Source organism: Dendropsophus ebraccatus, chromosome 12, assembly GCF_027789765.1.
Source record: "Dendropsophus ebraccatus isolate aDenEbr1 chromosome 12, aDenEbr1.pat, whole genome shotgun sequence".
Lineage (NCBI taxonomy): Eukaryota > Metazoa > Chordata > Amphibia > Anura > Hylidae > Dendropsophus > Dendropsophus ebraccatus.
In genome coordinates, this window is record NC_091465.1 from 44,341,183 (window position 1) to 44,413,271 (window position 72,089).

General features: G+C 42.5%; 2 protein-coding genes across 4 annotated transcripts in view; both read right to left on the minus strand.

Annotated features, from left to right (window-relative positions):
- LOC138770037 (uncharacterized) overlaps positions 1–1,581 on the minus strand; it is a 6,800-nt gene extending 5,219 nt beyond the window's left edge. The window contains exon 1 of one of the 2 annotated variants that reach the window (XM_069948901.1): positions 1,522–1,581. The gene's annotated coding sequence lies outside the window, so the exon portion shown is untranslated. Of the gene's footprint in view, positions 1–1,517 lie in introns of both variants that reach the window. The other variant, XM_069948902.1, reaches the window with a different exon arrangement.
- Positions 1,582–15,124: 13,543 nt separating this feature from the next.
- LOC138769132 (serine/threonine-protein kinase SBK2-like) lies at positions 15,125–45,101 on the minus strand. Of its 2 annotated transcripts, none has more exons than XM_069947375.1 (4): positions 45,007–45,101; positions 32,688–32,863; positions 18,541–18,743; positions 15,125–15,766 (listed from the first exon to the last, which is right to left on the minus strand). In XM_069947375.1, exons 1-4 carry the CDS (start codon positions 45,051–45,053, stop codon positions 15,212–15,214), a joined length of 981 nt encoding a protein of 326 aa, XP_069803476.1. In that variant the 5' UTR covers positions 45,054–45,101; the 3' UTR covers positions 15,125–15,211. The 2 variants fall into 2 exon arrangements, with proteins under 2 accessions (XP_069803476.1, XP_069803477.1); XM_069947376.1 differs by having other exon boundaries at positions 44,991–45,070.
- Between the last annotated feature and the right edge of the window lie 26,988 nt (positions 45,102–72,089).

Here is a 72,089-nt window from a genome sequence, read left to right on the forward strand (position 1 = left end):
CCATCTGTCAGAGAAAATTCATTCAAAATTTGCTTGCGCAAAACTTACAAATTACAAATCTTTATTGGTTAAAAATACACAATGATAAATAGAAGAGTCAGCACCGATGAATATTGTGGTACAGGATATAAAATAGTATACTGCAGCAGCTAAATGACTGTTAATGAATTTAAATATGCCATGGTACGGCTGCCGGAAAATCAGTAGGGAGTATTGCACATATGGTTACTACAGTACTGGGTATAAAGTAAAAGTGACTAGTGCATAAATAAATATGGCGTACTATGGACCCCGATGCTGTATACATGCAATCCCTACCTCATTACCTTAGATCGTAAAGAATCCTGACAGCCACGAGCCCCAGCGCGCGTTTCGGCATCCACATTTGTCAAGGAGCATGACCAATATACATATACAATAATAATACAAGAAAATGTATACAAATTTACAGGACTGTACCTTGAAAGACATGGAGGAGACCTTGTAAGTTAACAATATTGCCACCACAGCAGCATGTACCCCTCCTTTTGGGGGAGCACAAAGTTCCTGTAGACAGTGAGATTAGTAGCCACTCATTCTATATTCCAATTGGCTGCCACTACCTTTGTGTCTAGCAGCATCACACATGCCTCCATTACCCTGCTGTTACTATGTTACATGCAAGGCGACATACCCATTTAACCCCTGCATTGTTACAAAAGATATTCTGCCACTTAGATATCACAAATTGACCATAGGATAAAACAGCGTGACCAGAAAATATGATATTTGTTATGTCCTAGACTTAGCAGGCGTGCATAACAAATATATCCACAGATGTGAACAAACATGGATTGGTAACTGCTATAACATAGGTCTAATGTATGTCTGGCATAACCCAGTGTTAAACACAGCAATATGAGCATAGTAATGTAAGCGTGCACGCCTAGCACATCCCTGTAAGTATATAATATATCCACCATGCTTAGTACTTGCTGGTATGTCAAGATTCTCCGGCCATTATCACAATGCAACATCATAACAAGCTATTATGTGTCAAAAACCTAAACATTACAACATGCATAACGGTTGCAACATAGACCTGCAATGTATTTATTATGTCCCGAACTTAGTGAGGGTGCATGATAATATAAGTTATAACCCATGAACAGATAAGCATGGAGCGGTTGTGGATACAAGTTGGATCAACAGTATGTTTGGCATATCCCCAAGTTAGACACAATGATATGAGCGTATAGATGCCGAGCACATCCCACGAGTATATACTATATCCACCATAACTACAGATATGTCAGATAGAACGATGCCAGCAATGCACAACCTATAATATGTTGGAAAACTAATCCTTACACCATGCATAATGGATGCAACCCAGACTCTGATTTGTTTTACATTTATAGAACCACCTGCCAATCCTAACTCTGATTGATAGCACCTTCTTTGCACATAGTAAGATTCCCTCCTGCATACATTATAGCATTACACCTGTATAAGATAAGAGAGATAGAGGTAAATACCCACAGATGCTGGGGGCATGAATCTCCCGGGTAGTAGATAAGCCTGGTAGGCGGAAGTGTCTATTGCACATGCGCTGAACAGAGAAATACTGCCCCCTGCAGTCACATGGACACACAATCCCACCCTATGATGTCCGATATACTAAAGATGGAGCCGGCTCTAAGACAGTCATGTGACAGAAGCAGGGCGTTCCCTGGTGACGTCTGAGGAATGCGGACACGCCCCCAGGAGCTGGAGAAAAATCCTCTGGTTAACCCTTTCTGTGCTGGACATCCCATTACAGACTCTAAATTTTGTTGGCCAATAAAAGTATCACTCCTATAATACTTTGATCACAAGTATTTACCACAAAATAGACTCTAAAATACATAACTTGTCATCATTATTAATAAATGTATTGGAAAAATGAGACAGCTGTACAAGGAGGATACATATACTGTACACACATAATATACACAAATACACACATAATATACACATATACCCATATAATATACACATATACACACATAATATACACATACTATACACATATATACACATAATATACACATATATACACATAATATACACATATACACATATAATATACACATACACACATAATATACACACATAATATACACATAAACACACATAATATACATATACACACATATACACACAATATACACAAATACACACATAATATACACATATGCACACATAATATACACATGTACACACATAATACACACATAGTTACATAGTTACATAGTTAATACGGTTGAAAAAAGACACATGTCCATCAAGTTCAACCAAGGAGGGGATGGATACAGGGAAGGGGGAGGGGTGATAGGTTCTATACATATGCTTTTATATTATTTTGGTCTAAGAACTTGTCTAGCCCTGTTTTGAAGCCCTCTAATGTTTTTGCTGTGACCAGATCCTGTGGTAGACTGTTCCACAGATTCACAGTTCTCATGGTAAAGAAGGCTTGTCGCCTCCGGAGATTGAACCTTTTTTTCTCCAGGCGGAGGCAGTGCCCCCTTGTCCTTTGAGGGGGTTTTACCTGGAACATCTTTTCCCCATATCTCTTGTAGGGGCCATTTATATATTTAAATAAATTAATCATATCTCCCCTTAAACGTCTCTTCTCCAGACTAAACAAATGTAATTCTTTTAATCTCTCCTCATAACTAAAATGCTCCATTCCCCTTATTAGTTTAGTTGCCCGTCTTTGTACCCTCTCCAGCTCTAGAACATCCTTTTTATGAATCGGGTTCCAAAACTGGGTGGCATACTCCAGATGAGGCCGCACCAAAGCTTTATAAAGCGGTAATATTATATCCCTGTCCCGTGAGTCCATGCCTGTTTTAATGCATGACAATATCCTGCTGGCCTTAGAAGCAGCTGACTGACATTGTGTGCTGTTCTGTAGTCTATTATCTACAAGTACACCCAGATCCTTCTCTATCAGCGACTCTCCCAGAGTAACTCCCCCCAGGACATATGATGCATGTGGGTTATTAGTACCCAGGTGCATAACTTTACATTTATCCACATTGAACCTCATTTGCCAAGTGGACGCCCAAACACTCAGTGTGTCTAAGTCATCCTGTAACATCTGCACATCCTCCATAGACTGTACTGTACTACAAAGCTTGGTGTCATCTGCAAAGATAGAAACATTGCTGTTAATTCCATTCTCAATATCATTAATAAACAAGTTAAACAAAAGAGGGCCCAGTACTGACATATATACACATACACAAATACACACATAATATACCCATATACAGATATAATATACACATACACACACATATACACACATAATATACACATATACACACATAATATACACAAATACATACATAATATACACAAATACACACATAATATACACATATACACACATAATATACACATATGCACACATAATATACACATACACACATAATATACACATATACACACATAATGTACACATACTATACACATATACACACATAATACACACATAATATACACTTATACACACAATACACACATAATATACACATATACACATATAATATACACATACACACACATATACACACATAATATACACATATACACACATAATATACACAAATACATACATAATATACACATATACACACGTAATATACACAAATACACACATAATATACACATATACACACATAATATACACATATACACACATAATATACACATATGCACACATAATATACACATACACACATAATATACACATATACACACATAATGTACACATACTATACACATATACACACATAATATACACTTACACACAATACACACATATACACACATAATATACACATACACACATAATATACACATATACACATACAATATACACATATACACACATAATATACACATATACACACATAATATACACAAATACATACATAATATACACATATACACACATAATATACATCAATACACACATAATATACACATATACACACATAATATACACTTATACACACATAATACACACATATACACACATAATATACACATACACACATAATATACACATATACACACATAATGTACACATATACACACATAATATACACAAATACATACATAATATACACATGTAATATACACAAATACACACATAATATACACATATACACACACATAATATACACTTATACACACATAATACACACATATACACACATAATATACACATACACACATAATATACACACATAATATACACATATACACACATAATATACACATATACACACATAATGTACACAAATGCACACAGTACGATGATACAAAAAGACACACAATGTAAATAAAAAGGCATAACAGGAGCACAGCAAGTGCAGACAAAGATGGGGCTCAGTGCAAAGTGCCAGAACAGATATGCAGTACATAAAAGACACATAGCAAGCAGGACCTGCAAATAATAAATAACAGAGCACAATGTTAGCAATAGAAAAAAACGGAAATAGAAAAGAAGGACAAGTGGAAGTGTGTACAGAACCATGACTGTGCTGGAGGGAGGATGCTAGTGAGAGAAGTGAGCACAAGGGATGAATAGTGTAATAGGAGGAGGGTAAAGAGATGAGTGTATGTGGGAATGAAAGTATGGGAGTGTTAAAAGAAAAGAGAATGAAAAGAGTGTGAGAATATGATTGATAATAATTGAAGTGTGACAGTGTGCAAAGGTTGAGACAACATAAATGAATGTATATACTAAAAACTTTGGGAGACATTTACTAAGGAGTCTAATGTGTGTGACTATTCTAATGAGGATTGGTGTGTATTTTGTTCAAATATCTTGACACTGATTTATTAAAATAGCACTGCCATAGTGAATGCTTCTAAGTAAAAAGTCACAAAAATTGCGCAAGCATATTTACCTGGTACTGACCAGACGTGTTTGTGTGACTTTTTAAAAAGTCGCAAATAATAAATTGGGCGCTAATCTCGGATTATGCCAACTTTTGGGTAAATACTCAAAACAGGCAGATTAAAAAAAGTTGCATCTAAAAAAATATTCACCCGTCGAATACTGGTTCATAAATAGAATTTAGACCAAAAATGGGGGAAATATCCAAATATCTATGAACTGGAGAGAATGGAACGGCTGCACATCCCATCTATGGCTGATACTAATGCCGCTAGGCCTATATTAAAAATCAACACCGGAGTGTCTGTATATGAATTGATCAAGCCATAATAGCCCCGTGTACCACCGTGCAGGTCCTCTGGTTCACACGGGTCCCTACGCTAACTCCACACTGTGTCGGTCAGCGACCGCCAACCCCGCAAAGCGTGCACATGCAGGGAAGGGGGGCCATGGAACGGCCCTGCAACCCCAATGTCACAGGACCAGACCCAAAAAGCCCCACCAAAACCCAGCCAGCACCACCGGCGGGGAAGGCTGCCCCCAAACGATACAAGTATGGATATGGTATTACACTTACCATTGCTGCTCTCACAGAATGGGAAAGATATAAGGTCCAGAGATGTGAGCACAGGCATATCCTGCTAATTTTGGTCATGTGGGTCTTATAAAGGAGTGCGAGCTGTTCAGAGAGGGAGAACTGTGAAACACGAACTGGAGAGAATGGAACGGCTGCACATCCCATCTATGGCTGATACTAATGCTGCTAGGCCTATATTAAAAATCAACACCAGAGTGTCTGTATATGAATTGATCAAGTCATATTGCCCCGTGTACCACCGCACAGGTCCTCTGGTCCACACGGGTCCCTACGCTAACTCCACACCGTGTCGGTCAGCGACCGCCAACCCCGCAAAGCGTGCACATACAGGGAAGGGGGGCCATGGAACGGCCCTGCAACCCCAATGTCACAGGTCCAGAACCCAAAAAGCCCCACCAAAACCCAGCCAGCACCACCGGCGGGCAAGGCTGCCCCCGAACGACACAAGTATGGATACGGTATTACACTTACCATTGCTGCTCTCACAGACAGGCCCGTATCTGCCATGAGGCGAGGTGAAGTGTTCGCTTCAGGCGGCAGATAACACAGCCCTTGAGGGGGGCGGCATCAGTGTCCTGTGTCCTTATCATTACAACTACACTCACCGGCCACTTTATTAGGTACACCTGTCCAACTGCACGTTACCACTTAATTTCTAATCAGCCAATCACATGGCGGCAACTCAGTGCATTTAGGCATGTAGACATGGTCAAGACAATCTCCTGCAGTTCAAACCGAGCATGAGTATGGGGAAGAAAGGTGATTTGAGGGCCTTTGAACGTGGCATGGTTGTTGGTGCCAGAAGGGCTGGTCTGAGTATTTCAGAAACTGCTGATCTACTGGGATTTTCATGCACAACCATCTCTAGGGTTTACAGAGAATGGTCCGAAAAAGAAAAAACATCCAGTGAGCGGCAGTTCTGTGGGCGGAAATGCCTTGTTGATGCCAGAGGTCAGAGGAGAATGGGCAGACTGGTTCGAGCTGATAGAAAGGCAACAGTGACTCAAATAGCCAACCGTTACAACCAAGGTAGGCAGAAGAGCATCTCTGAACGCACAGTACGTCCAACTTTGAGGCAGACGGGCTACAGCAGCAGAAGACCACACCGGGTGCCACTCCTTTCAGCTAAGAACAGGAAACTGAGGCTACAATTTGCACAAGCTCATCGAAATTGAACAGTAGAAGATTGGAAAAACGTTGCCTGGTCTGATGAGTCTCGATTTCTGCTGCGACATTCGGATGGTAGGGTCAGAATTTGGCGTCAACAACATGAAAGCATGGATCCATCCTGTGGGGAATATTTTCTTGGCACTCTTTGGGCCCCTTGGTACCAATTGAGCATCGTTGCAACGCCACAGCCTACCTGAGTATTGTTGCTGACCATGTCCATCCCTTTATGACCACAATGTACCCAACATCTGATGGCTACTTTCAGCAGGATAATGCGCCATGTCATAAAGCTAGAATCATCTCAGACTGGTTTCTTGAACATGACAATGAGTTCACTGTACTCAAATGGCCTCCACAGTCACCAGATCTCAATCCAATAGAGCAGATTCGGGAGATTCGCATCATGGATGTGCAGCCGACAAATCTGCGGCAACTGTGTGATGCCATTATGTCTATATGGACCAAAATCTCTGAGGAATGCTTCCAGCACCTTGTTGTATCTATGCCACGAAGAATTGAGGAAGTTCTGAAGGCAAAAGGGGGTCCAACCCGTTACTAGCATGGTGTACCTAATAAAGTGGCCGGTGAGTGTAGTTACGGCTCAGTGCCCAGCCGTGTTTCCTGTCAGTTGCCTCATGAGAAGCGCTGAGGAGGCACTGGAAGCCTCGTATTCACAGGTATTCACATCACATAAGACATAGATATAGTGTCTCCTGCTGTTAACCCTTTCAATAATGCAGAGTTATTATACTCTGCATCACTTACACACTGTAGAAAAGAAAAAGTTAACAGCAGCGGGGACGCTATATTATGTCTTCTCTGCCCTGCCGAACTCCGAGCTGACCTCAGCATAGTGCAAGAGCAGGAGAAGAGGCATAAAAGTCATGTTCTGCTCTGCTGTTAACTCTTTCTGTATTGCAGAATGGAAGTGATGCACAGTAATACTCTACATTCTGCAGTACTGAAAGAGTTAACAGAGCAGCCCGTTTTATGGCTCTTCTCTGGCTCCTGATGTCAGAGGTCAGAGGTTATCTATAGTGCTGTCCCATACACACTGCGATGCTGCACTGTGCCTGTCCTGGATCTTCTCTCCCTGACTATTACTCTGAGGTCCCTGCAGTTTAGACTGCTGTCAGGTCACAGGATAGGAGACTCAGCTGAGGCATTAATCATGTTGAATGGGGGGACCTGGGAGTGCTGGAGTTCTTGTATAGGGAATGTGAGGGGCACTATGGGCATGGTGATATTACAGGGAATGTGAGGGGCACTATGGGCATGGTGATACTACAGGGAATGTGAGGGGCACTATGCACGTGGTGATATTACAGGGAATGTGAGGAGGGCAGGGGGCTTTGTCAGTTCTCGCCTCAGGCAGCAAAAAAGCTAGAACCGGCCCTGCTCACAGAATGGGGAAGACATAAGGTCCGGACATGTGGGCACAGACGTATCCTGCTAATTTTGGTCATGTGGGTTTTATAAAGGAGTGCAAGCTGTTCACAGAGGGAGAACCGTGAAACACGAACTGAAGAGAATGGAACGGCTGCACATCCCATCTATGGCTGATACTAATGCCGCTTGGCCTATATTAAAAATCAACACCAGAGTGTCTGTATATGAATTGATCAAGCCATATTGCCCCGTGTACCACCGCGCAGGTCCCTACGCTAACTCCACACCGTGCACATGCAGGGAAGGGAGGCCATGGAACGGCCCTGCAACCCCAATGTCACAGGACCAGACCCAAAAAGCCCCACCAAAACCCACCCAGGGACCCATGTGTATCAGATACCTGCACGCGGTACATGAGGTAGTGTGGCTTGATCAATTCACATACAGAATTCTGATGTTTTTTATGCAGCCGAGAGGTACTAGTATCAGCCATAGGTGTGAGGTGCAGCACTCTTTTTCTTCCCTGAACCGTATTTTGTTTCTCTCTTTTCTCCGTGTTTTGCACTCCTCCTGGTGAGATCCACATGACCGCAATTAGCAGGAGACACCTGAGTGCTCATGGTTTTAATCCCTCCTGTCTGTCCCATTCTATCTTTGATAGCTATGGTGAGTGCAATACCTTATCCAGACTTGTGCTGTTTGGGGGCAGCTTCCTCCGCCGGTGATGCTGGCTGGGTTTTGGTGTGGCATTTTTGGGTCTGGTCCTGTGGCATGGGGGTTGCAGGGCCGTTCCATGGCCTCCCTTCCCTGACTGTGCACGCCTGCGGGGGTGGTGGTCGCTGACTGGCACAGTGTGGACTTAGTGTAGGGACCCATGTGTATCAGATACCTGCACGCGGTACATGGGTTAGTGTGGCTTGATCAATTCACATACAGAATTCTGATGTTTTTTATGCAGCCGAGAGGTACTAGTATCAGCCATAGGTGTGAGGTGCAGCACTCTTTTTCTTCCCTGAACCAAATTCAAATATCTATTATTAACCTAAAAATAGGTGCAAAGCTCTTGATAAATTAGCCCCCTCTGTGTGTATCCCACAGACATAAAATAACCATCCAAAGGATAAGTCCACCTTTAATAGGACTGCAGGAAACTCAAAATGATGAGGTACATGTGTTTGTTCAAAAAGTCTTTGAAATAATCCATTGTTTATTCTTTCCAGAAAAAGGTATAATAAGTATTAGAGGTCACAATACCCTGTGTCAGAGAAGGCAGACATTTAGGCAGTTAGAGGTAGTCTACACTTAAAACAAACACAAAACACATGACTGTATTAACCCCTTAAGGACCACGGGCGCACATTTATGCCCCCGCTGCCTGGGCCTTACGCCCTGCCGCGGTCCCGGGCTATGGAGCGGGCTCAGGAGCTGAGCTTGCTCCATAGCAGATGAGGATCAGCTACTATCTGCAGCCAGGCCCTCACCCTCAATGGCGGGCAACCGCGATCTCGCGGTCGTTGCCATTAACCCCTTAAACATCGCGATCACTCCGTGACTGCAGCGTTTAAGTGTAAGTGACAGGAGCATCTCCTGTCACTTACCGATCAGGACCCCCGCAGCGTGTCTGCGAGGGTCCCGATCGCACACCCTGCCTGACTGCCGGAGGCATACACCTTACCTACTTGCAGTCTGATCTTCTGATAGAGTCTGCCACCGGCAGGCTCTATCAGAAGATCACAGATTACACTGATCCCTGCTATGCTATGGCATAGCAGTGATCAGTGTATTCAATCTAATGTATTGATGTAAAAGTCCCCTAATGGGACTATAAAAGTTTAAAATAAATAAATAAATAAAAGTTTTAATAAATGTCCCAAAGCCCCTCTCCCAATAAAAGTGAAAATCACCCCCCTTCCCATTTTATACAAAAAACACATAAAAATTATGAAGTTAATAAACATATAATATACTGTAGCGTGCATAATCATCCGATCTATTAAAATAAAACAATATTATTTCAGCATGGTGAACGGTGTGAACAAAAAAACGGTAAAAAAAAATGCAGGGATCACTTTTTTTAAATTACATTTTATGTAAAAAAAATTATAAAAAGTGTTCAATACATCCAATCTAGAAAAAAATGTTAGTAATAAAAACACATCATAGACATCATGGCACAAAAAATGACACCCTACACGACCCCATTGGTGAAAAAATAAAAGTGCTATAAGAGTCACAATAGGGCCATTTTAAATATACCTATTTGGAAAAAAAAAACATTTTACTGCTAATAAAAATAGTAAAACGTTAGAAAACCTAGTAACCATGCATATCGCTGTGTTTAGACCGGCCTATAGAATAAGGAAAAAAATGTCAGTTTTACTGTAAAGTGCATTAGGTAAACATGAAAGCCCCCCCAAATTTGCGGAACCACCATTTTTGACCCAAATTCACCCCAAAAAATGATGTTTTGGGGGTTCTGTCAATTATTTAATGGCAGATTGAAAGATGCCATTACAAAGTACACCTGCTCCTGAAAAGGTTATGGGTCTTAGAAGGCGAGGAGGAAAAAACGAAAACACAAAAGTGACTATTGACCCGGTCACTGGGTACTCCGGGCAAAATATATTTTTAAATATGTTATTACATAAAGAAAGTTATACAAATCCCTAATATACACTGTGCAGAGCGCTCACCTGCCGCCCGGTCCGGGCGGGGTGAGCGCTCATGCTCCTCTTCCCAAGCAGCTTTCTTCATCGTGCACGGGACCGGGCGGAGGGCTAAGTGCTGAGACTGTCTCATATTACTTCATCTCAGTGCTCAGTCCCCCGCCTGGTCCCGGGCTTGATGAAGCAAGCTGCTTGGGAGAAGGGGCAGCTGCTTAGGAAGAGGTGCATGAGTGCTCACACCACCAGGACGGGGCGGCATGTGAGCGCTCTGCACTGGGCCAGTTGACGGGCTCTAATGAAGGGAGGAAGATTGGGAGAAGGTGCATGAGCGCTCGTGCAAGGGACCGGGCAGGGGGTTTAGATGAGGGGCGGCAAGTTAGGGGGCGGTGCAGGAGTGCTCACTCCGCCGGGACTGGGCGGAGGGTGAGCACACCTGCAGGGGACTGGGCAGGGGGGAGACGGGCGGCTAGTTGAGGTGAGCTTCACATAAGGAGCGCTCACCCTACTGCAGCAGCTGTAATAGGACCAGGCAGGGGGGTGGGACAGAGGGAGGGGGGACATTACCAGCACAGGGAGGGAGGGAGAATGGGCGTATATTCTAATGCTATACTTTTACATGAGCTGGTGCACACACTTAAGACGTGACATCACATTTTTTTTTGAGGAAGTGAACCTGTCTGAGCTACTAAATTGAGGAAAATAGCACTATATGTGCATTTCCCATAATTAGTGTATATTAGGGATTTGTGTAACTTTCTTTATGTAATAACATATTTAAAAATACATTTTGCCTGGAGTACCCCTTTAAGACCATTTCAGGCCTGGTCTTTAAGGGATTAAAAAATGTTAAAAACAATGAATCAATAAATTAGCTCCTCCTCTTTTAGGCTATGTTCACACAATATATTAATATTGTTAACAACAGTAATGAAAACCATACATTTGAATTGATTTCAATGCAATAATGGCCATAATGTATACACATAGGGGGAGATTTATCAAAGGGTGTAAAATTTAGACTGGTGCAAACTGCCCACAGCAACCAATCACAGCTCAGCTTTCCTTTCAGCACTGCCTAAAGCTGAGCTGTGATTGGTTGCTGTGGGTAGTTTGCACCAGTCTAAATTTTACACCCTTTGATAAATCTCCCCCATAGTATACACTACAGCCGTTGTTGAACTGCGGCCGCAGCAAAATAATGAGCACTGTGTATAAAAAGGACTCTCAAATTTTTATGCTCTTTTGCATGTGATTGATGGTAACTCTTCGCTGAACGTAGGGTTGACTTGTAAAATAGGCCAAAGACGTCTAAATACATCCACGATCCGATAAATGACATATCTTCTTGTTATAAATTCGAGAAGTGCGGTATCTTCTTGTTATATCATTTTAAGGAAATCAACATCAGTCTTGTAGACTTTATATGTGAGTCGGATATTTTTCTCATTGTTTAAAAAAACAGAAATGGATCCAGATCCTGTAGAGACCCATGCCAAACGATAAGAATATCATCTATATATCTATCCCAATCTGCACTGCATTTAATATGTGGAACCTCATCTGCCATAAAGAGGTTTCTTTCCCACAGCCCCAGGAACCATTTGCATATGCAGCCCACCCCCATAGCTGTACCCTGGAGATGTAGGTACATGAAAAAAAAGATAGGTCATGACAAAGGTTAGTACATACTTTTAAATCCACAACTTTAAGCTGTGACTATGTTTTATGGAGAAATATAGTGATTACATGTCACACATTACCAAAACATGTAAGGTTCCAGCTGTAGGTCCTCAAACTTCCTTAACACATTTGTGGAATCTTTAATCCCTTGGTGCTGCAGCTACTTTAAGCCTTAATGACCAAGCTCATTTTTAAAAATCTGACCACTCTCACTTGTGTGGTTATAGTTCTGTGATACTTTAATGTATGCTAGTGATTCTGTTTTTTCGTAACATATTGTACTTTATGTTAGTGGCAAACTTTGGTCACTATGGTGTGTGTTTTTTGTGAAAGACATCAAAATATCATGAAAAAATTATAATTTCTTTTTTTAATATCAAACTGACGGTATTCAGCATGTTGTAAAAATAACATAATAAATGATTACGACAATACCAAATTTGTATACTTTTCTACATAGCAATGCCTCTGGCCTGGGGCCTTCAAAGGGCAGAAGCTTGGACCTTGTAGCGGGACTTTTGATCAGGTGAGTATGGGTGCACACCCCACCAGAACCCATTACATGTCGCTGTCATGACTTGACAGTGGCATAAAACAGGTTAAACGACCTGGAGTGGTAAATCACCACTCCTGGTAGTTGCAGCAGGAGATCAGCTGTCATACTGACAGCTGATCTCCTGCGATGTCAATGCAGAAGCCCCAGAAACGCTTATTCTGACCTCGACAGGGTCAGAATAAGGCCCATCTGCAGTCACTAAGGGGCAAAAATAGTTAACTTACTGTACATACCAGTTCTAAAATGTTGTTGGAACCTGACAAGATGGGTCATCCTGGGGAGGTTCTTGGGGAGTAAGTATATGGTTGCTATCATTGGATGTTCCACCGTCAGTCTGTCAAATATTTTTTTGGAGAGTACTCCATTTTCCAGTGCCCATTCTAAGATGTTCCGAAGTTCCCATCTGTATTGGGGAAGGGGATTAAAGGCAATGTGCATATAGCAGGTACGATTACATACATGCCTAAACATCTCCTTTTCATACATTTCTGTTAGACATATCACCACATTGCCACCTTTATTTGATGGTTTTATCACCACATTCTTCAATTCGCCAAGTTTCCTAAGTGCTTTATGTTGTGCACCTGTTAGGTAAGATTAAAGGTAAGCTCAGCTTTTAATCAGCTTTTTTTGCCTAATGAAACTTATTACAGAGTTTCTTAAAATCGCTTGTACTATTGATTTCTGCTAAAATATTTTAAATGAAAGTTAGGGCCCTATTACACCAACAGATTATCTGACAGATTTTTTTGAGCCAAAGCCAGGAATTAACTATAAACAGAGAACAGGTCATAAAAGAAAGACTGAGATTTCTCTTCTTTTCAAATCCATTCCTGGCTTTGGCTTTAAAACAAAATCTGCCAGATAATCTGTTGGTGTAATAGGGCCCTTACACTTTAAAGCGGCACTATCAGCAGGTTTTTCGCAGAGAACCTGCTGATATGCCGCAGTAGCAGAGGACTGCAGTAATACATCACCATTAGTTTAACCCCTGTACGCCCCCGCATTGTTTGTAAAATTGCTAAATGCTCTTATGCAAATTACTTGCATAAGAGCATTTAGGGCGTTGCTCTGGGCCGGTGAGCATCGCTGCGGCCCGCCCAGCCAACCCCTTTCCGTCCCAGCCACTATGCATATTCATAACTGCATAGTGGGCTCTATACATGGCGGCTGCGCAGGGAAGCAGTCCCGTCAGAGATGGAGGTCTCTTAGGACGTAAGTATAAAGTAAACTTTATACTTACGTCTTCAGGGACCTCCGGGAGGAACGGCGGTGGCCGGGGGGGGGGGGGTTCACGCATGCGTGGGAAGCAGCCCGTCTCCGACGGGACTGCTTCCCTGCGCAGCCGCCATGTATAGAGCCCACTATGCAGTTATGAATATGCATAGTGGGCGGGACAGCAGGGGGGGCTGGAGGCGGCGCGGCGATGCTCTCCAGCCCTGAGCAACGCCCTAAATGCTCTTATACAAGTAATTTCCATAAGAGCATTTAGCAATTTTACAAATAATGCGAGGGCGTACAGGGGTTAAACTAATGGCGATGTATGACTACAGTCCTCTGCTACTGCGGCATATCAGCTGGTTCTCTGCGAAGAACCTGCTGATATTGCCGCTTTAAGCCATAGAGGTGTTCTAGGGGAGGGGTGAGAGGCAGGTAGGATCTTGTGCACCACAGACCAGACTGGGGCAGACTGTCTTATTTGAACAGAAGGAGAGTGGGACCTATAGAAGGCCTTCACTAAACCTTCACAGGAGCCAAGTAGTGCACCAGCAAGAGCAACTTTGAAGTTTCAAAGGTCAAGCCACCACTAAGGGTATACCAGTTGGGAGGCCAAAAAATAGAGTAGATATGTGGACTGGCTAAACACCGCCACCCCACCACCACCACCAGCCCTGGTGGAGTAAGGCAAGATTAATTCTAGGTGGATTTTTATTCCAGTAGAAGGATCTAAGTAACCCCTCCAGGTTCTTAGGGGGGAGAACTGGGGAAGCATGAAATAGATACAGGAATTTAGGGAAGGACACATCTTTTTGTCCCAAAGCATATGTGTACATAGCACACAAAGGTCAATAATGGTTTCATCGGGCAAAAACTGCACGCAAACTAGGCATTTAGAAGACAATGCTTTACTGGTAGCTCAAAAATATAGTATTCAGCTTTTACAGAATAACTCCATAATATGACATTTACATGTACAAGGGACTGTAGTAGTAAACTTATTTCAATTTGTCCATTTTATCCACTTTCCATGGATAGTCCAAATAAAATAAAGCTTTGTTCACAGGACTCCTGTTACATGGATTTAAGTCCATTAAATGTTTGAGCATATCCATAGCCTCTGATGTCAGTTTTTTCCAGTGCCAAGCTAAATGGTCATGTCTTCCAGTTTCTTGCCATATAATAAAGTCATCAAAAAATGGGTCGGATGATAATGTTTTTTCCCATGGGAAGTATCCTGTTAGCAAACAAAAGAGAAGCACTCCAAAGGCCCATGCATCAAGAGTGAAATCGATTGGTACAGCTTCTCCATTTTGAGTATTGCTTAATTCTGGTGCAGTGTAGGGGATGACACCTGATACAAGTTTTAGCATTGTACCCTTTGGACGAGTTAAACCAAAGTCAGTTAGCTTGATTCTTTGACAATCAGGACCACAAAGAAGGACATTTTCAGGTTTGACATCTCTGTAGACCAGACCTCTGCTATGAATAAACTCAAGGGCGCTAACCAGTTGATGGGTGCATACTTTAGCAATTGGTTCTGGCACGCCTTCCTATAATAAGGAAAATATAAGTGAAAACAAGCAAAACCTTATAGCAAATAAAAATTAGAGAATTCCATCATGCATTTAAAATATAGCCTTAATCAACTTCTATACTTGCTATGTTAAAGGAGTTGTTCTATCACAGACAGATCCTTTTGGAAGATGATATAGCCCGATAAAGATGGGGGGCCGGCATGAGGGAGGGCTGGAGCGGTCCGTATGGCCTCCTGAAGATGACGCGACGGTGAATATAATGCACCACACTTCCGGGGGTGGGGGGAACACAGGAAGGGGGCTATTCACTTACATAACACACATTACAAAGTTGTATAACTTTGTAATGTGTGTTATTTAGTGAATAAATGTTAAATGCCGCACTACCCCTTTAATGGATCAGTGCTGGCACGAGGATGCCGTTGGTCTGTTTTTAAAACTGTCTCCTGCCAGCCTTTTCTTGAACACTGGCGCGGGTCACTGGGGGGCAGTCGGCCCCCTCCCCCTGGTTTGCCGATGACGTGGTTTTGGGCTATTGGCAGGTGTGAACATCCATCATGCCTTAACTTTTTTATCTCGTAGGGATAACTTAGCGCCAGAGGCTGTCTGGCAGCAGCATAACCCCCCGCTCCACGTAGTGTCTGATAACAGTCAGCTGAACCTTATTGAAGGGGTATAGGCTTTTTTCCCACTACATACATACGAGTGCAAACAATGGCCGTTGTTGTAAAACCACTGCCAGAATTAATGTTTCTTGATCTTTAATTTTGGCCATTGTTTTACAACATTGGCCGTCGTGTAGTGTTAAACAATGGCCGTTCACTAAAGAACGGCCATTATTAGTACATAGTAGGAACATAGCCTAAGGCTGAGACAAGGATTTATCCCTAATGGGAAGCAAAGTAAAGGGTGTAGACAGTATAATCCTTGATGATTTAATTGCATGTGTAAGTGACTCATCTGTGTTAATTTGTTAATGTCATTGGTGTAAATTGTAAGGGGACACACAGATGGCAAGTGGCCAGAATGTGGCATTATAAGCATCAAGTTTTTGGCTGTGGACAGACTCACTCTGCTTGCTTTATGGAGGGGGATCTTCATCAACATGCAACATGCATACCCTACGCATGCTATGCTTTTGAAAAACTGCCACTTAACCTAAAAATGGCACTACAGTAGGTCAGCAGATCATTGTGCTTCAACTTGCTGAAAGATAATGGTTATGTCATCGATGGTCTGCTTACCATCGACAGTTGGAGCAGCAGCAGATCGCTGCTGACTTCAGTGGGCCAATCGAACGATCTAAGGATTGTTCTAGCTGCCCCTCCTGCTCTTCCCCGCTCACTGTCTGTGCGTGTAATAGTGCATGGAACATTGTGGCGTGTAATATGGGCTTCAGGGGTTATCTACCTAAGGGCGAAAAAATTTTAAGCTAGCTGGTCTTACTCCCCCCTTACTCTTCTTGAGTATTTTGAGCCAACTCGCGTCTTTTTAGCTGCTGCCATTCCTGAGTTACACGTTTTTCTAATTGCCAGTCTATAACCAAGATAGGAAACTAAATTTCCCATCATGCATTTTCCTGATTGGTCCATTTGCGTACCTGCCCCCATAGCTTTTTTTCCTGCCCACTGCTCTCATTACCATTACACAGTAAACATAGGACTGTTTTTTTCCACTGGTCCACTGGTTTTGCATTACACCCCCATGTATGTATTCCATACTAGCTGATGATGTAGAGCTGACACGCATGGTGTAGCAGAGCTCACATGAGCATGGTTTACCTATGTGGTGCATAACGGGAATCTGTTTACCAGGGGGTGGGGGGTGTAGTGTAGGTTTAGATGTTTACTTGCTGACTGTGAATGAAAACATTCTAGTTCCATCCAGACTCTAAGAATGTCTTTAACACTTACAATATACAGAGGTGAGACACTGACAGCAAGCAGAGATAGAACTATACCTTTTCATATTACAGAAACCTAGGCTCAGGGACTCATGTAAGTCTATGGAAGCAGCACAGGTGCATGGAGATGATGCAGACTATGTCTCCTGGGGGTCGGGTTACCAAGTTAATAGACAAGCTAACCTGGCCCCCAGAGAGGAGATCACATGTCCCAAAGGGGGGGGGGGGATGAGGGAGCTGAGCATAGTCTGAGTGGACTGAGAGTAGAGGATTTTAGACAAGTGTCGATAAGAATGAGAAAAAAACAGAGAAAGAGTGCAGGATAAGTTATACATGTATATTAGACATAGGGTGGTATTGGGAAGGGGGATTGTTTAGAATATTGTTTTTGTTACCTGGATAACCCCTTTAAATGGTTGCACAACCACTTTAAAGTAAGAATCTGGAAAAAAAACCATATATACAAACCCATAGTACATGACTTGAGGGTGCAATACATGACAAAGGGCATCTCCTTTGATATTCTTTGTTATGTACTACCATTTAGGCCCTGCACTAGGTGTGATACAGTGTATGCTTTATTAAATGACACCTGAACAAAGATGAATCCATAAATGTAGCTTGTAAATGTTAGGACAAATTGATCCTGTGAGTCTTTACAAAAGTCATAAAAACCATCGGAGAGATTTATCAAAGGGTGTAAAATTTAGACTGGTGCAAACTGGTCAACCAATCACAGCTCCTCTTTCCTTTCAGCAGAGCTGGAAGCTGAGCTGTAATTGGTTGCTGTGGGCAGTTTGCACCAGTCTAAATTTTACACCCTTTGATAAATCTATCAAATCTATACTATCGTATTCTTTCACACACTTTTTTTCAATTGTCTTACTGTTGGCTTTATAATGGAGATAAGGTCTTGATGCAGAGCAACTTCATACAGGAAACCATAGTGCTCAGAAGATTCAAATGCAATGCCGAACATCCCAATGATGTTTGGGTGAGATGAAAGAGAGAGAGCCACACAATATTCATAGAGAAAGTTTTGCTTCTTGGTTAAAGTCTTTGGCAGGAGTTTTAAAGCCATGGGTGTTCCTTAAAAAAAAAAGATATGTTTTTATATCATTGAACTTCAAGTCAAGTCAAACAAGTTAAGTTTATTACAATTGAAATCATATCTATAAACAAATAAATAAATAAAGATGTTATCATATATTTTTTCCAGCGCACCCCACAGGTGCTTGGTTGGACTGAGATCTGGGGAATTTTGATACCTTGAACACTTGTCATGTTCCTCAAAACTTTCATGAAAATGTTTTGCAGTGTGCCAGGATGCATTATTCTGCAGAAAAAGGAGATGCAGAAAAACTGCTGTAATAAAGGGGTGTAATTAAAGGGGTAGTGCGGTGCTACACATTTATTCACTAAATAACACACATTACAAAGTTATACAACTTTGTAATGTGTGTTATTTAAGTGAATGGCCCCTTTCCCCGTGTTCCCCCCACCCCCAAGAGTATGGTGCATTATACTCGTCGCATTACTGTCGATCCCGGCCACCATCTTGGGACAATGACATAATTTTCAGGAGGCTGGCCGGACCAATCCAGCCATCCCTTATGCTGGCCCCCCTCCAGCGCGTCATCAGCTGCTCAGCCGCGATTGGCTGAGCATAACTGTGCCAATCGCGGCTGAGCAGCTGGTGACGCGGCAGAGGGGGGCCAGCATGAGGGACGGATGGAGTGGTTCGGCTGGCCTCTCGAAGACGACGTCATTGTCACAAGATGGCGGACGGGGATCGACACGAATGCGGTAAGTATAATGCACCAACACTTCCGGGTCTAGCGTGGGTGGGGGGAAACACGGGGAAGGGGGCCATTCACATACATAACGCACATTACAAAGTTGTATAACTTTGTAATGTGTGTTATTTTGTGAATAAATGTTTAGCACCGCACTTCCCCTTTAAACCCTTTTTTACCCATGCGGAGGCAGTGCCCCCTTGTGGAAGTTTTACCTGGTACACTTTTTTACCATATTTCTTATTAAACAAGTTAAACAGAAGGGGGCCCAGTACTGAACTTTGGGGTACATCACTTATAACCAGGGACCATTCAGAGTAGAAATCATTGACCACCACTCTCTGGGTACAATCATTAAGCCAGTTTTCTAAACCCTTAGACCTTAGACTCTATGAGGGACAGTATCAAGCACTTTTGATACACTATATCCACAGTGAATAAGGTAGGGAGAAGTATGCCTAGATCAAAGTCCTACTAATAGCTGTTTTATCATGTTGCATGTAATTATACAGTTGAACACTAGATGGCACTAATATACATGCTATCATGAAACTCCCTCAGTATGTGCTACATCTCAACTGCATGTAATTTTCTTGTTGATGGCACAGTTATATCTCGTATTACAGGGGTTAGATGATATAGACATAGTAGCCTACTAACTCTGTTGTACACCTGTGCCATTGGTTGGATTAAATAAAAGTGGTAGTTCTTTGAAACTATGTGGCACACTTAAGTACTCGGATTATAATGAAGATGAGCAGCATTAGTTCCATATTGAGTGTATGCTGAATTATGGGTCGCCATCTGCACCTTAGAACACAATATCAGAACATGCATTATATAGGTAATTGGGACGTATGCATTTTGTAATATGTCACATTATTTGTGCACACATGCGTCCTAGGTCTATCTCTCATCCTTGCCTTTTGGTAAGTTAACATTTTGTTGTACTGACATAGAATCTGATGTACTTAAGATCCTCAACCTTCTTTCCTTTAGCACTGAGGAAGCCATGCCCCCATGGTGAAACATGTAGGGATAGAAAGGACCAGGTCCTATTGGTCATGCTCTCATTTATGGATGATAGTTCTACAATATATACCTTTTTTAAAAAAAAATAATTTAGAAAACATCTTGTTAAAAGGTCCTCTAGTGTTAGGCTGCCCTGTTTCCTTAGTGACCAGGTAAAGCACTAATTCAGTCCTATGCCTGCTTACTTACTGTTGCAGTCCTGTTTTTTCTCTATTTGATGTGCCACTCCTGCCCACCAGCTTTATGGTTTATGTATTAATATGCCCATGCCCAAAACTATATGTGGGGGAAACAACGAATGAAAGTAGACTAAGACTGAATACCCACAGATTGACTACATGGTTTAAAAGATTGATTTACCCATACCCTAACATTTCGAGGAGGCCAAACGATGTAAGGGACCTCATAATGTAAGTGGACCATGTTCCCAAGTTCTAGAGGGGTGTGGATGCAGAAGCTAAATACCCTATTACCCAATGGTTTGAATCTTGATTACCCTTTGAATGGGCTTACAGATTAACCCTTTGACCAAAATGACCCAGTGGACCGCACCAATTTTCATCTATGCACTTTCGTTTTTTCCTCCTCCCCTTCTAAGAGCTCTAGCACTTTCATTTTTCTATCTACAGAGCCATGTTATGGCTTGTTTTTTTCAAGAATAGGTGTACTCTGTAATGGCGTCTTTCATTCTACCATAACATATATGACAGAACCCCCAAAATATTATTTGTGAAAATATAAACTGGTGAAATTGGTAAAAAGAATGCAATATGGTAACTTTTGGGGGGTTCCTGTATCTACGTGATGCACTATACGGTTCAAGCGACATGATACCATTATTCTATCGGTCAGTCTGAACACAACCGTATGCAGGTTTACACAGATTTTCTAATATTTTTTTTTTTTTTTTTTTTTTTTTATTAAATCCTTTTTTTTAATTAAATCCTTTTGTTTGATTAGTAATAAAATGGCCCTATTGTTACTCCTATGACGGTTTTATTTTTTCACCTACGGGGCTGTATGGGGCATAATTTTTTGTGCCATGATCTCTAGTTTTTATCAATACTATATTTGTGTAGATCGGATGTTTTGATCAGTTTTTTTAAATATTTTTTATATATAATGTAACAAAAAATTGGTGATCCTGGCTCTTTTTTCCCTCTTTTCGTTTACACCGTTCACCATATGGGAAGGCGATTGTTATATTTTAATAGATCGGACAATTACGCATGCTACGGTGTATAATATGTTTATTTTTTTCATTTTTATAGAGGTATTTTTAAAAACATTTTTACTTTTTTTTTTTACACACTTTAAGTCCTCTTGGGGGACTTTTACATGCAATCTTCAGATTGCATACACTGATCATTGCTATGCCATAGGCATAGCATTGATCAGTGTTATAGGCGCTCTGCTCATTGAGACTGCCTGTGGCTGACTCAATGAGCAGAGCGCCGATCAGACCGCACAGAGGAAGGTAAGAGACCTGCAGTGGTCCAATACAGTGATCGGGACCCCCCTTAGTTACACTCATGTTGCAAAAGCACCCTGGAGGCTGTGCTGACAGGCAGAGAGTTGTGAATAGCCACGGCCCAGATTATTAGTTAGACTTAGTTTCAGCAGCTAAGGTTTCTACAGAACTCCAAAACTAAACAAAAGCCCCCCACCCCACCCCCCGAAACAGCCGGTTCAGTTGCGTTGCCATCTTTAATTCAGCCAAGGGGTGTATCTACAAAGAAGAAAGGTGGGAAAGATGAAAAAAGAGGTGCTGCAGGCCTAGGGTGTGGCTGCTTTAGGCCCTGCCTCTTTGACCTTGTGCCCCCAAAATAAAAAATAAAAAATTAAGCAAATACTGTCACAAACAGCCAAATGAACCCCGACACAGGACATGGATTGAAGGCAGCCATGCTGTTTTGGGGGGATTGGGAGTGGGTATAAATTCACTTTAAGGCAATTTTTTGTTGTCTACCAAGATCAAAATAATTTACTGCACCCTGACAAAGCAAGATGGTCTCATTTTTTTCACAATTTGATTTTGAGCTCCATGCCATTTACAAAGACTGCTATGCTCTGCGTATTAATGACCATTATTCTGGCATGATTCTGCTATTTATCATGCTAAGTTTCTGCTATTTATCTTCAATATATACTTCCATATAAAAGCTACCTATTCCGAGCACATTATAAAGTAGCCCAAAAATGTATACACCTTTAGGCTATGTTCACACGTAGTATGAAACCGGCCGTTCTGTGACCTGGCCGGGTCACAGAACGCCCGGTCTCAGAAAAGATCATCCCGGCCGGTACTGAAGATGATCTATGCGCCACAGAGCTCTGATATGGGCGCACACTCCATAGTGTGCATTGACAGGGTTTTGACATGTCAGTTTTCTACGGCGCCGCTAGGGATTACGGCCAGAGTGTATACCATGTATATACACTCCGGCCAGGATTCCCTCGGAATGCAGCAAAACAGAAGTTCCGTACTAATTACAGCCGTTGCAACAACAGCCGTGATTAGTACGGAGCTTACGTTGTGTGAACATGGCCTTAAAAATAAAAATTATATACATAAAAGTCTGTCTGTAAATCATGCTTTACCTCCGCAATCACACAAGGTGTCAGGCTCGGACTGACCCACAGGGGAACAGGGGAATCCTCTGGTGGGCGCCCTACCCCCTTTTACTTTTAGCCATGACTTGTCCCCACCGCATCTATCAAACAAACATTTTAGGCAACACATGTTTCCGTTCTTGTGCTATAGGACACAGACACAGCTGACTGCAGCAGTGCCTTGTACACTATGTGTACACTATGTATGCATATAGGTAGTGTGCATTTCTTTATATCTGTGTATAATTTGTGTATTGTGCATATTTGTATGTAATATGTATGTACATGTTATGTGCACTCATTCTTACCTCCCCCTCCCATACCTAAACCTACTGGGACTCAGCTTCCAGGTGTCAATTAAGCAGGGAGGGTGGATGGAGAAGACAGTCAAGCTAGCAGCTATTCAGGACCTTGGAGAAGCCTCTTTGACTTTTTGCACCAGAGAGCAAAATCATTTTCTAGGAAGCACAGACAAATATATTTAGGGTACCATGTGTCTTCTTGACCTAACCCTAACTCTAACGCCACTCTTGGTCGGTCCCAAAGCCACTGGAAGTAATTTTTGTCTGGGTTCTGAGTACGCCACAGCCCTGGCACCTCCAGCTGCAGTGTAACGGACCAGCTGATGGATTGCACTCTTAGCCAGTCAGTGACTGCAGTGGTGGTGCAGCGGGCGTTTCATCAGCCGATCCATGACATTGCAACCGGAGGAGCTGTAGGAGGCCGGCAGCTGTTGGATATCATTAAGCAAGCGCTACAGCGCACTGGGACTGGTAAGTATATTTTCTTTTTTCATGTTCCTGCACCCCCCTGCCTACCTATGATTAGTTTGTTTTATGGGAGTTCTTCATTCAAGAAAGTTAAATGGCACACTATGCGGTCTGCATAGTGACTGACAAGTTACTAGAAGTGAGCTAGCAATCCTGGTCACATACACAACTCTGTGCAAAGTCGCTACAGTAATGTGGAAGGTTATCTGGTGTACGTAGGGTGGGCGCCAAAAAAATCTAATTCCCTGGTGGGCCAAACGTACCCCAGCCAGACACTGCTATAAGGGGGGAACCTGCTAACCCCACTCCCATAGACCCATACCCCCAAAAAACACAATCAACACATGTTTGGCGGAAATTGCTGCACTTTATTTAACATTGTAAACATAAACAGGGAGGCCCGACACAAATCACGCCCTTTCAGCCAGGAAACTAAAAGCGACCATTTATAAAAGCGACCATTTACTGAGGGTAGCCCGGACCAGACCTGCCCTCCCCCATTGGCAGCAGTGCTCCCGTATAGGAGAACTGTCCCTGTCAATGAGGCCCCTAACCTAAAGTGCAAACCTGGGCTGAAAGGATCGTGATTTCCGCCTCACAATAGCACAGTCAGTACAACCAAACATACAGATAAATACAATAAATACAATATATAACAAGGGTGGGAGGGTGGGATCTTGAAAAAGTGCTGTATCCCCCTGGTCTGGCTACCTGTCCTTTTATACTCTACTCAGCTCACTACCTCTACCAGGTATTCCCTCCGCATACTAATGACCCCTTTGTCTCTACACAAAGGCCATACCTGTTTCCCCCCTCCCCCACCCTCTTTCAGGGGCCATTTTAGTTGTAACCAAACAACTGCCACCATTACGCTCGGACTTCAAACTAACAAAACCCCACTAACCCTGTTGTGGTCGCAGAGACCCCCCTTATGGCTCCTCGCTGGGAGGCCCCTTTATCCCCAACTCGTCACACTTGTGTTCAAGGTGGTCACCATTAACATAAAGACTTTTACATGAGAAACGTTGGGTCAGGAACTGTGTCTTTAAAAAAGAATGGTCCAATTAAACTGCAGGTTGACAGTCTACGCTAGTCATTCAGCCCCTGGTAAATTACTTTATCCTATAGCTCAATAAACACAATTGTGATGATTTACTGTACAATTTAGTTTAAATTATGCCTCATCAGACCAATTCAGTTTCTCTACAGACTTATTCTCATTTGTTGGAATTCTCGTGTTGAAATCACTTATTGTACCACATTCTTTGATCAGGGTCTTCTTCGTTTATGGCATGTAGCAATCAGGGAGGTAAGATCTCCAGTATACTCTTAAGAATGCATTGTATACTTGATCTGCTAACTTCTGTCTTGCAGATATCGAATATATTTGGGTGGACGTTTGTGGTGATTGTGAAAAGTTTTACAACACCACATCCAAGGAAGCAGGACTTGTGCGCAAGCAAAGATCTGGAAGGTGATGATTTGGCCTCCACAAAGCCCTTATCTCTACATCCAGTCTGTCTAGGATTACATGAAGAGACACGGGGCAAGCCTAGGAGATATTTGGTTAGTACTCCAAGATGTCTGCTGAGTTTCTTCATACACTATGTACAAGTGTACAGTGAAGAATTGATGCTGTTTCAAACAGGGCCGGCTGCAGGTTTTTGTGGGCCCTTGGGCGAGAAAGCCTCAACAGGCCCCTTTGTATAGCACACCTCGGGGCACACCTACCAAATAAAGTTTGACAAAATACTGAAAAAAAACGTAATTCAGTAACTCACAGGTGACGTCTTCTTTGATCTGAGGCGATCGCTCTCCGTTTCCTCTCCATCTGGCCCAGACTACCATGATGATTTCTTCCAGCTACAATTCATCTCTTCAGGACCTGTCAGACAAACAATACAGTAGTAACTCCGCTGTTTGGTGTCATGTGCAGTAAAGTAGGGAGGTTTGTGGGTCCCGTGCTGTGCCCCCCATATAGTAATAATGTCCCCATGCTGTGCCCTCCATATAGTAATAATGCCCTCTGTCCCCATAGTAATGCCCCCTGCTCTGCCCCATAGTAATGTCCCCTGCCCCCATAGTAATGTCCCTTGCCCATAGTAGATGCCCCCTGCTCAGCCCCTATAGTAATGTCCCATAGTAATGTCCCCTGCCCCCATAGTAATGCCCCCTGCTCTCCCTCAACACAAGAAAATAAAAAAATAAAATCATACTCACTAATCCGGACGGGGGACGGGTCCTCTTCTTCCTCCTGTCTCCCCCTTGTGTGCGCCTTGTGGATTTACCAGCAGGCGTGATGACGTCATCGCTTTACATAGTAACATAGTAACATAGTAAATAAGGTTGAAAGAAGACAAGAGTCCATCAGGTTCAACCTAGGAGAATCCTACTGTGTTGATCCAGGAAGGCGGAAAACCCCTATGGGGCAGAAGACAACCGCCCCACCACAGGGAGAAACTCCCCCCCCCCCCGACTGCAATGGCAACCAGAACACCCCCGGATCAACGTATCACCAGAAATCTAATGCCCATAACTTGTAATATTATATTGTTCAAGAAAAGTATCAAGGCCTCCCTTGAACTTATTTAATGAATCGGCCATGACAACCTCATGTGGCAGAGAGTTCCACAGTCCTACCGCTCGTACAGTAAAGAACCCGCGTCGATGCTGATGATGAAATCTTCTTTCCTCTAGACGTAGAGGATGCCCCCTTGTCATTGTTACAGACCTAGGAGTAAAAAGACCACTACAAAGATCTCTGTACTGTCCATTCATATATTTGTACATTGTGATCAGATCGCCCCTAAGATGTCTTTTTTCTAGCGTAAATAACCCCAAGCGTGATAACCTGTCCTGGTACTGTAACCCACCCATTCCCTTAATGACCTTTGTTGCCCTCCTCTGCACCCACTCCAGTTCAGCTGTGTCCTTCTTATATACCGATGCCCAAAACTGTACACAGTATTCCATATGTGGTCTGACTAGTGATTTATAAAGAGGCAAAACTATGTTCTCATCTTTAGCATCTATACCTCTTTTGATGCACCCCATTATTTTATTAGCCTTGGCAGCTGCTGCCTGGCACTCATCACTAAAGTTGAGTTTACTGTCCACCAATACCCCCAGGTCCTTTTTGGAAGTAGTTTTACCCAGTGTTTTATTATTTAGCACATAACTGTACTTATTATTTCTATGGCCCAAATGCATAACCTTACATTTATCCACATTAAACTTCATTTGCCATTTCTCCGCCCAAGCCTCTAGCTTCTCCAAATCCCTCTGTAATATGATATTATCCTCCTCTGTACTGATTACTTTACCCAGTTTAGTATCATCTGCAAAAATGGAGATTCTACTCTGTAGCCCCTCTACAAGATCATTAATAAAAATATTAAAAAGAAGTGGACCCAACACTGACCCCTGTGGTACCCCACTAGTAACTAAAACCCAATCTGAATATTTTCCATCAATGACCACCCTCTGTTTTCTATCACACAACCAGTTACTTACCCATTTGCATACGTTTTCCCCGAGTCCCAGCATCCTCATTTTGTAGATCAACCTTTCATGCGGCACAGTATCAAATGCCTTTAAAAAGTCCAGATACACAACATCCACAGCCTCCCCCAGGTCCAGTCTATAACTTACCTCTTCATAGAAGCCGATCAGATTAGTCTGACAGGACCGATCCCTCATAAATCCATGCTGGTGCTGCGTCATAAGATTATTTTCATTAAGATACTCCAGTATAGCATCTCTTACAATCCCCTCAAATACTTTACCTACTATAGATGTTAGACTTACGGGCCTGTAGTTTCCAGGATCGCTCCTTGACCCCTTCTTGAATATTGGTACCACATTAGCTATGCGCCAGTCCTGTGGAACAATCCCTGTCGTAATAGAATCTTTAAATAATAGGAATAACGGTCTGTCCAACACAGTATTTAATTCTTGCAAAACTCTAGGATGGATACCTTCTGGGCCCGGTGACTTATGGATTTTAATGTTTTTAAGGCGTTTCCCCACTTCTTGTTGTGTTAGGCAGGTGAGATTTATGGGAGGATTAACATTATCCCTAGTCATGTCGTCTGTTATGGGATTCTCCTCTGTGAATACAGTGGAGAAGAATGTATTTAGTAGATTGGCCTTTTCCTCTTCCCCCTCCACCATTACACCCAGATTATTTTTGAGGGGACCAACATTTTCGGTTTTAAGTCTTTTGTTATTTATATAGGTGAAGAACATTTTGGGATTTGTTTTACTTTCTGTGGCTATCCTTCTTTCTGTTGCTATTTTTTCTTCTTTTATTTGCGTTTTACACATTCTATTCTTCTGTCTATAGTTGCTCAATGCTTCCCCATTACCTTCTTGTTTTAGTTGTCTGAATGCTTGTTTCTTATCATTTATTGCACCCCTTACAGCTGTAGTTAACCACATTGGATTTCTCTTATTTCTACTACGTTTATTCCCATATGGTATGTGTCGTTCACACGATTTACCCAGGATGCTCTTAAATATGTCCCATTTCTCTTGTGTACTTTTATTTCTGAAAGCATTGTCCCAGTCTATGTTCCCAAGGTCCTCTCTTAGTTTTTGGAAATTAGCCTTCCTGAAATTTAATGTTTTTGTAGCCCCTCTACTAATAATTTTATTGAAGGATAATTGAAAACTTACTATGTTATGGTCACTATTACCTAGGTGACCCCCCACCTCTATTTTTGATATTCTGTCGGGCCTATTGGTTAAGATCAGGTCCAGAAGGGCCCCCCCTCTTGTTGGTTCCTCTACTAGTTGGGAAAGGTAATTATCTTTTACTATTTCCAAAAACACGCTTCCCTTCCTGGAGCTGCAGGTTTCTGCTTTCCAGTTGATATTTGGGTAGTTAAAGCTTTGCTCCTGTTGGTGAGAGTGCATCCCCAGGGATGAGACTAGAATGGAGTTGCTAGAAGGAGGCCCTCCCCCTGGAGTCTGTATTCTAGCTTCTTCACCATAGAGCAGGCTAGAATGGAGTTACAGTCAGGAGGCATTACATGAGGTATACCAGGGGGAACTACAACTCCCAGCGTGTCCAGTCTGTTATTATGGGAGATCAGAGGACATTACAGGAGGAGATATAATAGGACTACAACTTCCAGCATGTCTAGCCTGTTATTATGGGAGATCAGAGGACATTACAGGAGGAGATGTAAGAGGACTACAACTCCCAGCGTGTCCAGCCTGTTATTATGAGAGATCAGAGGACATTACAGGAGGAGATATAATAGGACTACAACTTTCAGCATGTCTAGCCTGTTATTATGGGAGATCAGAGGACATTACAGGAGAAGATTTAAGAGGAGTACTACAACTCCCAGCATGGACAGCCTGTTATTATGGGAGATCAGAGGACATCATAGGAGGAGATATAAGAGGAGGACTACAACTCCCAGCATATCCAGCCTGTTATTATGGGAGATCAGAGGACATCACAGGAGGAGATTTAAGAGGAGTACTACAACTCCCAGCATGGACAGCCTGTTATTATGGGAGATCAGAGGACATTACAGGAGGAGATATAAGAGGAGAACTAAAACTCACAGCATACAGAGTAGAGGTATAAGTGAGCCCCGCCCCCTCATGTCACATGACAATGATCACAGGTCCTTCATCCACCTGCATCCTCTCCCGTTCTCAGCCCTGCCCCCTTATGACATCACCACAGGTCCTTCCCCAGTGCAGCAAACACAGCAGGTCCTTCCCCAGCCCCTCCAGCCCTCCCCCGGACTTGGGGTCGGCAGCACCCGCCCCCCCGGGTGTCCGGGGGTCGGTGATGTGGCGGGCGTCTGGCTCACGGCTTGGGCAAGTGTCGGGGGCCCCGGCACTTACTCGAGTATGCCGGCCCTGGTTTCAAAAGCAAAGAGAAGTCACCAAATTGATCTGATAAAATAGACTGGAAACTCTTCTACTTCTGCGAGCATTATTACGGTGGCATATATGCAACAAGGCCTGGTCACCTCCTTCTGTGCCTGATTTATGAAGGTTTATGCCTGGAAACAGGTGTAAACCAGGCAAAAATTTACACCTACTTCAGGGCAGGTGTAGATTTTTGCACAATGCCTGTGCCAGGTTCATGGCCGGCCGACTGTAGTAAGGGGCTTGTGCTGGGGAAAAGGGGACGGGCTTTATTTAAGACTAAAATACAGAGAGTGCAACAGCAACCCACAGGTGCAAGCTCTTACCGTTTATACTTTAGGACTGTTAGGACTCGAGCCGTGTGTTCAGCTCGGCGTCCATAGCAGTCAGACTGCTTTTCATGTTTTGCCCTGCTCTGCTCTGCTCTGCTACTCCTGGTTGAAGTAGTGTCCAGTGTTGCACTCCACCTGCTGATCAGCACTAGGTTTTTGTGATCACAGTTATTTGACTGACAACTAACTCTTCCAGTTAGCTGTCGATATCTGGGCTGGGCTGGGACTTCTAGTCCTATAAGTACTTTCCCTTGTATCGAGTTCTTTGCCTGTGACAGAGCCTAGTTTCCTAGTGTCTCCTTGATCTAGAGTTTTGTGACCTGACCATTCTATGTATTTTGACGTTTGGTTTTTGTGACCTTGTCTTCTCTTCCGGATATTGATTTTGTACCTTTGCTTCCTGTACGTTGCAAACTTGGACCACTGACCCCCCTTTTATTGTGTGTTTATTGTCTTGTCTCGTTTTGTGTTACGACTTGCTGCAGTATAGGGTATGCCGCCCAGTTGCCTGCTGCCACCTAGGGCAGAGTGCAGCAAGTAGGTAGGGACAGCTGGCGCGGATTCAGCATCAGGGACCACACTGTCTATGTCTACCCTAGTCAATCCTGATACTTGCTCTGTAGATATTGAAAAATTAGGAACTTAGCAAACTAGTTGATCAGAGTGTACCATGACACCACGTTAGGTGTCCTCAGAGACATGGTCCCTACTCTAGCATTTTCACACTAGCAATGGCCTCTCCTGGGCTAAACAAGCTTGCAACTGGGCAGTTAGGAGCCAAATGATCTCTTTTTATAGCACCCTATCTGCCCAGTTCTAGGCTTGTTCAGCCCAGGAGAGGCCATTGCTAGTGTGAAAATGCTAGAGTATTACCATGTCTCTTAGGACAACTTAACGTGTCCTCTGTATTTTTGTCTGTACTCTAACCACATGCAGCGTGCAACCTGCAGTGTGAACAAAGACATAGAGGTACTGCCATTTTTTCCTCTTTTTCTGTTGAATGTGTGGGTGGGGGGTGGCTACCTCCTTTTGGCTTGCACTCCACCCATGTCCCAAGGGTGCTATAAAAAGACATCATTTGGATCCTATCTGCCCAGTTGTAGGCTTGTTCAGCCCAGGAGAGGCCATTGCTAGTGTGAAAATGCTAAATCAAATAGTTTGCTAAGATCCTCATTTTTCAGCAGGTTTTCATCGTGTGTACATCGGGAGGAGTATATATGGTAAGCGCTTGCATCTGTGGATTGCTGTTGAACTCTCGGTATTTTTGTCTGTACTTTAGCCACTTGCAGCGTGCAACCTGCAGTGTGAACAGAGACATAGAGGTGCCTTTTTTTCCTTTATTTAAGACTGGCGTACTCATATGCCAGTCTTGATAAATGTCCCCCATTGTCTTTATTAGGCTTCTTGGCCTTTGTCTTTTAGGAAGGGTCATTTTGAGGCCAAATAATGGCTGAGTTTTTACAATGATTGTGAATATAGAAATACTGGCTGTCATTGGAAAAAAAAAAATCGTTATTTTGGCAGTGAACATAGCCTTAGGCTGGGTTCACACACAGTATATTTCAGTCAGTATTTTGGTCCTCATATTGCAAACAAAACCAGGAGTGGAGTAAAAAACACAGAAAGGCTATGTTCACACAATGTTGATATTGAGTGGATGGCCGCCATTTAAAAACAACGGCTGTTGTTTACCGTTATATGGCGGCCATCCACTCAATTTCAACAATGTGTGAACATAGCCTTTCTGCGTTTTCACTCCACTCCTGGTTGAGGTTGCAAAATACTGAGCAAATACTGACTTAAATATACTGTGTGTGAACCCAGCCTTAGGCTTTGTTCACACACAGTAAGAGACCGGCCATTCCATGACCCATGGAACGGCCTTTCTCTGAAAAGATCATCCCAGCTGGTGCTGCAGTACCGGCCGGATGATCTTTGCAGCCGCAGAGTTCTGATGCGGGTGCATCCGTGGGCGCCCGCATAAGAACTCCCCACTGCACACAATGGAGCGTGCGGCCAGAGCCGCTCACTCCATAGTGTGCTCTAAAAGGGTTTTCTCAGGGTTTTTTCAGTTTTCTACGGCACCGCGAGAGATCCCGTCCGGAGCGTATACTATGTGTATACGCTCCGGACGGGATTCCATAGAAGACAAGGCAACTTATCTTTTCGTAAAAAGTACGGCCGTTGTTGCCGATTGCAACTATGGCTGTAGTTATACGAAAAGATACGTTGTGTGAACATAGCCTTAGAGTGCATTTTTGAGGCATGTTTTACCTCTCACATTGAAGCTCCTTTTTTTTTAATAACCACACTGAGTTTCCACACAGTACAAGTGTTTGTTTGCCTCCAACTGAAATCATGTAATGTGTCATTATACGTCAGTTTTGCCCAAAATGCTTATTACTGAAAAACACACTGATTTCCAAGCTAATTTAGATGCTTTTACATGCGGAAAAGACACTTTTTTTTTTTTACCGTGTAAACGTGCCCTAACTGTACAGTATTTTTTCCACACCATGACAATCTATTGGTCATATCACTGAATAATACACTTCGTAATGTATTCAAAGTTTTTTATTTCATTTTATTTTTTACCTTTTTGACGGTGAATTACTAAAGTTACTTGACCATATTTTCCTTTTCCCAGTTGTTTGATAACTTTGTAATGATCCTCTACTTCGATGGTATTGAGGTTTTGTCCAGTGATTTCCATCATTTCCTCCAGCAAATTATCTGCATCCATGCCATTATTTGGGGCCATGTCTCCAGACCTGAATAAATGTAACCATATGTTAATACCACATTATGTTAAAGTTTTTTTTTTTTTTTTAAACTTACTTACAGGATAGGGGGGTCTGGCCAAACTGTACATTTAACAATCTTTCATCCATTCCTTTAACCACATGTTGACCACCCATAGACTTTACATACATATTCCTGACTATAATTTGCTGTACACTCAATAACCACTGTGCCATAACGCTCCTTGCTTCCTTTTTAGACAAGTATGTAAGGTGTCGGGTATCTCCAGGAACTATATTTCAGTGTGAAAATGCCACCCTAAGGTCTTTTGACCATCTGTGGCTCTTTTGACACTGGGAGTTATGGCTTTTTTTTTTTTACTGTTGATCAGCCATCCCCATGTCCTTCTCAATTTCAGTTTTACCCAGTATTATATGTTTAGTAAATATTTTGTTTTCTCAACCCATGTGTACAGGGGCGATACTAGAAATGGCCGGGCCTCATAGCAAACTTTTGATTGGGTCCCCCCAAATTATCACTAAGCCGTCAAGTGTAGTCTTAACTGCATAATGGCAAGTGCTTGTCAGGAGTGCCTGCAGTTACAGGGACATTTGCAGAACTTGGGAGGCCAGCTGGGCCACCGGGTGTTGAAAATTATGACAGCTCAGGGAGCCCAGTGTATTGCAGGAGTGGGCCACTAGGCCCCCTGATGTGTCGGGCCCAAGAGTAGCTGCTATGGCTGCTACAGTGGTGGTTACGCTAGTGCATGTCATGTGTATAAAAGACCCATATTTAGCAGCTATTCTCAGAGACATAGTTTTCCAACAATTAATTGGGTTTCGACAGACCATTATTATACTATGGTTGATTTAAAGGCTTGCTGGCTCGCACGCAGGAGACCGCAATAAAACATGTAATGTGATGTGCATAAGGCCATGTTCACACAATGTATGTTTTGAATAAACCCCGTCCGTTGTTGCAATTTCTATTGTAATGAATGAAATCCCAGGCCAGAGGCAGCCGTGAATTCGGATGCGGCACACTTGGGTACAATGATCGGGATTAGGGATGGTCCGAACCGAGTTCGTACGGAGTTCGTACGAACCCGAACCATCCGCAATGACTACCACTGTCTGCCCGCTCCGTGCAGCGGGCGGATCCAGCGGGAGGAACGCCTGGAAAACTGGGATACAGCCATAGCCATAGGCTGTATCCCAGTTTTCCAGGTGGTCCTCCCGCTGCATCCGCCCGCTGCACGGAGCGGGCAGACAGCGATAATCCAATGTCGATCGTTTGGGTTCAGGCGAACCCAAACCTCGGCGGGTTCGGACCGTCCCTAATCGGGATGATCTTTAGTAACACCGGCTGTTCTGTGATCCGACGGGGTCACAGAGCGGCCCTTGTTATACTAAATGTGAACATGGCCTAGCACAGCATACAGGGCCCTTCTGCATAGTACATTGCAGAAAGCCCAATGGATTATAACGGACATGAGATCCTATTGGTTCCCGATGTGCAGATGTCCAAATTTCTTAATGCATAGAGTGCCTAAACTGCCCTCGGACAAGAACAGGGCAATAGGGGCAAGCTTCCACGTGGACCAGGTGGACAGGTGCTTACCTAGTAGGGTTGAAGGGGTTATCTAGCGCTACAAAAACATGGCCACTTTTCACCCTCTCTTGTCTCCAGTTCAGGTGTAGTTTGCAATTAAGCTCCATTTACTAAAATGGAACTGAGTTTGAAACCCCACCCAATCTGGGGACAAGAACAAGGGAAAAATGGCCATGTTTTGTAGCACTGGATAAGCCCTTTAAGTTCAGTCACAAGCAACTGTAAACGCTTTATATATTGGCCTTTAAGAGTATATTTGTGTGGCTAGAGCAGCAGTTAATAGTAGAGGATGACTTCTTTTTTTTTACCACTAGAAGCTAACTCATTAGATGGCCATACACTTCGAACACTAGGTGGTGCCATACTATGTAAGTATTGTAAATTTTTATGATTTATATAATGAATATAATATTTAATTGTTTGACTTATGAATTAGCGCTTTTCAGAGCAAGGTGAGTATTTGATATAGACAACAAGGTCCAAAGCATCCATCAGCGTGAAAAGGTTAAAACAAACACTAAGCAGAGTGCAACACAGGGAGTAGAGAAAATCTCTAATATTGTATATGACTGTGTACATTATATGACATAATTATTATAGAGCTATGAACAAAAATGTAAGCAATTACATATCAGCAGATTCAGAAAAAAACACAGTATGTCTGCCAGCACATGTTGTGTAACTCAGTGTTCCTCAACCATGCTCTCATATGTCTACTTTAGAAATAGAAAAGGAAGTGTTCAACTGAGCTGAACCTGCTTAGCACTGCAATGCCACCTGCAGTTTTTTATTTTTAATTCTTTATTTTTATGAATTTTAAAGTCATATCACACAAAGATGGTAATTCCATCTTAGACAACATGGCACTAACATTAAAACGACAATCCCTATAATCCAGACCGTTCTCATCTTCCATTTAATTTCAATGCCAAGTCCCCAAGAGCAGTATCCCAAACCTTGCCCCCCCACCCCAAACTCATCCAGAAACCCTCCCACCAATCTGAGAGAGAGAGACAATTTTTTTTTTATCCCTATGCCATTTCCCCATTTAGGGTGCCTTCACACATAACAGATCCGCAGCGGATTTCACGCTGCGGATTCGCAACGGATCCGCTCATCCCTATGAGAGCACATACTCGCAGCGGGATTGACATTGTAAAAAAAAATGTGAAGAAAAATCTACAACCTGCGCATCTAGTTTTGTAGAAATATAGAAAAAGAATATCAAATAAAAATGAACAAACAACTGAATAAAAGGCACAAAGAAATTTGTCTTCTTTCCTAGCATAACAAATGCTAACTCTCAAAACTGTGTGGGTTGTGGCTGCTGGAGAAGATGATGGCAGAGGGACACTGAGGGACACAGGGCACTGGAGGGACACTGAGCATCTCTCTGCCATCATCCTCTCCAGCAGCCACAGCCTGCACAGCTCTGGGAGTCGGGTCGTGACATCACCATGTTATCCAGGAAGTGAAGCCTTGATTCAGTAGTAAGTGCAGGGAAAAAAGCACTTTGTAAGCATTTCCTGTAATAAGTGTATATTGGGGATTTTTACAACTTTTGGGGGGCAATACAATACTTTAATAAAAATTTTTGCCGGACTTCTCCTTTAACCCCTTAAGGACAGCTCCAATTTTTTAGTTTTGCATTTTCGTTTTTTCCTCCTCGCCTTCTAAGAGCTATAACTCTTTTTTTCCCCCATCTACAGGGCCATGTGAGGGCTTATTTTTTTCAGTAACAGGTGTACTTTAATCCATCATAAAATGAATGACGGAACCCCCAAAATAGCATTTATGGGGTGAAATTGGGACAAAAAATCTAATTCCGCAAATTTTAGGGGGAAAGGGGGTGTTCTGTGTTTACATAATACACTTTATGGTAAAACTGACATTTTATCTTTATTCTATGCATCAGTCTGAATACAGCAATATGCATTTTACATAGCTTTTCTAATGTTAAACTATTTTTATTAACAGTAAAACTTTTTTTTTGCAAATAGGTATATTTAAAATGGTCCTATTGTGACTCTTATAGCGCTTCTATTTTATCACCTATGGGGTTGTATGGGATTTCATTTTTTGCACCACAATCTCTAGTTTTAATTAGTATCCCATTTGTATAGATTGGACATTTTGATCACTGTTAAATATTTTTTTTATGTATAAAATGTAATGAAAAAAATCAGCAATCCTGGTGGTTTTTACCATTTTCTATTCACGCCATTCACCGTGCAGGATTAATATTGTTTTATTTTAATAGATCGGACGATTATGCATGCTACGGTATATTATATGTTGATTTATTTTTTTATTTTTATGTGTTTTACTTATAAAATGGGATGGGGGGCTGATTTAGACTTTTATTGAGGGATGGGGTTTGGGGCATTTTTTAGAAAATGTATTTATTTAATTTTTTCACACTTTTTTAGTCCCCCCCCAGGGGACTATTACATTCATACATTGGATTGCTCACAAGGATCACTGCTATGCCATAGCATAGTAGGGATCAGTGTTATCTGTGATCTCCTGATAGAGATGGCCTGTGGCAGACTCTATCAATAGAATGAAGATCAGACTGCACGGAGGTAAGCAATATACCTCCGGTAGTCAGGCCATGGGATTGGGACCCCCGCAGACGCGCTGCGCGGGTCCCGATCAGTGAGTGACAAGAGATGCTCCTTTCACTTACACTTAAGTAGGTTAATGGCAGGCTGCCACGCGATCACGGCAGCCTGCCATTGAGGGTGAGGGCCCAGCTGCTGATAGCAGCCCGTCCTCACCCGCTATGAAGTGAACTCAGCTCCTGAGCCCGCTCCATAGCGCAGCCCCCCGGCAGGGCCCTGATGCGTAAAGTTACAGGTGGCGGGGGCGTACATGAACGCCTTTCGCCCTTAAGTGGTTAATGTTACATTGTTTGTGGCAGACACGGGAGGGCTGCGGGCCACATCAGGAAATCTCAGGGACCAGATGTGGCCCATGGGATGAAGTTTCCCCAGCCCTAGTAAAAGGTGTATGGGGCTTTCATGACCACCGACACATGATATAGGTTAAAATAAGGGTCGGACTTGATGGAAAACCACCGCCCAACAACTCTGTTCTAGGAGAGATAAGCCAGAGCTGTCCTCCCCTTCCCATATAGAACTCGGCTGTGCTGTGCTCGGCTGTGCTGATTATTCCTATGAATGGGGAGGAAGGGGCAGGACAGGAGAGATTATTTGGCTATCAGTTCATAAAGGTATATGACCACCTTAACGCACAAAGCCTGAAGGACTCCTGCATGCATCCTATGCCTTTTTGTTACGAAACATTACTTTTTTACATTGAACTTACAAAGGAAGTTAACTATTTTCTCCAAGGTCGAGCATTCATTAAATAAGAATAACATACCTTTTTCTATGTCATACATGGTTCATTTTTGTATTGTTTCGGGAGACACAACAGTGTTCTTCTATTCTCTGGATGTAGTCAATAAGGGCCTGTGTCTGCAGTGTTCTCCTCCATGTGACTGGGCAGACCCCTGAACTGTTCTTCGCATCCTTGAGGAATGTCTGCCTCTAGTAGGTTTGGTTAATGATGCAACCAATTTCACCGTCTCTTAGGGAGACTTTACACAGAGAGATTTATCTGACAGATTTTTGAAGCCAAAGCCAGGAGTGGATTTGAAAAGAGGAAAAATCTCAGTCTTTCTTTTATGACATGTTCTCTGTTTATAGTCTGTTCCTGGCTTTGGCTTAAAAGATCTGTCAGATAAAGCTCCCTATGTAAAGGCACTATTAGGGTGCGTTCACATGTACAGGATCTGCAGCAGATTTGATGGCGCAGATTTGAAGCTGCAGATTCAAAGCAAATCAATTCTGGACCATCAAATCTTCTGCGGATCTGTTGCAAATCTGCGCCATCAAATCTGCTGCAGATCTGCTGCAGATCCTGTACGTGTGAAGGCACCCTTACTATAGTTTATTAGTAAAATAAACTACTGTTTTCTTTGTAGGACAAGGATTGTGAAATAACATAGCTACCTGTTACATAACCTGTAGACGCCACATTTCTTTGTAAGGTTTATGCCCTTGCTCTGTTATATCTTTCAATTGGCATCCCTAATTATTTTCTGGCTCACATTATCGTTTTAATACGTGTTAATATGTTACACTGTTAACTTAGCAGGCATACTGTCATGCCCATTTATTTATAGGGGTTGGCAGACGTGCGCCCCCTATGGTTCACCACTTCTTTAATTGTGTAAGCTAAATGATCTCGCTTCCATCTCTTCTTTATGTTCTGTTTTGATATCTCTTTTGTATTAATGTTAGAGCCAAAGTTTCTATTATGGAATATACAGAGCTTGGACACTTCTTGCAAACGTCTTATGATTTTCTTAGTATTTAGTCACATTCACTTATATTGTTTGTCTCCAGGAGGGACATCTTGTGCCTGATAAAATCCAAATTACGCTGCAGTGGAGTACCATTGTTAATTGATAAATCACTCCGCGGGGAACTTAGGGTACAAGGCAGGTATGTCTTCCCTGAGGAACTGTATACCAGGGCGGACTTGCCTTTGTATTTTATTATTTATAGAATTGAGCACTTTTTTGGAAGTGGATTCATGTCATCACATTAGCAAGTTCCTATGTGATAGATTATCTTTAGCCCGACCTGGTATATTACTTGCTCCAATTATTGTGGAATTATATTCGGTTCTATGGTGGCTGTCTTTTGGCCACTTTTTTAACTGTTTTTAATTCAGTTTTAATGTTAGTGCAATAATAAAGATTTGTATATTTGCATATGATTTATTAGGCTATGTTCACACTGCGTATGAATCCGTCCGTAGTGTGAACCGCGAATATACGCACGTAGTTTTGAGGTTGATGCGTTCGCTGGGAAGTATACGATATACGCCCGCACTATGCACACTACGTATGAGCTTACGGCCGGATCGTATACGGCGCCGTGAGAAATGAACAAGACCATTGTTTGAGGATGGAAATGTTGAAACTCACGGCCGTGGATTTCCATGCGGTCCCGTACAAAGTACTTATTTCAGCCAAATTGAACTTGATTTTTTGATCCAAAAGGTTCTGTGTGGTTTACGGGACTGGGCGAAGATTTCCAAGTAAATGACCTGCCTCAGATCGCTTCGAAACAAGCTAACTGCATAACTGTACTACGGGCGTATGTTCGCGGTTCGTACGCATCCGGCGCATGTCTATTTTTCCCACGCCCGTAGTTTCAGCCGCACATGTACGGCGGCGTACGACCTACGGATGGACTCATACGCAGTGTGAACATAGCCTTAGTGTGCAATTTGCTTCCATAGTCTAATCGTGTATTCTTCTTTTTTGTTCTAGATTGTTGTTATGGACTTGCTGATTGCACCTTAATTAGTATACTATTACTATATGCTGTGCCCGCCACCTTCTTGTAGTTATTGAATCCCTAAGGAACAAACGGGGCCTCTCTGAAACATGTTGGATCAAGTTTAGACACTGCAAGTCTCTGTAGCAATCAATGTAACATCACAAAGTACAGACTGGATTGGAGGAAAATAGGATTGCTACTGCCAGTTGAAGCACTCTCCATGTTTTGACTGGTTACGACTTTAGCACTGTATTTATCTGGACGTTCACTACACCTGGTGGTTAATTACCAGATGCAAAGATTACTCACACCAGGATTACTCACACCAATTATTCCCTTTAATGGTCCCTTTACACTGAGCGATAATTTGCCCAATCGAACGATAAACGATTTCGAAGTAACAATGTGTTTTTTACAACGATCAGTGCTTAGACGGAACGATATATAGTTTTAAAAAAATCGTTATTGTGATCGTTTTGACATAGGGTGAATTGTTGAAAGACTGTTTACACGAAGCGATCTGCGAATTTTCAGTGAACGACCAACGATAATTTGAGAACCTGTTCACGATGAACAATTTATCGTTCGTCGCTTGATCGTTCGCTGTGTTTACACGAGCCGATTATCGCTCAAATGCGATCGTTATCATGAAAATTCGAACGATAATCGCTCCATGTAAGGAATCATGGTTGGGCCAACCAAAATAAAGAGATTAGTGCTCATCCATTAACATCAGTTACTTTTTATGCTGCAACTGTTCACATCTCAATAAATAGGTTTTTATATTACATGGATTTATTATGTATCTAAAAGTAGGCTTCAGCATGGTATGCATTACAATTTTTAGTAGTTTGATGGTTCTGTAGAAGAAGAGTGGGATCTAATGCAGTGTTGATGTCACCGACCCGTATTATGAAACCCTCAGCAGAGTTGCCTAGTCCAGAACGCCAAATAATTTAGGAAATGGGAGGCGTACAAATTGGCTGAAGTACATTTTGTCTTTGCTACCAAACAAATAGCAGATCTATGTTTAGCTAATAGTTTAAAAGGGAAATTCGATTTGATAGCAATATCTTGAATAGGTTAAATGGGAGAACAGACTGTGCAAATGTTTGACTTTCATAGGCTGCATTCAGCCTGGTCAGTGCTATTGCTCACTGTTCTGTATGTGCGGTGACAATAGGGGCTAAATGAGCTGATAGGATTTGGTAGGGGGTTGAAAACCAGCTCTTACATAAATACAGAAGTTATATGTGGCTACTAAGGTCATATTAGCTATAGCACTTATGTAGTATTAGCACCATATTTAGATCAGATGTCCTCTATAGGGTATAATTTCACCTCTGTATACAATAGGAGTTTTGTAGGAGTCACACATATAATCAGCCATAACCAGACTGATAAACTGTCTGCCTATGACTGTGATTTATCAGTGCTCTATTTGTATATTGTATTGTCCGCAGTATAATGATAGAGTGCAGAGTGTCTGTGTAGGACCTGTATCTGACCATTATGTATTTATTGTATGGCTGTGTTATTGGTTCGATTTGCGCTTGCACAGTGGTAGCGTACACTTGTCCTTGGCTGAATATTTGACTTTATACCTAACCAAGTGATGACGTGTTTAATATTACACTGTTACTTATCTTTGTGTGTTGTTTGTGTAGTTTACATGTTTTTAATGTCAGGCCCCCAGACCTGATATCAGCTTCTGTGCTTCTGTCTATTAGGTCATAGGCTAGGTTCACACCATGTAAAAATGATGTCTTTCTGTAGAGGAAAATATCAAGGAGGAGAAGTGTGAGTACGAGTGGACGTCCTTTCCCTCAGCAAATAGAGAGAGGTAAAAAAGGGAAGAAGAGGGCTAGCCATGTGGAAGGAGAGAATGAAGCTGTCTTTATTATGATTTAGAATAATAATACATTTTGCTACAGATAGGGGGACAGGCGATCATAGGAGGCGTAGGTGATCATCGTATATGGTCACGGAGCCCCCAGTGGGTGTTACAAATTAAGAGCTTAGGATATAATACAAAGGGAATGAGGGTAAGACATTGCTACATTGCATTAGGGCTTAGGGGTCATTGCCCGGTGAGTGGGGCTTGTTTCTGCATACAGGACACAGCCTGAGGTTCAAGTGGTTTTAATTGTTATTAATTGTGTTCGCAATGTGCATTTTTTGTGACCATGCAGTTTTTGGGGACTTTATATGTTTTTCTTTGCAATAATAATATTACTCTCTATTTTTATTTTTAACAGTTTGGAGGTGTGTTACGTATGTACCTGGCTTCCTTTTACTACTATGCCTAGGTCACAGCCATGAAGACAACAGATCAGACCCTTGCTGGCATGTGGTCTGTCAATCACGCCTTTGTAGGCATGATTCCAAACCAAGAAAATGGGCATAGATGTGCGGTAGTGTCTGCCCACATGACTACTTAGGGTCATTTTAAAGGGGTTTCCACAGAGCAGAAAAGGTACCACCTGTTCTGTTCCCTGACACTCTATTTACCCCCTCTAGCCATCTCAGAAGTATACCTTCAGAGGCAAGATGGAGGTGGGTGCATGTAGCGATCATTGTGTGCGGGCACAACCATGCCCACCCGCAAGGTTCAATAGCTGCTCAATGTTACTGATCTAGTTAACTAAACCCTGGCCATGCAGCTACCATCTCCTTCAGTTCCTAAATTTGTAGGTGACATGCACATTTCTTTTATACTCCAGGTGAGCAGCAACCCATTCCCATTTGGGTTTCAGACAACAAACTACTACCCCATATGCCCATATGCCATGTATTACATGAGACACAGCACTATTATATTTAGTTTTTTCCTCCTAGAATTTCTTGAATTTCTTGAAGTAATAAATTTAACTGACCTAAGGGTGGAAATCTGTAGTAGGCTTAAATAGTCAGAAATTTAAATAAAAATGAAAGTTGCTCAGGTGTTTGTAAAACAATGACTTAAATTTATGCTTGCTTGCTATATGCTTACTACTATCTAGTGCTGCAACTAGGGCTGGGTTTACACAATGTTTTTGCAATGCATTTTTTTCATCCATTTTTGCAAAAAAATGGATGCATTTGTGTGCATCTGTTCTGATCCGTTTTTTCCATTGACTTGATTATTTAAAAAAATGGATCAAAATGCATCCGTTTTTTAACGTACAAAAAAACGTGGTTAACTACATTTTTGTGTATGTTAAAAAAAAGGGAGGCGTTTTAATTTTTTTTTTTTTTTATAATGGAAGTCAATGGAAAAACGGATCACAACAGATGCACACAAATGCATCAGTTTTTTTGCAAAAATCGATTAAAAAAAGGCATTGCAAAAACGCAGTGTGAATCCTGCCTAACGTAAAGAACTGGGAAGTTTTAGTAGCACCCCTTGGCCCATAGCACACCAATAGGTTCACTGAATAATGTCTTGTACATCCTTAATGCAAACAATGGTGTCAGAATCGCAGTTCAATGACCTATAGTGCTTCTTTAATGTATCACATGCCCTGTAAGGAAAACTTAGTGATTTAGCACCAGTCAAACATAAAAGACCTCCTAATAGACAGTCATTGTAAATTGCCTGATTCCCAGCACAACAAACTTGTTTGCTTATCTCTGCCATGGAACCACCAAACCACTCTCCAGTAGTATTTCATACATCAGAGCTTTGTAAGCTTCAGAACACAGTGAGAAATAAACTGCTGGATAATATTATATGTATTTATTATTTAAGAACACAATTTTTCTGGAAATTTACTTTTTTTGCTACTTTAAGTCTATGTTCACACACTGTTGAAATGATGGCCATTTTTATTGGGCGGACGTCATTTGAAGACAAATAATAGCTATTATTTAATAACAATAGCCATTATGCGAATAATAATGGCCGTTGTTATAACGTAACACTTGTTATTTGCTGTGAAATGAGCCAATAAGTTTCAATTCTGATTTGAATATAACAGTAATGCACATGTAATAGAATAAACACATTTGATATTTGCATTCAATTCAATGATGATGACATTTTGTAGAAATTTGAATTTTAAAGCAAGCTGACTTAACATCTAATAGACTCGAATCTACTGAAATACTTTAAGAACAAGAAATATGGATTGATGTTTTTTTGTTTAATTTTGTGCTTTGAGTTACAATTTGTTTGCTTGTAAATTCCTTCAAAACGTGATACCAGTTTTCCTGATTACTATTACTATTCACAATGGCAAATCATTTTACAGGGAATTGTGCGTCTTATGTCAAAATATACAGAATATAAATGGTTACTATTAATTTGTCATACTTTTGTGTTATTGCAAATAGGAAAAGGAGAAAAAAAAAAATATATATGATATATATATATATATATATATATATAATTAAAGTAGTATCCTCTTCTCCTCTTTGACATTTATGACATATCTACAGGCCCACGCCATCTCTGTTTCTCCTTTTGACACGGCTAATGTGAGCAAGGAGGTAGCCAGCGTTATGGAAAGAACTCGCTTGCTGTGCTATGCTGTTTTCATAACCCCCCCATTCACAAAGGTGACAAATAAACGGTGTAACACAGTAAGCTTGGCTGTTTCCTTAATCAGCAGGAAGGATGATGGGGGTTGGGGAACCCCCATTCTCAATATAGGTACAGGTTCTGGAGGTGGTACCCACATCTAACAGGCATGCATGAAATATCCTGTGGGTATGCAGTAAGATGAGAATACCGCTTTGAGTTTATACATTACAATAAAACTAATATGTAACAACAATTCTCCCTTTCCCTATTTTTTTTCTCTCTATCAGTCCCTACATTTTGCCAGCATAAGAAGCCACAAAACACGCACGCATGTACAGTAGAAAGGCAACAAATGAAGAATAAAGGAGAACTTAATAAACCATAGAAAAACATTATAGACATAATTCGGTATAATAAACAAAATGCTCATTTGTAATACTACCAAAAGGTATATTTGCGTCATTTTTTATATTATTCTTTTAACCTTAATACAGTGACTGATCTACAAGTCAATTTAAACACGCTAAGTTCAATTGAGGTTACTAAATATTGTACTATCCAGTATAGTCACTTCTTCATTTAAATAATTGTATAAAAGCTATATAGAAACCCACCAAACTGCAAAAAAAACATAAGAAACAATGTTCTAGCTAGAAGGTAAGAATATGAGCTCTTTGTTACCTGTACATTTTCTCACCTCTTCACCTGATGAGTGGCTTCTGTGTGACCAGCGCTGCAGTGCATCTGTTACTAAAAGTGACTTCAATCTATCTTTCTATGCGTACATTCTGGTTCTCTGCCAGTTGTTCTGACCAACGCTACTGCATTTGCCAAAGAGCTGAAGGGATGTTGTGTCTCAGTTCTGATTTCATGTGATGTTAACTCTTTAGACACCAGTACAGAGTTTCTAAATAATAGTATTCAAAAAAATATTGGCAGATAAAACGAAAATTCACAGTTCATTGAGTGTCCTATGAAAAAATATATATTTATTTATTATAATATAATATATATTTTATTGTATTTATCAATCAATTAATGCATTCGTTTAAAAATAGAGGATGTTTACATTGAATTTAAACTGTTTGCATTTTAAAGGATGCATATGGGATTTTCTTAGACGCTTATTGTACTTCCGCAGATCCACAAATTCCAAGAAATGTTTGGCCACTAGGCTAAATAGCATTGTTATGTGTAATGAGAAAGAATGTATTAAATTAACACTCCAAGGAAAAATGATATACCAGATTACACCTAGGGCAAGACCTAAGGGATTGGTGCATGACTCAAAGAACTCTAATGACCAAAGCCGTAAATTGCTCCTTTATCCCTGCACTGGGTAAACAAAGTAACTTAAAGCGACTCTGTACCCACAATCTCCCCCCCCCCCCCAACCGCTTGTACCGCCAGATAGCTGCTTTTAATCCGAGATCGGTCCTGGGGTCCGTTCGGCAGGGGACAAAGTTATTGTCCTAAAAACAAATTTTAAACTTGCAGCCTTGTGTCAAATTGGTGTAGCCTGGTGTGTGTGTGCCCTAGGATTGCTACGCCCCTCCGTCCCTCTCCCCACCCTCTTCATCATTAGGAATGCCCCAGGCAGGATTTCTCCTTTTCATCTCCTGTCTGAACACTGAACATGAGCTGGAACGTTCAGACAGGTGAGGAATTGGAAAAATCCTGCCCGGGAGTATTCCTAATGATGAGGAGGGCGGGGGGGAGGGACGGAGGGGTGTTGCAATCATAGGGCACAGATACTCTAGGCCACGCCAATTTGACACATGGCTGCAAGTTTAAAAGTAGTTTTTTTTAGGACAATACCTGCATCACCAGCCAAACGGACCCCAGGACAGATCTTGGATTAAAAGCAGCTATCTGACCGTACAAGTAATTTGGGGGGGGGGGGGGGGGGGTCAGATTGTGGGTACAAAGGGTTTTATCCACTAAAATCATTTATCACCTATCCACAGTATAGTTGACACATGTGTGATCACTAGAGTTGTGACCACTGAGACCCCCAGCAATGTCAAGAAAACCAGTCCCTAAGTGCACCATGAGAATGGAGTGCCAGTGTGCTTGTGTGACCACATATCCATTGACTGCTATAGGACTGAATGAGATCATGCCTGGCCATCACCATTAGTATATGTTTACACTGAGTAAAAACAACGGAATTCCGTAGCGGAGCTCTCTTCCATGAAATCACGCCTGCCTCAGTGTTCCACAGCATCTCTATTGGAGCGCTTGTGCGCCTCCGCTCCCACTGCTCTCCGTGCAAATAATCAACATGTCAATTCTTTGAGCAGAGAGTGAAGGAAGCGGAGGAATTCTGCCGATTTTACCCAGTGTGAACATACCCTTAGACACATAGCAAAGAATGATGCAATGGTTATGTAATAGCACTAGATTCACAAAGAGCGGTTAGGGACTTGCATTCCCAAGATTGCTGGAGGTCCTCATGGTTTGAGCCCCAGAGATCACATACCCTACCTGTGGATAGATAGCAAATTATTTTAGTGGGAAAAGCCCTTTAAGTGTTCCTTGAGGCTATGTTCACACGGTTAAATTAAGGTAAAATACAGCCACAATTTTAAGGAAAAATTCAGCTTTAATTTCAATATAATAATGTGTTCCATTGAAGTCAATGAGAAATTGGATGGCAGTGCGCACTGTATAAAATGACAGCCATAATTGATTATGGCCGTCCAAAAAATTAACATGCTCATTATTTACGACATGCTTTTGCAAAATACATCCATTTTTTTCCATCTGTTCACACATTGTTGTGTTTTCAGAGTTATTGTCGTATTTACATTTTTTTTTTACTGTGTGTAAATCTAGCCTTAGAGTGATGTAACATAGCTTTTGAGGCTGAAAAAATTCATATGAAGTCATTTAAAATTCAGCCTATGGCTATGTTCACACAACGTCAAAAATAGACACAAGGCGGACTATTTTAATTATTTAAAAACATCTGTTATTGCCGCGATTTAACTGACTGCAATGGCAATGCATTGAAGTCAATGGAAAGACAGACGCCCAATGCACACAATGTATTTTTGCCGTGGATGTCAAAATAATGAACATGATCATTATTTTCGGACGTCTTTTGCAAACAGCGGAGGTTGTTTATTAGTTGTTTACACACAGTTTTTTTTTTTTTACTATTTTACTATTAAATTCAATGGACTTTTCAATTAAGCCACACCCAAAGGCCAATTAGTAACCCAAACTAGAATAATATACAGGCAGCCGTCATTGCAAGGGGAGGCCAGGCTGCTAAATAACGTCCATTATTTTAGACTTAAGATAACGGATGTCATTTTAAACGGAGATGAAAAAACGTTGTGTGAACGTAGCGTATTACCCTCTGTGATGGCCCTATTTTATTATTCACTCTACATTAAGTATAGAAACTTTTGTATTAGCACTATGGTTGGCACAAAATTTACAGGCGCTATAGACAGCAATTTTCCAGCCAAATGAAAATGTAGACTTGATGATTTATCATAATTATCAATGTAACTGTAATTTTGTAATTAAGAAATATTACTTGTGTTTAAATTAGTTTTTAAATTAGAGTTGAAAATGTTAGAATGTTTTGGTACAAAAACCTGATTTAGGCTATGTTCCCACAATGTCTTTATTTGGCCATTTGAGGCAGAAAACTGTTGCTATTTCATAATGATGGCCGTTGTACAATAACGGTCATCGTCATGAAATAACGGCCATTATTTGGCCTCAAATGGCCAGAAAAGATGTTGTGGGTACATAGTCCAAGTCTATTTTGTTCGAGAACATTATTATACAGTGAAAAAAAAGATGTCTTTTTAATATTCAGCAATTGCTCAAGAACTATTGTTTTACTGCAAGTTTTAGATAAATAAGATAAATAAAATAATAACATATAATAAAACTGTTGCCATTTTAAAAACTGGTTTTACACTTTTGTAAAAAAAAAAAAAATAAAAGTGTTTTTAATCTTTATGATTTCTTTCCAATTTCTTCCTGAGAAAAACACATGCAACATTAGACAAAACGGCCCTCAACCAAACATAATGATGCCTTAAAAATGTTAAATAAAAAATGTTTTTATGTGTTTTTTTCCCCCTTAGTTTTAAATATAAATTTAAATTAATGCAAAATACTGCTGTGTGCAGGAGCCCTTACAGAATAGGAAAAAAATATGCAAAATGAGATGTAAGCGTGCAAGCAGTTTATAAATGGAAAGTCTTGATGACATGACCTTAGTAACACTTAACATGTGTGCAAACAGCTCATTATCTAACATGTACTATTATGAAAGAATTCCTGGATTGCTTCTTACATTCCCTGTTCTCAGTCTTCCACATGACAGGTCAGTGAACGGTAGCACAAAGTCCTTTTATATCCGGCAAACATACTGACTTCTTCCAGGAAAGATCATATGACATGGTGGAAGATGACAGATATAAGGGATGAGCAAATTTAGAGTAATAACAAAGCGAATCGCTTTGTTATCTCAGAAATCTGCTTATTAGCCTGTGGCCTTTTACTTATTTACATAAAACAGTTTGTAATGCCTATTTTATATCGTTTAAGGGTGCGTTCACACGTACAGGATCTGTTGTAGATGTGAACGCACCATTAACCAATATATTTTGTAGTAATATTGTTTTTTTTTTAGTATTGTATAAATATATATATTTGCTTAGATAACATCTACACAGTCATCATTTCTGTGCCCCACCATCTACTCAGAGCTCTACCAAACACACTTTTACATTAAAGCATACCTGTCTTTAGAAAAAACTTTTGACGCGTCACAGTAACAACACACAAATGGAAGAAGGTCCACCAACATCCGTGGCGAAATCCAATTTTTTTTACGAATCAGGGTACAAAAAGAGCATTTTGACCGTTAGGTCTTTGTCAAGCATGACAGGACCTCCTTCAACAAGCGTCCTTTTGCATGCACTTACTAGTCATTGCTCTCACTAGCCAGAAACCTACTCCACACTGATGAGGGGCAAAAACCCCGAAACAGCTGTCTGTGGATGGATACCTTGCTGAGGTGGTTTCCTTGACTGGAGAACGCTTTGGCTTGGTTGTTCCTTCCCGGAGGGAAGGTCTGGCTAGTTCACTGACGTCGAGACATGTGATGGTGTCTCTGCAGTATTCTTTTGCATGCTCCTTCAATTTGTGACTTTACACTGCCTACATTAAGGATTGTGGGCAAACCAGCATGAATCATCCTATATCTTCTTGGGGCCATTACTGGATATCTCCATTAAGGTGCTGTTGGACTTTATTTTCTGTTGGCATGTTACAGTTACAAGTCATAGATTTGACCACAACTGATCAGTAGAACTAGTTGGGAGACAACCGCGCAGATGTCTACTTCACTCCCCTCTCTGTGTCTGTGTGAGGAAAACGGTTGGTAGAAAATGTGCTGCGCGTGGACATCTTCTGGCTCGTTCTCCTGATCAGATGTGGTCTGAACACTTAGACCGCGACCGATGCCATCTTTTGACATGTCAAAAGTTTTTTCTAATGACAGGTACGCTTAATGTCCACCATCACCCCATAGCGGTGTCCCACCTTGGCCAATGATTCAGTTAGGTGGTAGGCACAGCTCCCAAATTCTTGTCTCAGAAGCAGTAAGGAGAAAGAAAATTGAGGGACCAGAAAGAGGTGATCAGGAGCTACTGGGAAGGAGTAGAAGTAGTGGAGAAGTAGAGCCAGGTAAGTATGTTTTTTATTCCCCCGTGGCCCCCCCCCCCCCCTCATCCCTGCCAGCCCAGCAGGATAATAATCCTTACTGTAGGGATGGAATACCCCTTTAACATTCACCTGAGGCAGTTGGTGATTTGTTTTTCTTAACCATTACTTCCTCAAAGAATTTATTAAAGATTATTTTAGATCGCAAAAAAGAAGCTGAAGATCGTTAGGCAGCATGCAGTCCTGACAGGCTCCTTTTTACAATGATTTGCTCTGAAGGGCTATGTTCACACAACATACTTTTTATAAAAAGAACGGCTGCTGTTTTCAATTAAAACAATGGCCATTCTTTTCATACTGCAATGATTTGCACTGAAGTCATTGCAAACAAAGTATTGAACAATGGCCATCAAAATAATGATCATGTCAATTACTTCCAGACGTTGTCCATAGACTCCAATGCAATTTTTATTCAAAACAACAGTCGTGCAAAATAACAGTCATTGTTTATACATTGTGTTAGCATAGCCAAGTCCTACAAAACATAGACTGAAACTGAGCCATGGCAATGAGCAAATTGTCTGGGAGGCAGTTTCCTCTGGCTTCTGCCTGCCTGGCTCAGATTGATTGACAGGTCTCTCCCTGCACACTGCGTATCAATTGAGCTAAGCCAGGTGGGGAGAAGCCTCCTTAAGGCATCACAGATTTGTTGTAACTCTTGCAGTGTCCATGTCCACCCTTTGTTTTTGGCTGCTATTTGCAGCCAGCAACCACCATCACTGAGCGGCATAAGAGACTACACAAATGTTGGCCATTTAACCTTTAAACACTGTTGTCAATAACTGCACATGTAACAGTACTATCAAGTTTCTTATCACCCCCCAGATGCAATTACAGGGTGTTGATCAAATGTCATTGCAGGCAGATGACTTCTGAAGGCCTCCCTGGCTGCCATGCAAGATCTACTATTACTGCCTGTGATAGTAGTATTCCAGAGGACTGTATAAGTTACTAATACAGACTAGACCATCACATGAACAAATCCACTAGGTTTTTAAATAAAAATTTTTTTAAAATCTACAAAAAAAAAACTTATTTCTGTTGCATGTGGAAACATCTGAATTGTTAAAATGCAATGTTATTTGTCATACAAGGTAAGTGCTTTAAAAGCAAAAATGCAAATTATAATTATAGACATTGTTAGCACATAACTAATATACAGTGGTGCCTTGGATTACGAGCATAATTCGTTCCGGGACCGTGCTTGTAATACAAATCAGATTGTAAACCGAAGCAGATTTTCCCATAAGAAATCACTAAAATAGAGACAATTGGTTTCACACCCAAAAATAATGATGTTTTTTAAATCTGAATAAAATGTAAAACAAATGAAACAAACATTTAGAAACAGCTGAATATGACACATTATAAGTTACTGTACAGTATAGCAATCAGCATGTTGTGTATAATGTATAGTATAGTATTGTATATAGTATAGTGCATAAACCTGAAAAACTGCAGCAGTTTGTAGATACAGAATGAAACTGCAGATCCCTATAATGCAGTAGTGTAGTACAACAGGCTAGAATAGAGAAGAAGGGCTGCTGTCAGAGGTCTGTGGGGTCACATGACAGCAGTGGAGAAGGGGCGTGTGTTCAGCATGGATCAATAAGTAAGTGAGAATCACAGCTGTGCAGGAAGACAGTGACAGAAACTTTTCTATACAGCAGTGTGTATAGCTGAGTGTAAGTGCAGTCACATTATAGCAGGAATGGAGAGGATGGGAAACACAAGGGCTGACAGAGTCTGCAGGGAGCATGAAGGAATGAGCAGGGCAGATGTAGGCACAGTATAGCAGCACTCTCTGTCTGGGGAGGGAGGGGTTACAGCTATGAAGAGATTACCTCCACAGTCCTGTCCCCTAAAGGAAGCCCCAGCCTGAAGTGGATCTTCTATGATTTGGAAGGTGAGGGAGACTTCCTGGCTCAGAGTGCAGGGTTGTATACAATACTATGCAGAACATGGCCCTCCCCCAGTCCTTGTCCCACTCAGTACAGGGAGCTCTTAAACCAAAGCAATGCTCTTAAACCAAGGTACAATTTGCAAAAACTTTGAGCTCTCCTTGCAAAACGCTCTCAATCCAAGTTACTCTTAAACCACGGTCCCACTGTATCTGGAAATGATTTACGAAAATGTATATAAGAATGATTGTCACAGATATAGCCACCATCATGTGCTGTTAACTGCACTGGTATGTATGTATGTATGTATGTATGTATGAATAGTACAGTGTTTGCTGAATGTGATCAATTGAACCTCTATATGCTCATAAATATCTGCTGCTTTGAAGTTATGTCTCTGTGTAATATAATTCTAGAGTAATCCTCGGCTGAACTACTATTTGCCCAATAATTTTATTTATTAAGCTTTAGACAGTAGGTTCACAATTCAGGAAGTTTCAGAAAGTAAGGAATTTATCATATGTTTACAGCTGTTTTTAAGCATTTAAAATTTTTCATGGAAACTCTTGATTTGCACAAAAATGTGCAACTTTTGAGGTTTTTTTACGACCTCATGTCATCTTTTTTTTCAGGGATTAGCAAAAAGAGGTGGCCCCTGCACCTGCTGGATTTATTTAAGGCTGTGAACCGGCAGACGTTCTTGCACATGGTGCGCCTCTTAGAACATCTGGCAAATCTAACAAATCAGCCTTTACTTAAGACTGGTGTATGAAATACTGTAGTTTCCACCTCCAAAGTGTTGAAGTGGTAGTAGTAGTAGTAGAGTAGAAGACATAATAGACAATGGAGGCTTTGTTGGTATTGCCCTTCTTCAGCAGCAGTGTGTAACTAATAATGAAGAATTAATAAAGTGAGTCATACATAAGATAAGAGTACACAAAGATATATGAGATGACAATAACCATGCATGGTGTCAAATGATCCATGTAAAACAACCAATTATCCCTAAATATCATAAATAGGGATGAGCAAACTTTTCAAAAGTTAGATTTTACTGGTTTACCAAACATTCGGCAAATTTTTTTGGTTTTTTGGATAAGATAACAAATTTGTTTAGAACCTGAACTTTTCCAGTAGCCCTAAAACTTGTGTATAAGGCTGTCTAAGAACCCTAGAGGCCCTCTAAAATATTGTTAGGAGTGCACTTAAAGTGTATCTGTCAATTAAATTTTTTTTTTTTATCAATGAGGGTCTGAGTCTTTAGACCCTGACCGATCAGTAGAATGAGCAGGGAGACAACTGCACGCTCATCTACCATCTCTGTGTCTATGAAAGCTGGATGGCCCCATAGAGCTGCATTGGGAGGGCTTGATAAAGACTAGAGATGAGCAAATCTACAGTATTAACAAAGCAAAGCACTTCATTGGGCTCAGGCGTCGGTTTGTCCACCGTTTACCTTTGAAATCTTCTCCTCTCTGGGTGCCTGGTAAAGCTGCATTTAGTCCTGGGTAATTTTTTCCTTCCAGACTCCATCCAGTTTTTCTAGGCACCAGGAGCGGAGTTCAAAGGCAACCAGCTGACGAGCCAATTGTAGAGCATAAGGAAGTGATTCGCTTCTTTAACCCCTTCTGGACCGGACTAATTTTTGTTTTTGGACTTTTGTTTTTTCCTTCACGTGTTTAAAAGGCCATAGCGCTTGCATTTTTTCACCTACAGACCCACATGAGCCCTTATTTTTTGCGCCACTAATTGTACTTTGCAACGGCAGGCTTAATTTGTGCAAAAAGTACGCTGCAAAACCAGAAAATAAATTTAATTAAAATAAATTTTAAAAACATTTTTTTTTTATTTGGGGAGGTTTTGTGTTTACGCCGTCACCCTGGGGTAAAACTGACTTGTTATGCATGTTCCTCAAGTTGTTACGATTACAACAATATGTAACTTGTGTAACTTTTATTTAATTTGATGGCTTTTAAAAAATTAAAACCTTTTTAAAAAAATAAATGTTCCTTAAAATCGCTCTCTTACCATGCTTATAACGCTTTTATCCTTTGGTCTATGGGGCTGTGTGAGGTGTCAATTTTTGCGCCATGATCTGTACTTTCTATCACTACCTTGATTGTGCATATGCGACTTTTATTCGCTTTTTATTACAATTTTCTGGATTTGATGCGACCAAAAATGCACTTTGGAATTTTTTTGGCGCTTACGCCATTTACGGTGAAAGATCAGAAATGAAATAAATTAATAGTTCAGGCGATTACGCATGCGGCAATACCAAACATGTTTATTTATTTATTTATTTTTATTTATAAAATGGGGAAAGGGGGGTGATTCAAACTTTTATTAGGCGAGGGGATTTTTTATTAATAAAAAAAACATATTTTTTTTTTTACATACGTACATTCTAGAAGTCCCCCTGGAGGATATACTGCATAAATCAATGAGATAGGCATTTTATTACTTTCGGCTGCTGAAGCCCAAAGCAATAGAATGCCGAGCCGGGATCAGCAATAAAATATATAAACATATTATATGTCATAACGTGTGTAATTATCCGCTCTATTAAAATAAAACAATGGTACTACTGAACGGTGAACAGCGTGAACAAAACACGGTAGAAAAATGCCAGGATCAATGATTTTTGGTATATGGTACTAACAAAAACTAGAGATCATGGCGCAAAAAATGACACCCCATACAGCCCCGTAGGTGAAAAAATAAAAGTGTTATAAGAATCACAATAGGCCCATTTTAAATATTTGCAAAAAATAAGTTTTTTACTGTTAATAACAATAGTAAACCATTAGAAAAGCTGTAAACATGCATATCGTTATATTCAGACTGACCTATAGAATAAAGATAAAATGTCAGTTTTACTGTAAAGTGCATTACGTAAACACGGAAGCCCCCAAACTTAAGGCCATTTTGGGCTGTGTCCTTAAGGGGTTAAATGAACTCCTTTAAGTTGTGTTTACACTGGTGCCTTCTAATCTTGAGCTGCTCGTAAGAAATTATGAATATTGCCTGGTATAAACGGCATTATGTATGTAAATGTCATTCATAGTGATATGTACATTTATACAGCACTATCAGATCAAGGTGTCTGCAATAAAACACACCTGGCCCTCTCCTTTGCCCAATCCATCGCTATGCTGTAACAGTATGGCTTCCCCTATATATATATATATATATATATATATATATATATATACAACAGAAAGTGCAGCAGCAACCCCCACAGGTGCAAGGGCTTACCGTATATACTCCTCCCAGTGTACACACGGTAAACACCTGCTCTGTAAATATTAAAAAGTGAGGATCTTAGCAAACTATTTGATCAAACAGAGTGTTCCATGTCGCCAACGTTAAGGCGTCCTCGAGACATGGACCCTACTCTAGCATTTTTAAGCTAGCAATGGCCTCTCCTGGGCTGAATAAGCCTACAACTGGGCAGATAGGAACCAAATGATCTCTTTTATAGCACCCTTGGGACATGGGTGGAGTGCAGGCCAACAGGAGGTATATATATATATATATATATATATATATATATATGTATATATATATATATATATATATTAATGGTACGGTGGTATTATTTGGGCTTTTGCATAGTGGTACCATTGGGTATATTGTTCTTTGTATAGGTTTTTCAGTAACACTATGGAGGTACTTGTTCATCAATATATGGTGGTAATATCTTGTCTTGATCCGGTGGTTTTATTTGATAATTATGTGTTGTATATAATTATTTGTGTGTATATTTGGGACATATGCCTTAGGCTTATCTTTTCAAACCCTAGTAACACCCCTGGCACAATGCTCTCTGAATTCAAGGATGCTGACTGTGGTGTTTGAAACATACTTTAGTATTTGGGGCAACTCCTTTATTTTTCCCAGGGCCACACTTTGCTGAGAATGCCCTCGGCTGTCTCTCACAGGGCCAGTTTTAAGACACAGTTTAAGGGTGGAGTCACGCTTATCAGGGTAGTTATCCTACATTTGATGTGGTAAAAGAGAAGGACAAAGAACTACATATATAGAAATGTGCACACAAAAATTAGTAGCAAAAAATGTATGTACTTTATTAGGGATACAGCTCAACCAAAAAACATTAAAACATTTAAAGACATGCCAAACAACACCCTGGGATAAAGGGTGTACATCCAGGCTCGGACTGGGGAGCAGGGGAGCAGGGGAATCCCCGGGGGGCCCTACCCCTTTGTGGGCCCCTGAGCAGGGGGTGGGCCTTCCTGTCTAGCAGCTCCAGAATGACATATAATCTCCCAACATTGCTGAGTGCCTTTCACTCAGTCACTTACTGCCTCTATCTAGTAACCTGGGGTTTATCATATTATATAGAGGGAGTGAGTGACTGGGGTGACAAGCAGCAGCGTGTAGTTCGCAGATTTAGCACAGCCCCTCTCCTGCTGTTGGCAGTCAGGACAAAGGAGGAAAGAAGGGAGATAGGCTGCAGCCTGCACAGTGTGGCCCTGGGGCAGCAAATCTGACAGCATGTGAATTGTACCTGGTGCTTTCCTGTACCAGAGGTAAATCTGTGTGTGTGCACGTGAAGTATGTATATTATGGGAGTCTGTGTGTATGGTGCATGTGTGTGTGTTATCTATGCATAAGGGTACAAACCCACACACCGTATACACAGCAGATACGCAACAAATACGCAGCAAATACGCAGCAGATTTGTTGGTACAGATTTGATGCTGTGTTCAGTTATTTAGATATAATCTGCTGCGTATTTGCTGCGTGTTTGCTGCGTATTTGCTGCGTATCGCAGCAGTAAATACGCTGCTTATACGGTGTGTGGGTTTATACCCCAAAGGTAATTTCTTTATATCGGTGTATAGTGTGTGTATTGTGCATGTGTGTACTATGTATGCATATAGGTAATTTCTTCATATCCGTGTATGGTGTGTATATTCTGTGTGTGTACTATGTATGCATATAGGTAATGTACATTTCTTTATATCTGTGTATGATGTGTGTATGTATTGTGCATAGTTGTATATAATATGTATGTACACGTTATGTGCACTTAATTGTAACTCCCCCTCTCATACCTAAACTTGCTGGGGACTCCAGGTGTCAATTAAGCAGGGAGGGAGGAGAGAGGAGACTTCCCAGCCTGTAGCTATTAAGGAGCTTGGAGAAGCCTCTTTGACTTTTTGTACCAGAGAATAAAATCATTTTCTATGCTATAGAAGCGCAGACAAATAAATTTAAGGTACTGTCAGGGCCCCTGGGAACACAGAGACACAAGTGGTCCCTATGGCTAAGACCCCCCACGCTGTCCCTACCTACTTGCAGAGCAGGCCCTAAACGACCGTCCGCAACTGGGTGGCGTTCCCTATGCTGCAGTAAGTGCGAATACAGACAAGACACAGTACAGACGAACAAGGTACAATGACAGCAGACAAGGCAAAGCCACAAAAACACACAGAAGGACAGGACCAAGAAAGCAGCAAGGAACAGAGGACCAAACAAACGGAGGACAAAAGCCAGGGATGAAACAAGGTAACGATGGAGCCAAAGCCAGAGATACAACAAGGTAACGGTGGAGCCAAAGCCAGAAATACAACAAGGTAACGGTGAAGCCAAAGCCAGAGAACGTAGCAAGATGAACTGGGGACTGCACAAAGAACACTGAGGACAAGCAAGGCACACTGAGGACTAAAGGAGAACACTGAACCAAAAGACAAAGAAGGTAATAAACAAGCGAAGGGATCAGGAACTAGGAATACAGACAATCTGAGGAAAGGCAGGATCTAGCTGACGGACAAGCTGAACAACGCTATCAAGAGCCCAGACTGAAGGGAGGGAGAAGCTTATAAGGGAGCAGAAGTCCCGGACTCCAAGCAGATAGGCTGAGCAGGAGAAACACACAAGAGAAACACAGAAAGCCAGAGGAGAAGAGACCTGTCAATCACAACACAGCAGAGACAATCGGTAAACAGACCACAGCAAGGAAGGTGCAGGGAGAACTAAGAAAACATGGACCGGAACACAGATGACATAAGCAGAGAACACAGTAAAACCAGGAACAGATCATGGCCAAAAGCGCAGTCTTTGGCGCAGAGGTCGATTCTTCGCAGCAGAGGGTGGCACTGATGCCTTTTCAGGCGCGATCATGACAGGTACCCTGTGTCTTCTTGACCTAACAGCATCTAACAGTGTCAGCAGTTTGGAACGCGCATTACAGCTGACACATTCCCTTTAAGGGTCAAACCCACTTGCTGGATCCGCAGCAAGTTTCTCACTTCGAATATGCAGCGAGACTCGCTGCGAATCCCGGCCCTATTTACTCAATGGCAGACAAACTCGCAGCAGGGATGTACATCCCTGCTGCGAGTTTGTCCGCAACCCGCCCCGTTAACCCCTCAGCCACTGGAGACTATACATCACCAGGTCCCCACTCCTGCTTGCTTTGGGGCTCCCGATGTCTTCAAGTCCCGCACGGCCAATCAGTGCGCTGCGGTGGGGCAGCGCACTGATTGGCCGAGTGGGACGTGCCGGGAACCGCCGAAGCAAGCAGGAGCGAGGACCCGGTGATGTATAGTCTCCAGCAGCTGGGGGGTTAACGGGGTGGGTTGCGGACAAACTCCCAGCAGGGATGTACTAGGGTACAAGTGGGTTTGTACCCTGAAGGAGAAGTCTTGTAAAACTAAAAAATATGAGGCAGGGGGGTGTGGGAGGATAATAAAGAATCTATACTCACCAGTCCCCGTGTCCCTGTGCCGCTCTGTCTCCCACAGCCACTGGAGTTCATTTTCAGTCATTTACTACTAGGCTCCATGTATGTCACAGCCCCAGCTCCTTTAGCTGCAATGTCACATACTCGATTAATGGATTGCCTGCTCAGCCAATCAATGACTGCAGCGGTGTCCATCCCCAGCCAATGACTGCAGCAGTGTCCATTCCCAGCCAATGACTGCAGCAGTGTCCATCCCCAGTCAATGACTGCAGCGGTGTCCATCCCCAGTCAATGACTGCAGCAGTGTCCATCCCCAGCCAATGACTGCAGTGGTGTCCATTCCCAGCCAATGACTGCAGCGGTGTCCATCCCCAGTCAGTGACTGCAGCGGTGTCCATCCCTAGCCAATGACTGCAGCGGTGTCCATCCCCAGTCAATGACTGCAGCGGTGTCCATCCCCAGCCAATGACTGCAGCGGTGTCCATTCCCAGCCAATGACTGCAGCGGTGTCTATCCCCAGTCAATGACTGCAGCGGTGTCCATCCCCAGCCAATGACTGCAGCGGTGTCCATCCCCAGTCAATGACTGCAGCGGTGTCCATCCCCAGCCAATGACTGCAGCGGTGTCCATCCCCAGTCAATGACTGCAGCGGTGTCCATCCCCAGCCAATGACTGCAGCAGTGTCCATCCCCAGTCAATGACTGCAGCGGTGTCCATCCCCAGCCAATGACTGCAGCGGTGTCCATCCCCAGCCAATGACTGCAGCGGTGTCCATTCCCAGCCAATGACTGCAGCGGTGTCCATCCCCAGCCAATGACTGCAGCGGTGTCCATCCCCAGTCAATGACTGCAGCGGTGTCCATCCCCAGTCAATGACTGCAGCGGTGTCCATCCCCAGCCAATGACTGCAGCGGTGTCCATCCCCAGTCAATGACTGCAGCGGTGTCCATCCCCAGTCAATGACTGCAGCGGTGTCCATTCCCAGTCAATGACAGCAGCGGTGTCCATCCCCAATCAATAATTGGCTGATCAGCGATCCATCAGTCGAGTATGTGGCTGTCATTAAAGGGGTTGGAAACTTTCTAGTAAAATAGTTTAGTGTAAAGTATTACTATGTGTATTCACTGTATATACTGACAGCAGCTCCTGTGTACCTCATAGAACTTAAATCAGACTCCCCTCTGACTCCCTCCCTGCTCTATCGTGTTTCTGTCCATAAGATTGCTGACATTGAGAAGCATGTGACCATATCCCACCCACAGTATACTCCATAAGCATATACAGGCTCAGTGGTGGACACTGGGGGGTGGGGCATGGTCACATGCTTTTCCATGTCAACCATCTTATGGACAGAAACACCACAGAGCAGGGCAGCACAGCCTGAAGGAGGGGGTCTAATTTTAGCTCTATTAGGTACACAGGGAGCTGCTGTCAGTAAGTAATGAGAACATACTTATACTACACACAAAACTATTTTACTATAAAGTGGCAAACCCATTTAAGGACAAACTGCCCTATAGACAGGAGTGGAACTGTTTCTGGGAGAAGGCTGTGTTCACACAATGCATTTATCTGTTGCGTTTTTCACATGCATTTTGATTGGTGAACTTATTGAGAGACTTGGGAGTTCATCAACCAAATTGCTTCATAAATGCACAGTGTGAACCCAGCCAAAAGCTGCCAAGTCTAATCATGTAGCCGCGGGAAGTCAAACGCTGAATGTTTGAGTCCGAATAACGTTGCTGAACCCAAACATTTTGACAGATCCGCTCAACCCAACTCCTCAGCAATACGCTTGGAATATGTGACATTTCAGCTTCCTTAAATAATGTTTGTAAAAATATGTAGTGAGAACTGTGGCGTGTATTGTAGAGCATACATCACCTAAATTTTTCAGCACATATTTTAGTGTGTAATAGTTGAGAAGTGATTTTTTTCTAATATATTTTATAACATTTGCTGCTCTTTACATTTTTATTTATAGAGAACTCCGTTAAACCTTAAATGGGTACTCTAGCGAAAAAATTATAGAGATTAGTCATTTACTTCTATTAAAAACCCTCAAGCCTTCCAGTACTTATCAACTACTATATGCCCTGCAGGAAGTTGTGGATTCCTTACAGTCTGACACAGTGCTCTATGCTGCCACCTCTGTTTATGTCAAGAACTTGCTCTGGACAATTCCTGACATGGGCAGAGGTGGCAGCAGAGATGACTGTGTCAGACTGGAAAGAATACACCACTTTCTGCAAGACATACAGCAGCTGATAATTACAAATTTCTGGCACCACTTGATTTTAAAGATTTTTTTTTTTTTTTTGCTGGAGTATCCCTTTAATACTGTGAACTATTTAAACAACAATACAGCCCCTTTTGTACAGTCAACACAGTTTCTCTAGTGATCAACTAATCGGGTGATCACTGATTTCCTATAAAAATCTGAGAAATGTAGTGTTACATGCCACCCACACTGCTTGTCCTTACTCTGGAGGATTTCCAGGTAGGGATCCCCTCCTTCCCTATTCATTTCAACAGTTTTATTTATAATACTCTTTGTCAGCCCTTTCTACATACAATTACGTACATCAGATTGTCAGCAGTTTCCTTCATGTTAACAAATCCACCGTATATACTGTACCCGTATACCAGTGGATGCTAAACAGGAAATGCTGGGAATTGTAGTGTATAGAAATGTGTTTTCAGTCATCATCATAAGCTTTACAGCAATGGAGCAGCCTTATCAATCTGCCAGAGACAAAACAGGTCTGATTTGCCCATAGCAACCAATCACAGCTTATCTTTTATATCTTAACAAGCTCTTAGAAAATTAAAGCTGAACTTTGATTGGTTGCTATGGGCAGGTTAGACTGTCTAAGTTGCGCATGGCCACCAATTACAGTTCAGCTTTTATTTTACCAGAGTAATTTGAGGAAGGAAAGCTGAGCTGTGATTGGTTGCTATGGGACACATACATATTATTAAGTGTACTTAGTGTGGCCTAACCATAAGCTGTTTGCTTGGTCACAAGTGTGTTTAGTGACCTCTGCAGTAAAGTGCATCACCGGTCATTAATAGGTTAATGCCTCAGATGTGTTTACCTGCAGTAACCATGGCAACCGTGCACTGTGATGACAAGCGCTTATGTCATAAAGAAGGTTCTATAAAGCAAAGCACCGCGCCCTGATCAGTGCCATGTTGGATGCGCCAGAGGACCTTGAGCTTGACTACTTTACTGCCCCCTACCCTTGATGTAATTTGGAGGTTCTAGCAGGGAAAAAGCGGTGGTCTGCTTTAGACTACCCCTTCATCGAGTCTCCACCTTCTTGACAAGTGGACCTGGATCTGTAAGAGAAAAGAGATACATCCGCCTAGCCATCAATAAGGTGACAGGTATTGCAGACAGATTTCTCTCACATCCAGTTTATTATATTTACAGTATGACATTACCCTCTATGCCCAGGGGAGGGGTAGCTCTCCAGCCATGGCTCCCTCGAGGTTTCTCCCACAGGAGGTTTTTCCTCGCCTGAGTGCTGGAGGGTGACTCTTTGTGAGTCGGGGATCTGCCATTTTCAGTGTCATGTAATTTTCAATAAAATTGGCACCCTTTGACACCTGATTACAATGTGTTGTGTCTTTTTTTGTGTTCTTTGGTTTAACTTATTATGCTTGGGAGTTGGGGATCCATCACATATTGCAGAGTCATAAAGCTGAACATCTGCCTGCTAGATAGATCTATCACCTGCACAATGAGCGCAAGTATGATGAAGCAGTGGATAGAAGAACTCCTGCATGTATGTGCATATCCCTGGATTAAAGAGACACTTAAATCTTGAAGAAAAAGCATGCATCGCAAGGTTTATACCTACATCTGCAAGGTTGGTCAAAAGGTTTTTTCAAGTGACAGGGTCACACCAGTCATAGCATAGCAGCATGGACACCACCATAAATATACATCATATATACACAACCCAGGGGCTCGTGTGTGTGTGTGTGTGTGGGCAGCATCATTTTTATACTGTTCACTTTATTTGGAAATAGGCCAAATTTTAGGGCCTTTATAAACCTTTGCTTCATGGAGAACAAATATGTTTTCATTTATTTTCTATTATGTGGGGAGTTTTAGAGATCTCAAACAGTTACTTATTTATATGCATAGGATTCACTGTCTTTAAAGGTTTTAACAAGTACTTCTATTTCTTGCTTGGCTGAACTCTGGTCTTTGTGCTTTTCTGTAGCAGATGTAAGAGATGTTTTAACATAATAATATTGTCTATTTGAGTTAGCTGTTTGTAGACATCCTGATGAATCCAATTGAGGAAATTAAAGGGATTGTCTGGTCATTACTGATAAGTAATAAGCACACTGCTGGGACTGGGGGAACATAGCGAACATGTATACTTATGCATCCCACTCTGTCAATACTGATGGAAACCTCTGTCTGGAGACCAACAGCAGCGGCAGAATGGGACAGGTAAGTATACATTTGGTATGTTTCCTGCAGCCCCAGCAACATGTTTGTTATGTACTTTCTTTTGGAGAAAACGTTTATCCAGCGACATTAAAACCGTCAGACTCTATGAGAAGATTGTCGATCAGACTTTCTGACTGTTATACTTCCACCTGTCAGGGAAAGTGATCGGGACCCCCGCTGTCACTCTGCAGAGGAGCAGGGCACGGAGGCTGAGGAGGAGGATGGGGTATGGCTGAGGAGATGGAAAATATTGCCCCTATCTTACTTTTTATAGTGCTTGAAAAGCACTTTATTGTAATCCATATTCTTCTTCTTCTTCTTCCGTTTCTTCTTCTTCTTCTTCTTCTTCTTCCAACTATTTTTCTGCGTGTAATACAGCCCGAATCGCTTTACACACAGACTCCGTTCAAACTGCGTTTCGAAGCCCTCGGCGGTGTGTGGTGTGCTATCTATTTTTTGTTTCGATCAGATTTGTAGTTTTTAAGAAATTTACGTTTAAAGATCCCAAATTTCCCATAGAATGGCCCATTGCATATAATGGCCACACTCTAACCGCTAACAGCCAATCACAGCACATATGCAAATAGCTGAGATATAGCAGCCAATAGGAATTCTAAGGTCTCGTCAGGCATGTATCACACCATCCACAGTCACATGTCCACTATTGGCCAATAGAAGATGTAATATATGGAAGGTCCTTAACGATTTTGTCTCACTGACATGAGTAAGGTTGTCATGGTAATCGAGCAATGATCTTTACCTTTATAAGTACCCAGATCGCTCTTAAAGGGACCCAGGTCGCCCCTAAAGGAACGCAAGTCGCTCTTAAAGGGACGGGAGCCATGTCGCTCTTAAAGGAACCCAAGTCGTTTTTAAAAGGGACCCAAGTCGTTCTTAAAGGGACCCAAGTCGCTCTTAAAGGGACGGGACCTAATTCGCTCTTAAAGGGACGGGACCCAAGTCGCTCTTAAAGGGTCCCATGTAGCTCTTAAAGGGATCCAAGTAGCTCTTAAAGGGACGGGACCCAAGTTGCTCTTAAACGGACGGGACGCATGTTGCTCTTAAAGGGACCCAAGTCACTCCAAAAGGTATGGGACCCATGTCGCTCTTAAAGAGACCAATGTCGCTAGAGCAACCTGGGTCCCTTTAAGAGCGACCTAGGTCCTTTTAAGAGCGAAATATGTCCCTTTAAGAGCGAAATATGTCCCTTTAAGGGCAAAATTTGTCCCTTTAAGATCGACCTGGGTCCCTTTAAGAGCGACCTGGGTCCCTTTAAGAGCGACCTGGGTCCCTTTAAGAGCGAAATGGGTCCCTTTAAGAGCAAAATTGGTCCCTTTAAGCGTGAAATTGGTCCTTTTAAGAGTGAAATTGGTCCCTTTAAGAGCGACCTGGGTCCCTTTTAGCGTGAAATTGGTCCCTTTAAGAGCAAAATGGGTCCTTTTAAGAGCGACCTGGGTCCCTTTAAGAGCAACCTGGGTCCCTTAAAGAGCAAAATAGGTCCCTTTAAGAGTGAAATTGGTCTCTTTAATAGCGACCTGGGTCCCTTTAAGAGCAAAATGGGTCCCTTTAGGAGCAACCTGGGTCCCTTTAAGAGCGATCTGGGTCCCTGTAAGAGTGAAATGGGTCCTTTTAAGAGCGAAATGGGTCCCTTTATGTGCGACCTGGGTCCCTTTAAAAGCGACCTGGATCCCTTTAAGAGCGACCTGGGTCCCTTTAAGAGCGAAATAGGTTCCTTTAACCCCTTAGTGACCGCCGATACGGCTTTCTACGGCGGTCACTAATGGTCCTTATTCTGCTGCCATCAGCTTTTTACGGCGATGGCAGAGAATAAGGCTGCGGGGCCGGGACGGCCCCCACCCCATCCCCCCGGCTACCGGAGGTAGCTGAGGGGTTGGGGCAGTGTGTGGGGTCCGTCCCGACCCCCCCCCTTACCGATGATCGCCGCTATTAACGTTATAGCGGCGGCCGTCGGTAAAGGGGATTACCGGTGCCGCCGCCGCCTTTCATCTCCCCCCGCCGTGAATCTACGGCGTGGGGGAGATGAAATAAGTGTATATCAGACCCCAGATCAGACCCCCCTAGTGCACCGATAACTAACCCCCCTCCCCCGGCGGCCATCATTTCCAAGATGGCCGCCGCCATCGCTGTGAACCGACTAACGTCGGTTCACAGCGATTAAAAAGTTAAAATGAATGAAAGCCCATGCTCTCCGCCACCGAAGGTAGCGGAGAGCATGGGGCAGTCATCGGGGACCCCCCTGTGGGGTCCCGGTACAAGCGATCAGCGGTATATACTATATACCGCTGATCGTTTGTGCCATGTGCTCCCGGCACTTTTTATCCCCTGTCACCATAAATGATTGGTGACAGGGGATAAAAAGTGATGTCCCCCCCACCCCCCAAGTCGCCCCCCACCCCCCCTGTCACCCCCGTCACCCCCCCTTCCCCATATACTCACCGGATCCACGGAGCTCCTTCCTCCTCGACGTCCTGGCTGGTTATGAAGTGCGCATGCGCTTCACAACCAGCCAACTCTGAAAATTTAAAGTGACAGAGACCAATTTGGTCTCTGTCACTGAACTATGATTACTGTGATAGAAAATATCACAGTAATCATAGTAATACAGTGAAAATGAATATGTAAAGTACAAAAAGTGACAAACATACAAAAAAAATAAAACACACACTTTTTATTATAGTAATAATTGCAGTTTACTCCCAAATTACCCCTAACCCCTCCCCAGATTACCCGTAACCACCGCAGGTTGCCCGTAACCACCGCACGTTGCCCGTAACCACTGCACGTTGCCCATAACCACCGCACGTTGCCCGTAACCACCGCACGTTGCCCGTAACCACCGCACGTTGCCCGTAACCACCGCACGTTGCCCGTAACCACCGCAAATTGCCAGTGACCCCCTCCAGATTGCCCGTAACCACCCCAAATTACATGTACCCACCCCAGATTACCTATAAGCACTTCAGTTTATCAGTAACAATCCCAGATTGTCTGTAACCCTTCCAGGTTGCACATAACCCCCCCAGGTTCCCCGTAATCATGCCAGATTACATGTAACCCCCCCAGATTGCACGTAACCACTGCGCGTTGCCTCTGACCACGCCACGATGCCTCTGACCATGCCACAATGCCTCTGACCACCGCACGTCGCCTCTGACCACCGCACGTCGCCTCTGACCACGCCACAATGCCTCTGACCACCGCACGTCGCCTCTGACCACCGCACGTCGCCTCTGACCACCGCACGTCGCCTCTGACCACCACACGTCGCCTCTGACCACCCCAAATTGCCAATGACCCCCTCCAGATTGCGGTGCCCATGTCAGATTACAGGTACCCACCCCAGATTGCCTATAAGAACTTCAGTTTATCCGTAACCACCCCACATTGCCCGTAACCACCCCACGTTGCCCGTAACCACCTCAGATTGTCTGTAAGCACTGCAGGTTGCCCGTAACCAGCCAACGTTGCCTGTAACCACCCCAGATTGTCTGTAAGCACTGCAGGTTGCCCGTAACCAGCCCACGTTGCCCGTTACCAGCCCACGTTGCCTGTAACCAGCCCACGTTGCCTGTAACCAGCCCACGTTGCCTGTAACCAGCCCACGTTGCCTGTAACCAGCCCACGTTGCCATAACCACAGCAGGTTGCCCGTGACCACCACACGTTGCCCATAACCACCACACGTTGCCCGTAACCACCCCGCGTTGCCTGTAACCACCCCACGTTGCCTGTAACCACAGCAGGTTGCCCGTGACCACCCCATGTTGTCCGTAACCACCCCAGATTACCTGTAACCACCTCAGGTTGCCCGTAACCACCCCACATTACCTGTAATCTCATTTTTTTTATTTTATTTTAGTAACTGCGCTATTCTAATAACCATTACTAGCTGCGGTTTTGCTCCTGTAAATTGGCGCTCCTTCCCTTCTGAGCCCTGCTGTGTGCCCATACAGTGGTTTATGCCCACATATGAGGTACCGTTTTACTCAGGAGAACCTGTGTTACAGATTTTGGGGTACGTTTTCTCTCCTGTTCCTCGTCAAATTGAGAAATTTCAAACTAAACAAACATATTATTGGAAAAATTCGAGTTTTTCATTTTTACTGGCCAATTTTGAATACTTTCCTCTAATACCTGTGGGGTAAAAATGGTCACCACACACCAAGATGAATTCTTTGAGGGGTGCTCTTTCCAAAATGTGGTGACTTTTGGGGGGAATCTATTCTGCTGACACTACAGGGGCTCAGCAAACGCACCTGGCGCTCAGAAACTTCTTCAGAAAAATCTGCACTGAAAATGCTAATTGGCGCTCCTTCCCTTCTGAGCCCAGCTGTGTGCCCATGCAGTGGTTTATGCCCACATATGGGGTACCGTTGTACTCAGGAGAACCTGCTTTACATATATTGGGGTGACATTTCTCTCCTGTTCCTCGTGAAATTGAGAAATTTCAAACTAAAGGAACATATTATTGGAAAAATTCGAGTTTTTCATTTTTACTGTCTACTTTTGAATACTTTCCTCAAATACCTGTGGGGTCAAAATGCTCACCACACCCCAAAATAAATTCTATGAGGGGTGCACTTTCCAAAATGGAGTGACTTATTGGGAGATTTTACTCTGCGGACACTACAGGGGCTCTGCAAACGCACCTGGCACTCGGAAACTTCTTCAGCAAAATCTGCATTGAAAAAACTAATTGGCGCTCCTTCCCTTTTGAGCCCTCCTGTGTGCCCATACAGTGGTTTACGCCCACATATGGGGTACCATTGTACTCAGGAGAACCTGCGTTACAAATTTTGTGGTACTTTTTCCTCTTGTTCCTCGTGAAATTGAGAAATTTCAAACTAAAAGAACATAATATTGGAAAAATTTGAGTTTTTCATTTTTACTGTCTACTTTTGAATACTTTCCTCTAATACCTGTGGGGTCAAAATGGTCACCACACACCAAGATGAATACTTTGAGGGGTGCACTTTCCAAAATGGAGTGACTTATGGCGAGATTTTACTCTGCGGACACTACAGGGGCTCTGCAAACGCACCTGGCGCTCGGAAACTTCTGCAGCAAAATCTGCATTGAAAAAGCTAATTGGCGCTCCTTCCCTTCTGAGCCCTCCTGTGTGCCCATGCAGTGGTTTATGCCCACATATGGGGTACCATTGTACTCAGGAGAACCTGCGTTACAAATTTTGTGGTACTTTTTTCCTCTTGTTCCTCGTGAAATTGAGAAATTTCAAACTAAACGAACATATTATTGGAAGAATTCAAGTTTTTCATTTTTACTGTCTTCTTTTGAATACTTTCCTGTAATACCTGTGGGGTCAAAATGGTCACCACACACCAAGATGAATTCTTTGAGGGGTGTACTTTCCAAAATGGGGTGACTTATGGGGGGTTTTCTCTCTGCTGACACTACAGGGGCACTACAAACGCACCTGGCGCTCAGAAACTTCTTCAGCAAAATCTGCATTGAAAAAGCTAATTGGCGCTCCCTTCCTTCTGAGCCCTGCTGTGTGCCCATACAGTGGTTTACGCCCACATATGGGGTACCGTTGTACTCAAGAGAACCTGCATTACAAATTTTGGGGTGCTTTTTGTCTCATATTCCTTTTGAAAATGAGAAACTTTAATCTAAACGTATATATTATTGGAAAATTTAAATTTTCCATTTTTTTACTGCCTAATTGTGAATACTTTCCTCCAGCCCCTGTAGGGTTAAAATGCTCATTATACCCCTAGATTAATTCTTTAAGGTGTGTAGTTTCCAAAATGGGGTCACTTATGGGGGTTTTCAGGATACCAGACTTCTAAATCCATTTAAAAAAAGAACTGGTCCCTAAAAAAATCAGTTTCACGAAAATGTGATAATTTGCTGATAAATTTCTAAGCCCCATAACACCCTAAAAAAGTAAAATATGTTTACCAAATTATGCCAGAATAAAGAAGACATATTGGTAATGTGACTTAGTAACTAATTTATGTGCTACGACTTTCTTTTTTTAGAAGCAGAGAATTTCAAAGTTCATAAAATGCAAATTTTTTTCAATTTTTCATGATATTTTGATGTTTTTCACAAAAAAACACACAAAATAGTGACCAAATTTTGCCACTAACATAAAGTGCCATATGTCACGAAAAAACAATCTCAGAATCGCTAGCATACGTTAAAGCATCACTGAGCTATAAGAGCATAAAGTGAGACAGGTCAGATTTTGAAAAATTAGCCTGGTCATTAAGGCCCAAACTAGCTGCAGCACGAAGGGGTTAAGAGCGAAATGGGTCCCTTTAAAAGTGACCTGGGTCCCTTTAAGAGTAAAAATGGGTCCCTTTAAGAGCAAGCTGGGTCCCTTTAAGAGCGACCTGGGTCCCTACTAAAGGGACCCAAGTCGCTCTTAAAGGGTTGGCACCCAGGATTAAAGTTAAAGCGTAACTGTCATGTTTTTTTTTTATTGCAGAAATCAGTAGTATAAGCGATTTTAAGAAACTCTGTAATAGGTTTTATCAGCCAAAAAAGCCTCCTTCTGTACTCAAGAAGCAATCTCCCATCCTCCCCCCCTGACTTCTTATCTGTGCATTATCAGGCAAACACGTCTTCATTACAGAGAAGCCAGTGAAGACGGGCTCTGCTCTCTCCATTGTAAGCCTATGAAGGGGGGAGGGGCTGAGGGAGATGAGGGAGCAGGAAGAGGTGACATGAAGGTCAGCTGTTTGTAGACTCTCTGGGCACCTAAAACGCTAAATTCAGGTGTCAGAAAGGTCAGTGCTTATCTATGAACTTACTGAGAGAAGATTGCAGGGTGTTGTGCTTTGCAGAAATCCTCCGTGCTCAGTCACTCCTAACAGCCCCTCCCCTCTCCATAGCCACATAATGGACAGAGAAATCCTGCTTTATCTGATGTGAGGGGGGAGGCTGGGAGATTGCTTTTTCTGTCCAGAAGGAAACTCTTTTAGTACATAAAACCTATTACAGAGTTTCTTAAAATCGCTTGTACTGTTGATATTTAATGTTTTCAGAAAAATGACCCTGAAATGACAGTTACGCTTTAAAAGGAAGTCACTGGTAAAGGGGCGCTCTGGAAGTCACTGGTAAAGGGGCGCTCTGGAAGTCACTGGTAAAGGGGCGCTCTTTTCAAGCACTATGTATTTCCCTGGAAATGCAAATCTAGTTCTTCTAGCTGCTTCCCAGTGCTTCAGCCTACGGATCTGGCTGCTGAGCCTAGAGTCACCTGAGTGGCAAAGCTGGCATCGTAACCAGGGCCGTATTAACAGCTGCTGCTGCCCTAGGCACTTAACCTGAAGACGCCCCATCTTGGGAAACATGGGGGAGCGTGGTTTCGGCCACATGCATTTCTCTACATGTAGAAACATTGTCTAAATCCCGTCTTTCATGGTTTTTAACTGTTTAAAACATAAACAAATTTCCACATTGAATTAATGATTAGAGCAGCCTGCATATTGTCTAGATTGGTAGGTAATAGCTAAAGGCATCACATTTAACACCCCCCCCCCACCACCACCACCACCACCCCCACCCTCCTTGAAAAGACACCAGATTTAAAGGTAAGTTTGAACAGCAGGTGGGAGACTAAAAAAAAAATAGTTGTTTCCTTCCCCCTGCTCCCTGGTGCTGCCCCCCTGCAAGATGCTGCCCTAGGCACTGGACCACGGGTGCCTAATGGTAAATACGGCCCTGATCATAACAGAAAGAAGTAAAGGAGTTTATACTCACTGTGCCTGTATTCCCGCACTGCAGGCCACTGCTTGCTAGTCACTAAGTGTGGCACGACTACAAATTCCATCTTCTTTTGCTGACAGTTCATTATAGGAATTGTAGTTTTGCAACAGCCGGAGAGTCACAGATTGTGAAACAATGATTAAGGGACAATGACATAGCATATCAGAGGGGCCAGTGACACAGTACATTAGAGAGGACAGTAGCACAGCATTTTAGAGGACAGTGACATAGTACATTAGAGGACAGACAATGACGCAGTACATTAGAGTACAGTGACACAGTTCATTAGAGGGGACAGTGGCATAGTGCATTAAAGAGTATAGTGGCACAGTACATGAGGGGACAGTGGCATAGTGTGTTAGAGAGTATAGTGGCACAGTACATGAGGGGACAGTGACAGGGTAAATTAGAGGGGACAGTGACACAGTACATTAGTAGGAAAAATGGCACAGAACATTAGGAGAGAGTGGTATAGTATGTTAGGGGAGAGTGGCATAGTACATTAGGGGGAAGTAGCACAGTACATTAGAGAGGATAGTGGCACAGTACATTAGAGAGGGCAGTTGCACAGCACATTACAGAGGGCAGTGGTGCAGTACATTAGAGGGGACAGTGGCACAATATATTAGAGGGGACAGTGGCACAGTACATTGGGGTACAGTAGCAAAGCACACTAGAGGGAGCAGTGTCACAGTAGATTGGAGAGCACAATGGCACAGTACATCAGAGGGGACAGTGGCAAAGTACATAAGAGAGTGTTACGGTTGCTGAGGCATCCCGTGTTCCGCCATCTCTTCGCCCTCCCCCAGATTCTTTTTTGTGTCCCGGCTCCAGTATCCTGCTCCCTCAGCTGGCGCTCATCGCCGCCTCCTAGGATTCTCTGGATTTAAGGGGACAGTACATCCCAAATTGGTTGTGCACCCAAAAACCACCTCACCAAAAATATGTGCACCTGTCCTGCCCTTGGTTGTTGGAGCCTCTGCATGCTTCCCATAAGTTTGTGGTCCCAGCTCGCCCATGATTCCTGCCCATGGTTCCTTCCTTCTGTCTGCTGTTTCTGGTTCTACTGCCTGTGGTTCCTGCCAGTGTCTGCTATACTAATTTCAGCCCTGAGTCCTGTTGTGTTCCAGCCTGCGAGCCTACCTGTCTCCAGCTGCACCTCGCCTGCCGCCACTAGCAAGCCAAG

Bases quoted from the DNA above. Each gene is read 5' to 3' on its own strand.
- LOC138769132 (XM_069947375.1), bottom strand. From the start codon at position 45,053: ATGCACTGCAGCGCTGGTCACACAGAAGCCACTCATCAGGTGAAGAG. The intron at 32,864-45,006 runs GTGAGAAAATGT...ACATTTATTCAG, and splicing joins GCCACTCATCAGGTGAAGAG to GTCTGGAGACATGGCCCCAA. The intron at 18,744-32,687 runs GTAAAAAATAAA...TTTTTTTTTAAG, and splicing joins AGTAATTCACCGTCAAAAAG to GAACACCCATGGCTTTAAAA.